Here is a 72,089-nt window from a genome sequence, read left to right as displayed (position 1 = left end):
ATCATGCCAAACCAAGCATAACATCACACTCATCTCAATTCTTCAAATATAGTAATCATAAACAATCTTTGGTTTTCTGCGGCCTCTCACCCCACAACAACATCTAGTTTCCTAGAACATGCGGTTCGATGTGTCCTACTTAATGCAACCAGACTATCTCCCTCATCCCTCAAGGAATTATGAGTAAAAACGTCGATGCATCGAACATCGAACACTATACTCGCAACGAGCCGAAATAAGAGGAAACATCTTTCCCCTCCCCACTGCTTCACACAGGCGAGAGGGTACAACACTCGAACTAATCCTCTACCACTGTTTCACACAAGCGAAGAGGACCTCTTTCCACTGCTTCACACAGGCGAAAGAGTCTTCACTGGGTTCCTAGGTACGGAAAACCTCACACAACATTTAATTCCACCAAGAGCTCTTCAAGCAAGGCAAACACTTCCAACATACACTAGTGCAGTAAGGGCTTTTGGCCCCGGTTGTTTTTGATATTCATATTGGGGTGAGGTAAAAAAGGGTGGTTTTTGGCCTCGGGTGTCAACCGAAGCCATAGGGGGTACTTTTCTGCCTCGGTTCCCTGGGACCCGAAGCCATAGGGGTACTTCGCTCGCACCATCATTAGCACTGTTGTGCTCGTCCTCGCCACCGAGATCGTCGGCAAACGCTGTCGCAGCCAGACCTTCACCAGCACTGAATGAGCAACTCACCACGACACTCACTGGTCTGAATGCGACAACGACAAACCACCATGAACCAGTAGAGCCAAGAGATCTAGAGATCCAGCACCTCCACCGCCGTTTGAAGCATAACTTCAATCCACTGTTGCGGGCAACCCTACCACTGTGCCGCCATCACCACCGCAGACAAAGGAAGACAATGACCACCAAATCACGCCTTTGCCGTGAGCCGCGAGCACGCCTCCTTCACCAATGACGAACCAAACACCACCGCACGAGAAAACGAAGACAAGAATGCATCCACCGCGCACAAAGTTTTCGCTCAGGGACGAAGGTGAACAATGCGAAGTCGCGAATTTGGGAACCTAAATAGGGCATATGGCCTCGGTTCAATTAATAACTGAGGCCAAAAGTCCCTTTATGGCCTCGGTCAATAAAGACCCGAAGCCAAATGTGGCGGCGTAGGTGACATTTTGAAATTAGGGTTACTGGCTGACTTATAGGCCTCGATTCTTTTTTAACCGAGGCCAAAAACCTCTTCATATTGCCTCGGTTCAATTAGTAACCGAGGCCAAAAGTCTCTTTATGGCCTCGGTCAATAAAGACCTGAAGCCAAATGTGGCGGCGCAGGTGACATTTTGAAATTAGGGTTACTGGCTGACTTATAGGCCTTGGTTCTTTTTTAACCGAGGCCAAAAACCTCTTCATATTGCCTCGGTTCAATTAATAACTGAGGCCAAAAGTGCTGACGCTGATGACATTTTTGAAATTTTGGTTACTAGGCTGTCTTATAGGGTTCGGTTCTTTTGCAACCGAGGCCTAAAACCTCTTACTGCACCGGTTTTGCATTCACCCGAGGCAATATAGTTGGACGAAATTGCAAAAATGCCACCGCCTCCTTATAGGCTTCGGTTTCGCTATAACCGAGGCCTATAAGGCGAAGTAAAATGTCAAATCTGCACTAGTGATACAACACATGAGAATTACCGATTGCCAACAACACACCACCACATCATGCATAGCAATAGTTCCATAACAAATACACACCACCACATCATGCTTGAAAATATAAAGTTCCATGACATAAACCTGTCCACTTATCAAATAATACATTCAAGCAATGAACTCTACAAGTTGTTTCCAAACCAAAAGAAGCAATAAACAACTAAAGCACCAAGCCACCATTTTAATTCTCTAACATGCAACTAGAATATTACATATAATCAAGAAAAAAAATAGCATTGACATTGCAACTATGGCTATATAACTCGCGTTCAACAAAATAACCATCACATTATATAAGCCAAAAAGTAAAGCCAACAACAACACACTCATTTCATCAATGGTCACCAACACACTAAAATATAAGACAATTAATACAACCCAATAGAAAGCACTAAACCATAAATATGAGAATTTAAAGAGAACCAAAAGTGTCATAATAATTTTGAACATACAATATAAATTTACAAAAGCCACAAGTGGATCCCACGTATCTAAGAAATTAATGAATATTATTAAGTCAATGTGGATCATGTGAAAATCAAAGTCGCAACAAATAGAACACTAATATATGCTTTTACTTAAAGTCTACAAACATCAAAAATGGAAACATATTTTTAGATGACCCCACACAAGGCCCCACATTCCATCAAACTAAAAGTATATACTACACGCTAAAAGAGAAAACCAAGTCTTTTAAGTGTGGTCTGCACCATGAATTTAAAAAATATAACTCCATCAAAAGTGGTATGAATGGTATAGAGAAAAAGAAACAAAACAAACCCGTGCCGTGGCCCTCTCTCAATTACCTCCCCATGATTTGACCATATTTGAAGCATGTAGTATGAAACAAAGTGAAATAATATATATAAGAATTAAAACATGCTGCACCCCTTTTTACTTTTACGTGAAAAGATATGAAAATGAAGAAAGAGAAAAACAAAGAAAAAGAGAAGTAATTGTACATGTGGACCCCGTGCATTAGGTGAGAGAATAGAAGCAAAGAAAGAGAATAGAAGAGAAGAAAATGAAAACTAAAGTATGAACCCATTCACCACCAATCATCATGTGCCCATGAACCATGCTACGTGAAAGAGCATGAAAAAGGAAGAAAGAGAAAAACCTTTACGTGTGGTTAAATTTAAGGAAAGAGAAATGTAATTGTACATGTGGACCCCATGCATCACTAAGATATGCACCACACTACCATCATGAATGGTGCGGAAACTTACTCTGACCAAGGAAACCAATGAACCCGAATGTGTTGCCACCCATGGCCCTCTCTCAATTAGCTCACCACAGTTTAACCAAATTTGAAGCATGTAGTGTAGTATGAAACAATAGAATCCTAAAGAAAGGGTCAGCACGAAGAAGAACCAAAACCACACCCCCAACATCCCATCACCGACTCCTCAACGAAAACTTTCACTACCCCATACACATGCACACCTTCATGGTTCCCTATATATAAAGAGGATTTATCTATGAAAACCAAAAGCTTTGAATTATCCAGACCAAATTTCTCTCAAAACCACAAAACTTACACGAACCTGCAACGCGACACATGAAACCTCACACTCTGCAAAGTAAATAAAATCCCCTAAAATGGCAACGACTCCATGAAAAGATACGGTATAATTAAAGTGACCAGAGTACAACCCCTAATGAAACCAACCCTCACCTTTACAAGTCTCTGCACCAAAATAACATAAAGAAAAGACTTGTGTAGATGAAAGGAAAACCTCGCTGCACCGTGAAAGTCACGAAAATATCACCGAAACATATCCTCTCACAGCAAAACAAACCCCACTGACCTAGTTCACAGTTAACAACAAAAATATACTACAACCCCAACATATAGGTACAACACATCAACACAGTTCAAAGAGAACCCACCACACTTATGATTCATAAAACAACAAAACATTAAAAACGAATCATCAATTACTTTCCAGCACCGTGGTATACACATACATAAGAGAAGAACACAGAAAACCATAGTTCAAACCACAAAAGAGAAGAGGAATGAAAAAGTTCAGCTTCAAACAACACAGAAAATAAAGTTAACTTCCCCTACAATACACATCCATGCTTTTCAAGTTTCATTCATCAAGCAAACAACAAGAACACAATAAAAGAAAACAAGGTTGGCTTCCCCTACCTAATGGTGTCTTTGCTACGCATTTCTTCATTCTCGCAGTCTCCTCTTTCACTCTCTATATTTATCCAACTCTCCTTTTCTCCCTCTCAAAACACAAAAGTATTTTGTTTCCTTCCCTAAAAGTCTTATCTTTTTATCTATAATTAACATCTCTAATGTTTTCTATTAATATTTTAAAAATAAAACCAAAATCGTTTTTATTTTTCTGTGGCAGCAACGTTAAAAACATATATCAGCAACCGTTTTTATTCTTGTCAAAATACATGGCAACAAAGTTAAAAAGTGTATATGGCAGCAAAAGAGATATATAGAAACTGCATGCAATTCACGAAAATGAGGAGAGAGAAAATGATTGCAAAGTTTCGTTGGCCCCACACTTGAAAAGAGAAAAAAAAGAAACGACTTTAAACCAACACCTTCGATTTCAACAAATCATAATTAGATTAAAATTTAAAATAAAAGAACAATCACTTACATCACTTAAATAATTATTATGAATACAATAATAACTTAAATCACTCAAATAATAATTATTTCATATTTCATAATTTAATAACCTAATTAAATTAAATAAATAAAAAATATTAATCAAGCCATTAATTTTTCTCATGTATCCCCTTTAGTCTAATTTTTCCGGGGTCTTACACTGGTGGGCCTGATGGTGCTGGTGGTCCAGTTTGTTGTGATGGGCCTGATGCTTATGGTGGCACAAATGATTGACTTGGTGGTGACACAAGTTTTTTAGGACAAGAAGTTTTGTTATGACCAATTTCCCTGCACACAACCCACCTTTTGCAAATTCCTCCTTTTCGTAATGCGGTCTCATCCTTTTTCAACTCCCAAGATTCCAATCTTCTTTTCTTTTTAGGTCTTCCAGGCATAATTCTTTTGATTGGGGGCAGGACATCAGGATATTCGGTAACTTCCCACAATTACTGACCATTATAGGGTAAACTACTGAGTTATACGTCTCCTCGTACATTGACTTCCTGAACCAATGGGCTATGAAATCTTCTCATTTCAGATTCAAAAATTTCATGGCAAAAAGTGCGTGGCAACAAGGAAGCCCACTTATGCTCCATTTCCTACATGTGCACTCCATCTTGTCAATATTAACCACAAATTGTTCCCCTAGATTTGAAGCATGCCTCACTTCAAACAACTTCTCTGTTGACCATCTGCGTGTAATACAATAAAAAGATAATTACCAAATCTGAAATTTGTTAAGCTTGCTGACATAAATATATTTAAAGTTCTTACCTTGGTATCCAGTGTCTTGTTAAGCTTGATTTCTGCTTAAGCCCGTCAACAATTATGGGACACACTGAACCTTTAAAAGATTTCACCTCAGATTTGTTTTTGGCCCATCTCTTCATGATATAAACACGAATGTCCTCCAGCATACTTATGATTGGCTTTGTTCGAGTATTCACTAGCACATTATTGAATACCTCACACATATTATTAACCAAGGTGTCACATTGGGCTCTTATGGTGAATCTAGATCTTGACCAAAACCTAGTATCACATAAACTAATGATTACGTATTAATCATGCAGTAAATATGATGAAAGAATTCATGATGTTATACCTTGGAGGAATACCAATCAAGTGTTTGAAGGCGTCTTCATTGACCTCTTTAATGTCCCTCATTATCTTCTCCCAAGCTTGTGGATGTGTGGCTCCTGCAGCCTTCCACATGAGACGTTTAAGATTTTTCTCGGTGAATTGCTTTCTAAAATTAGCATACAAGTGCCTAACACAAAATCTCTGGTCCACTCCAGGGAGAAATTCTTGAATAGCTGGGAGAAGACCTTCTGTGTATATATGAAAAATAGTGGTGTCAACATTTGTATACTGAATGATGTTAAAATACAAATTAATTCAAATAATAGAGCTCATATTTAAGGAATAACCTTTTCTTGGTCTGATATAAAAGTGCATGATGCACAAACTGAATCCCCACCAAGATCATTAATCAAAAGCTCCAAGAACCATCTCCATGAATCCTTATTTTCCACTTCTACAATAACATATGCTAGAGGTAGAATTTGCTCATTCCCATCTCTTCCAATTGTTATTAATAACTCACCACCATATCTGCCTTTGAGAAAGCATCCATCCAATTCAATGAAAGGTATGCAGACGTGAAACTATCTTTGCATGCCTTCAAGCATGCATAAAATCTCTTAAATATGACTTCACCTTCTATGTTCTCAACATTTAGCTTTATTGTAGATCCTGGATTTGTTCTCAGTAGTTCGTGTGCATAATCATATATTCTCCTGAACTGTTCTGAAAAAGACCCATCCACGTGGTCTCTAGCAATAACTCTAGCCCTAAAAGCCATATTTCTAAAGATACCTACGTTCCATTTCCTACTAACCTTGTCACGAATGTCCATCACCTTCATATTAGGGTTTTCTCTAACTGTCTTTTCCATCTTCTTGCTTAGCCACTTTGCATTCATTGATTTCACGTTAAAATCTCTAGAACACGTAATGCTGATCTATTATTTTCCTAAGGCGCCATGACTTCACTGCACCCATATAACCACAATAAGCATACCATTTGTATTCTCCATTTGCTCCCAAACATTTCACTGAAACCCTCTGATTGTCATTTTTTACAAATTTTAAAATTTTTCCGTTTGCAAGTGCATAGGTTCTAATTGCTTCAATGAATTCATGTTTCTCTTTCAAATAAGTTCCAATTTCCCATCTATATTCGTCCATGTCTTTGGCATTGAAAATGTAGGAAATGACCCATAACCCTTAATATCATCATTCACCTCATCAATGTCTGAACCACTAACCAATTCATCTGAATGCCACTCGAAATCTGACCCTCCACCCTCAGTCCTTACTTCATCATAATCTAAATTAGTTGACTCTTGTGCTATGTACCAACCTTCTCCATCAGATGCACTTTCAACAACACATGCCATATTACCATCCCAATTTGAATCACTATTTCCATCACGATTAATGTTTACATCAACAAGACCTTCCCCATTGAATGATTCAACCTCACCTTCATACCTTCTCTTTGCTGCATTTTCTTCTTCTCCGTGACCTTCAGGATCCTCCCCTACCACTGTATCAGTACCAATATGCACTACACCTTCAGCCCCTTCCTTTTCACTTTCACCTTCCTCAACATCCACATTACCTACCACTCCTTTAGCTGCAACATCTTCCTCACCCTCACCCCACTTCTTTTCCACTACTTCAGCTACAACATCTTCCTCACCCTTACCCCCTGCTTTTTCACTACTTCAGCTGCAACATCTTCCTCACCCCCTCTTTTTCCAGTACTTCACTTGCACCATGTTCATCAGCCTCATTCACACAGTTAACTACATCATTAACCTCAGAAGGACCAACCTCCCCCATACCAACACCCTCTATCATGTCGATTATCTCAGGTTTTATCATTTTGTGAAGCACATACAAATGAACTACACCATTTAACCTACTAAGTTCGCCATATGAGTGGCCCCTTTATCATCACATAAAAGCTCCAACCTATCTTCTAAGACAGTCCCACCTCCTAAACAATACCACAACTCCTTCAGAGATATGTGTCCTAACTCTTTTAATCCAGCAATAACCTCAAAATATCCCCACGTATCAAGGTCACAGAACCACATGGTTGTTTCCCCATCATGTTCCAATTTCCCATTACTAATAAGGTGGCCACTATGGTGGACCACCGCTTCAAAACGGTCAACAAACATTCTATATATGCACTTGTATACATTGCCCACAAAGGAATGCAAACATTACAATTCATACCAACATAGACAACACAGAACCATGCATTCAAATAGGGTACCGCAACTTACACAAATAAAAATGGGGGAACACATTTGAATAAGGGACCACATACATACGGTCACAAATAAAAGGATTTCAATGTCAAAAAACGGGAAAAGCAACATTAAATCACACAAGAAAAGCAATACAACATCATTCCCAACCAACAAAACATTAGATCCTAATACAAACCCAAAATGCATAAAAGCGAAAAAACCCTACACCTACTCAACTAAAATAACCAACGATGAACTCATACTCACCTTCAGGGTGTGGCGCTCAAGAACGACCAAGATCAATGACAGTAAAGCTTTGAAATCGACCTCTGAAATGTTCGAGCTCACCTTCGACGACACTCAATCTCGCCTTTGACCACGTTCACGGCATTCGCGCAGTCGCTCCCTTCACCAATTGCAATCCCTAATTACATGATTTAGGGATTCAATCAGAATCCTTTTTTAATTTTCAGTCCATGCACACATTTTCCCAATACTGAAAATAATACACAAAGCCATGTCACAAATTCAAAATGAAGTTAACGTTAATAATTTTAACAATGTTAACGATTGAGTTGATTTAATACACATTTACAAAAATGAGGACGAAATTGAGATCAATAAAAATATGAGGACCAATTTGAGATTTCTGAACCAAAACGAGGACCAACGAAGTATTTTAACAAAAAAAAAGGAGGTGACATGATTTTTATTTAGAAATATTATAGTTTACCTTTTATCTTAGTGAGAGGGATTCTCGTAAGTTCTTGAGTGATCCAAGAGCCCCTAATTTTTATCAAAGGTCATTCATCCCTTTGTGTATTTAAACTCTTAGGCTTATCTTTCATCCTTGAAAGTATGATGTTTATCAATTTCCACTTCATCTTCTTATCTATTTCCATTTTCTTGTTTTAAACAATTTTCCAAGTTTCTTGCTTATTAGTATTCCAACCTAGATAGATCCGTAAAACGAATACATCCTTTGGATTCACGTCATTTGGTATTAGAGCTTCGACTTCGGGTTTGGAATAGCAATGGAAATTTACTATACACGGTGTTTAGTCAAATGCCATCCATGTTAGTTGCATATGGGTACGGAAGCGACAACAATGTTGTGAGCAAAAGATTGGTGAAGAAACTTCATTTACCAACAAGCTCTTATATGAATCAAGGGTGGGTCATATTCACTACAATGCAATGTGTAACATCCTAGTCGGATATTACTAGTTTAAATAAAATAAAATAATAAGTAATAATAAAACTGCAATTAATAAAAATGCTTTACTAAAACACAGGAAAATTTAAAATTTATTTCATGCGCCAAAGTTCCAAAATTACATTAAATCCATGAAGGTTCCAAGTCTCCAATTCATAAAACATAGTATCAGAAATACAAAGAAAAATAGTGATATAATAGTCTCTATAAGATCCCCATACTAGTCCCACTCCGACATTAAGCATTACCAGTACCACCTGAAACACCAGCTGCTCCCGTAAAACAAGTTACACGATCATCGTCACACACAAGCAGATATGGTGAGCTCAAAAATAAAATATAATAAATAATAACAATAAATTGAATCTTAAACCCATGACCCTTCTGAGAACTATAATCCTCAAACCCAAGCAATCACAGCTTCCACTATACGTCTCCTAATTCTACACACTTTGATGATATCCTTAAGATGACTCTTGCCTCCACCATCTACTGGTCACCACTTGTAGACCATACGCGGGAATTATTCAATTACGAACTACAATCCGTAACATCGAGTGGAACTCCCTAATGCAAACCACAATCCATATTCATCACAAGACTACCAGCCTCACTGACTCCAACCGTGAAGAGCAATCAAGTGAAACATTCGTACTAGCTACAACTAGCATGCTCACACCGAAATTCCAATCACCATCAGGCTCCAACCTAGAATGGCAACATGTTTAGCCTTCCATTACAAGTTACAACTTGTAAATCCCTTCAAGTCATCTCCTCAAGGCCTCCATCCAGAGTTATGTAGAATCCTCCAATGCAACCCACTCTACACGTGAAACCGCCTAGCACAACTCTAGCATCGCAAGGCAAAATAACGCTCCAGACTACCTAGCCGACGCTTCACGCCGCCAGGCGCCACACGCTTTCTAGAGTCCCTATTTTCCCAAATATCGCTTGACGGATCCATCCTCCCCGTCAAGCGCCAGGTGTTTCAATGACCCCTATTTTGTAGCTCTAGCCTAGCAGTTCCAACCCTACCGCCAGGCGCTACACTAGTAACTCACATTGTACTGGTTTTAGGCACTCCAATAAGTTTTTAGGCACAACAATTATGACATTTCACACATCCAAAATATCAATCCTCCTTGGTATGAACCACTACAACTTGAATAACCCGTACAATCTTCAATGCCTCCTTTTCTATGCATATTTACACATCTATTCCTTTACTTAAAATTCAAGATTTGCATTGTCCTGCAACTTATAAAGGATACCAGTTCACATCAAGTATAATCAACATCACTCTATAACATACTAACCACACCTTAATATTCCCACCTAATCATGCCCTTATACATAGAATTCAAATTCTTACAAGTTTGAACTAGGTAATTAGTCACCACTCTTACAACTAAAACATGATCAACCACTAAAATGTTTTATGACTCAGCCCATACCATCCACTACACCAACCCCCATTTTCCTCATTCTTTCAATTCCTGTTCCATTCCACACCTAATTGATCCAAGTCCCTCAATCTTGTTTACTACTCAACCTTCCCAAAGTACCCACAATCTAGTCTTCTCCTATTTTCACCTAATTAAGTTCCACTTAAATCCTCCAACAGTTTTCCCTCAGTACGCGAACCACACAACAAACATGGACTACTGGTTTCTGCATGTCACCTAGCGGCAAGGACGTGCCTAGATATGCCAAATAAACCTGCCCCTGTGGGTATTGCCCAAACCCGTCGCGTTTTGACAGGGAATGCCCACATTGATTGGGTATAGGTATAGGTATGAAGAATCCCCGACTTTTTCTATTGGGTATGAGGATCAGTATGAGGATGTACATATCCCTATCATGGTACCTGTCCTCGTCATATCTCCATCCCCATTTAAATTATTAAAATATTCACAATTAATTAAGTAACCATATATATATATATACTTTCTATTTTTTATTTCTTCTAATTATTTGGTTTGTCATGAAAGTTATTCACATCTCCAATATATTTTTCATCTTATCGTAACCTTTATGTAATTATGTTAAAATTATGTATGTCAATTAAAAGTTTTTTATGTCTCAATTTGAATATTTGTATTAATTTTTTAATATTTGTATTTATTGTATATTTTATGTACCTAACCTAGCCGGTCTAACCAAATAATAATAATAAACAATCACCGTATATACGCTGAGCAAATAAAGTAACCGGCCTAAGTCAACAGAAGAATAATAGCGGCCTAAGCCGCTAAAAGAGTAGTCGATCTAGACTGGCTACTCTAGAAAACTTTACAAAATCAAAGCATTTCTGTAATACTCAAAAGGCCCACAAACAATCGAACTAAAGGACCTGGGCTAGGGCCCAGGCCCACCTACAACCCAAACAAAGGCCCAGCCCATGACGTGGCCAGACATAATTAATAATATATAAATATATATGGACCCCACGAATTAAAGTACGCATTCATTACTTTCCTAATCACCAGATTTGACTTTCTTAGAGATTTTGCTGACTTGAGCTTCGAAGTCCCTTCTGCAGGAAACCCCCTTCGGGTCCAAACCGATTGCACTGAGATATCTATAAGCGACATGTATCAACCAGAAGGAAGCCTACTGAGGAGATGGCGGACCAAAGTAAGGTAATGCTTATGTCTAACATATCTTATTTGTTCTCTGTAGGAACAATTGGCGCCCACCGTGGGACACGAGATAATACCTTACCACCCGCTTTTTCCGAAAATGGTTTCTACCTACAGTAGAGCAGGAGTTAACAAACAAGTTGAAGCAGGCCCCTCAGGACCTGCTAACATCACCCCCGATCTGGCCGCCATCCTAGACGGTCAAGCCAAGATGCAACAAGAGTTGGCTGACTTGAAGAAGCGCAATGCTGATGAGATAGAGGCACTACGATAGGAGAACTTTCGCCTAAGGAATGATGTTGCAGGGTCCGCAGCTTTCCAGCCTACTAAAGAAGAAAGCAAGTACAATCCTACCCCGCACACCTTCACTAGCACCCAACAAACTCCCATCCTCTCAACCCATCATACTCACTTACATTCCACCCTCCCAGGAAATATCGCAGCTCCGACCCCTATCGCCACCCTGCCCACCACACACATCCCGCCCTACAACATGCCCACCACACTACACACCACTCATATCCCACCCTACAACCCTCACAACCTCCCTACTACCCATATCCCTCCTCACAATGTCACCTCGACTTTTCCCACCCTCGTTCACCATCCCATCCCTCTTCACCCACTACCATCTCACCAAGCCAAGCGCCGTCACCTTTTCATTGATTTCATCGCCAACACCCCTTCCCTACTTAGTAGGAACCTTTCACAACGGAACGTTACACTGGTGAAACTGACCCAGATGAACACCTTAAGGTTTACATCACCCACGTCGCCCTCTACACTTCCCATGATGCCGTTTTTTGCAAAGCCTTTCCTACCACCCTGAAAGGCCTTGCCCTCGAATGGTTTACCACCCTCCCGCCATACTCCATTGACTGCTTTGACTCCTCGGCGTCAGACAGGAACAAGACGAGACGCTCTGTGATGAAGGCATGACCACCTCCTTAGAAGCTCCAACAAGAAGGATCACTAGAAGCATGTCTAGAGGGGAGTCTTCTATTCCATCACCTTTATCTTTGTTTTGCATTACTTTAGTTTGAATTCCCTAAGTTGGTTTCTAGTTGATTTATTTTGGTTGACTTGTTGACTTTGATCCAAAGTTGACCTTTGACCAAGATTAGATTAACTTAAACCAACATGTTAATCCTTGTTTGTCTTGTTTTGTAGGTAATTAAGAGAAAGTAGAGCATGACTAGGTGGCACTTGGTGATTGGAGCACTTGGATGAAGTGGAAGAGAGAGGAAAGCAAAAAGCATAAAGCAAAAGCAAAAGTAGACATGTACCTTGTCTCCTTTTGCCTTTGTGGTTTATGCCTTAGAAGGTCACTTGGTCTCCTTCCTCTTTTGGCCTAGAATCCTCATGGGAATGCCTCCACCAATCATCTCCCTTCACTTGGCCAAGACTCACTCTCACATTAGGTTTAGGGTTTGCTAGTTAATCCTTTTTCATGTTTTTGTATTTGCTAAAGGACCCCTATGATCTCCTATTTAAAGGGTGCTCCTTGTCTTGTAAAAGGGTTGATCATTTTGTTTCTAAACTATTGTGTTTCAACCTTTAAATTTTTGTGAGCTCTCCTTCCTAGAAGTGAACTCACCTTTGCCTTATCTTGCTTGCAAGTGGCGGCACCATCACTCATCTCTAGGGCTTGGTTGGCTTAGATCCCCCCTATGAGTGGCGTGCTTCTTCCATTCTTCATCTTCTATGCTTTCCATTTTTATTGTTTCTTCTTTCATTTTGCTCTTTAGTGTTGTTATTGCCATGTGTGTTTAAGCTTGAATCCAACTCTCTTCTTCCTTTCATGAGCTTGAGAAATGAACCTTCACATCTAGATAGCATGCTATCTTAATGTCCAGTGGGAATTTTCAAAAAGCTTTCTTAAACAACTTCACCATATTCATAACTCTAAAAGGGAACAAGATAATCCTTCATCATTTGGTATCTAGAGCTTTGGTTTTCCTTGAATATGGTGTTTTCATGTTCTAACCTTGTCTTGTGTAGCTATCTTTGAATGGTCCACATAAAAACAGTGCTGGCAGCAACGTGTGCGTTTTTGAAAAAAATACTGCAGCTAGCTTAGTGGTCCAAAAGTAACGTTCTTTATATCAAATTAGTGAACAAAGGTCAGAGCTGCCGAGAATACGAAAAACAACGTTTTTAGGTTATGTTGTGGCAATTTTGGCTTCGGTTTTGTGACTCTTTTACTCCTAAATGTGGTTGGATAACATGTCTTTGGATGCTTGAGTCTCTTGTCATATGCTTCTTTGAGTTTTCTTGTTCTTGTTTCTAAGTATTTGAGCTATTGCATGAGATCTATGCCTTTTGTTGTTGTATGCTCCTTGAAATTGATTTTGACCTAATTTTTTTGGGAACTAAGTGTTCAAGACACCCTAAAATATCCTTCTCATCATCTTAAGTGCCTAGTTTTGAAAAGAAAAATTATTTTCATGACCAAAAACAGTTTGGCCGAGAGCTAATGTGTTGCTTGGTGAATCCATTTGGCCATTTTTACTAGGTGTTATGCTACCAAATTTTATACTTGGATTTTGGGTGATATTGGCAAATTAGTTCCATGCTTTAACTTGGTTATGATCTTTCTTGGTGTATGCATAATTTGAGGTATAATCTTGGCTTGTTCAAATGCTTTCCATAGAGTCTTTGAAAGTGCTTTTCATTGCTTTAGTCTTGTTCAAGTTTTGTCTTTAAAAACAAGTTTCCTTAGAAGTTAAACTTTCTTGTTTTTTGAGCTTTGCTTGCTTGTCTTTAGGTAATCTTTGTTTTGTCTTAGTAGTTTTCTTTTCCTTGTCTTCCTAGAGTGTTGTGGCCGAGCCACTTGTTTGAGCTTTGAAAAGGTTTTCATCTCTTTAAAGGTGTTTTCACTTGTTTGGAAGGTTTTTGAGTGCTAGCCTTGCTTGTGTGCTTTGGGAGTGTGATAAAAAACACTTGGGTGCTTGAGAAGACCACACTTGGTCTCGGTTTTGGAATTGTTTGTTAGCTAACCTCTTCCTTGTCTCGGTTTTTGGTGAGTTTTTGGTGTAGGAACATAAATATGGATCCAATCTTGGAGGTAGAAGAAGAGGAGGAGTCGGCCTCACCTTATTCCCCTCCCATGGTGACTCCTATGGCCCAAGAAAGTGGACAAATAACCCTTGCCAACATCTTACGTGAGATGGAAGTGAGTAGGAGAGAAACTTTTGACCAATTAAGGGCGGATAGGAGGCAAAGTGAGATCTTCCTACAAGAGCACATCCAAAGACTTGAGCTTAGGGAAGATGAGAGGAGAAGGAGGAGGTCCTCTTCCGAGGACTCTAGCCATGGTGGAAGAAGAAGAAGACACGGCTATGATGGTGGTGGAAGGCACAATCAACTCCCACAAAGACAACCTCCACCAATCAAGATTCCAAAGTTCAAGGGGGAGAATGATCCAAACCTCTACATAGAGTGGGAGCAAAAAGTGGACCAAATCTTCAATATTCATTTAGTTAGTAATCAAGAACAAGTAGATTTAGTAGTTTTAGAATTTGAAGATTATGCCATGACATGGTGGCATCAATTGTGTATGGACAATATTAACCAAGAGCCACCCGCGGCCTCTTGGATGGACATTAAAACTTTGATGCGCGCTAGATTTGTTCCTTCCTACTATAGGAGGGAGACTCTTTTGAAGCTCCAAAGGCTTCAACAAGGGTCTATGTGTGTGAATGAATATTTTAAAATGATGGAGTCAATGCTTCTCAAAGTAGGACTCCAATTTGAAAGTGAAGAAGAAAAGGTAGCTAGATTTGTGAGTGGTCTTAGAAGAGAAGTTCAAGATGTAGTTGAGTTGTATGAGTATTCCACTCTTGACAAAATTTTACACTTGGCCTTAAAAGTTGAAAGTCAATTGAAAAAGAAACAAGAGGCCAAGAGGAATACTTCATACAATAAATACTACTCTAGAACTTGGAAAGGAAAAGAAAGAAAGGATGAGAAACCTCCTTCCAAAGACCACCCACCTAGGACCAATTCGTCTAGAACCTCCCATGAAAATGCAAACTCTTCTCAAAGTTCAACAACTAGTTCCATCAAATGTTTTAAGTGTTTAGGCTATGGTCACATTGCTTCAAATTGCCCAACAAAAAGGAACATGATCTTGAACCCTAAAGGAGAGGTTGAAAGTGAACATTCTTCTCCCCCCTCCCCTAAAAGTTCTTCCTCCCACACTTCTTCCCAATCTTCAAGTGAGGATGAAATCTAACCTAATGAAGGAGGTTTGTTGGTGGTTAGGCGCATGCTAGGCCAAGTGCCTAAAGAATTTGAAAACCAAAGAGAAAATATTTTTCACTCAAGGTGCCAAATCAACAACAAAACTTGCTCCCTCATAATTGATAGTGGAAGTTGTGTTAATGTGGCTAGCACAAGGGTTGTGGACAAGCTTGGCTTGAAAACCATCCCTCATGCCAAGCCCTATAAGCTTTCTTGGCTTAGTGAGGAAGGTGAAATTAAAGTGGACAAACAAGTCCTTATTAACTTCTCCATTGGAAACTACAAGGATGAGGTATTATGTGACTTAGTGCCCATGGAAGCAACTCACATTTTATTAGGAAGGCTATGGCAATTTGATAGAAAAGCTTTTCATGATGGCCATGCTAACAAGTTTACCTTTAGCTTCCAAGGCAAAAAGATCACATTACTACCTCTTTCACTAAGAGAAGTCAATGAGGACCAATTGCAAATGATTAAGAAAAGAAAAGAAGAGAAGGCGCAAGGGCATGAGTCCAAGAAGAGCATGATCACTCTCAAGGGGGTGAAGAAGGTAATGCTTGCCCAAAAACCCATCTTCCTAGCTTATCCTAGTGAATCTTCCCCCTCCTTCCAAAACCCTCACTCTAGATGTCCCTTAGACTTGTCATTAGTCTTAGATGAGTTCAAAGATGTTTTTCAAGAACCTCCAAAGGGTCTCCCACCCCTAAGAGGTATAGAACACCAAATTGATTTCATACAAGGCTCATCTTTGCCTAATAGGCCAGCCTATAGGACTAGTCCCGAGGAGGCTAAAGAAATTCAAAAACAAGTGAATGAGTTGTTAGAAAAGGGGTGGGTGCAACATAACATGAGTCCTTGTGCAATGCCCGTGATCCTAGTCCCCAAAAAGGATGGAACATGGAGAATGTGCATAGATTGTAGGGCTATCAACAACATAACCATCAAGTATAGGCATCCCATTCCTAGGTTAGATGATTTGATTGATGAGTTACATGGTGCAACCATATTTTCCAAAATAGACTTGAAAAGTGGGTACAATCAAATTAGAATCAAAGAAGGTGATGAATGGAAAACTTCTTTCAAGACTAAGTTTGGATTATATGAGTGGTTAGTCATGCCTTTTGGCTTGACCAATGCACCTAGTACATTCATGAGACTCATGCACCATGTTCTTAGAGAGTTCTTAGGGAAGTTTGTTGTGGTATACTTTGATGACATTCTCATTTATAGTATGTCTCAAGATGACCACTTGCATCATTTAAGGAGTGTGTTAGAAACCTTAAGGAAGGCATCCTTGTATGCTAATATGGAGAAATGTGTGTTTGGGATGGATCATGTGATCTTCCTAGGTTTCAAAATAAATCAACATGGGGTCCATGTGGAACAAGAAAAAGTGATGGCAATCAAGGATTGGCCTCCCCCAAAGAATGTAAGTGAGCTTAGGTCTTTCCATGGGTTAGCTAGTTTCTATAGGAGGTTTGTGCTAAACTTTAGCACCATAGCTGCCCCTCTCAATGAATTGGTCAAGAAAGGTGTGGCCTATAAGTGGGGCAAAGATCAAGAAAAGGCTTTTGAAACTTTAAAACAAAAATTGATCAACGCACCACTCTTAGCCCTCCCTAACTTCTCCAAAACTTTTGAAATTGAGTGTGATGCATCCAATGTAGGCATTGGGGCCGTGCTTCTCCAAGAAGGGTACCCCATAGCTTATTTTAGTGAGAAACTCAAGGGGAGTCACATCAACTACTCCACCTATGACAAATAGCTTTATGCTCTTGTGAGAACTTTGCAAACTTGGCAACACTATCTTCTTTCAAAGGAGTTTGTGATACATAGTGACCATGAGTCACTCAAATTTTTGAAAAGCCAAGGCAAGTTAAACAAGAGACATGCTAGGTGGGTAGAGTTCTTAGAACAATTCCCATATGTGATCAAACATAAGCAAGGAAAGGCTAACATTGTGGCGGATGCACTTTCAAGAAGGCATTCCTTCCTTTCCATTCTTGAAACTAAATTTCTTAGTTTTGATCATATTAAGGAATTGTATCCAAAGGATGTTGATTTCTCCCCCATTCTTAGTGAGTGCCACCAAGGGGCTTACAAAGACTTTTACCTTCTCAATCAATATCTTTTCAAAGGTAAGAGACTTTGCATTCCCCAAGGTTCCTTAAGAGCCTCACTCATTAGAGAGGCACATGAGGGAGGATTAATGGGGCATTTTGGGCCAAACAAGACTTTGGAAGTCTTGAAAGAACACTTCTATTGGCCTCACATGAGGAAGCATGTAGATAGGCATTGCAAAGGTTGCATAGCATGCATGAAAGCCACATCTAGAGTCCAACCCCATGGTCTTCACACCCCCTTGCCTATCCCTTCCAAGCCTTGGGTTGACATTTCTATGGTAGGGATTCCATTTTTGTAGTGGTGGATAGGTTCTCTAAGATGGCCCATTTCATGCCTTGCCATAAGATTGATGATGCAACTTATATTGTAAATCTTTTCTTCAAGGAAGTAGTAAGACTACATGGCCTACCTAGGTCCATTGTAAGTGATAAGGACTCCAAGTTCCTAAGCCATTTTTGGAGAACCTTGTGGGGTAAACTTGGCACCAAGCTTCTTTTCTCCACCACTTGTCATCCCCAAAGTGATGGCCAAATCGAGGTGGTTAATAGAACCCTAGGGCAAATGCTAAGATGTATGATAGTGCAAAACATTAGAGAGTGGGAGGAACTTCTTCCCCACATAGAGTTTGCCTACAATAGGGTTGTGCATTCCACTACTTCTCATTCCTCTTTTGAGGTTGTGTATGGGTTCAATCCCCTAACTCCCTTAGACCTCCTTTCCCTACCCACTCATGAGGCATGGACTTGCCAAGATGGTGAGACCAAAGCCAAGTACATCCAAGACTTGCATTCACAAGTTAAGGAAACCATTGAGAGGAGAGTTAAGAAACAACAAGAGGATGGTAATAAGGGAAGAAAGGAAGTCATCTTCCAAGAGGGAGATTGGGTTTGGCTTCACTTGAGAAAGGAGAGATTCCCTACTCAAAGTAAGTCTAAGCTCCTCCCTAGAGGGGATGGCCCTTTTCAAGTCATTAGGAGAATTAACAACAATGCTTATGAGTTAGACTTACCCCCAAGCTACAACATAAGTAACTCATTTAATGTTTGTGACCTTTCTCCTTTTGATGTAGGGTTTAAGAATTCGTGGTCGAATTCTCTCCAAGAAGGGGTGGATGATGAAGGCATGACCACCTCCTTAGAAGCTCCATCAAGAAGGATCACTAGAAGCATGTCTAGAGGGGAGTCTTCTATTCCATCACCTTTATCTTTGTTTTGCATTACTTTAGTTTGAATTCCTTAAGTTGGTTTCTAGTTGATTTATTTTGGTTGACTTGTTGACTTTGATCCAAAGTTGACCTTTGACCAAGATTAGATTAACTTAAACTAACATGTTAATCCTTGTTTGTCTTGTTTTGTAGGTAATTAAGAGAAAGTAGAGCATGGCTAGGTGGCACTTGGTGATTGGAGCACTTGGATGAAGTGGAAGAGAGAGGAAAGCAAAAAGCATAAAGCAAAAGCAAAAGTAGACATGTACCTTGTCTCCTTTTGCCTTTGTGGTTTATGCCTTAGAAGGTCACTTGGTCTCCTTCCTCTTTTGGCCTAGAATCCTCATGGGAATGCCTCCACCAATCATCTCCCTTCACTTGGCCAAGACTCACTCTCACATTAGGTTTAGGGTTTGCTAGTTAATCCTTTTTCATGTTTTTGTATTTGCTAAAGGACCCCTATGAACTCCTATTTAAAGGGTGCTCCTTGTCTTGTAAAAGGGTTGATCATTTTGTTTCTAAACTATTGTGTTTCAACCTTTAAATTTTCGTGAGCTCTCCTTCCTAGAAGTGAACTCACCTTTGCCTTATCTTGCTTGCAAGTGGCGGCACCATCACTTATCTCTAGGGCTTGGTTGGCTTAGATCCCCCCCTATGAGTGGCGTGCTTCTTCCATTCTTCATCTTCTATGCTTTCCATTTTTATTGTTTCTTCTTTCATTTTGCTCTTTAATGTTGTTATTGCCGTGTGTGTTTAAGCTTGAATCCAACTCTCTTCTTCCTTTCATGAGCTTGAGAAATGAACCTTCACATCTAGATAGCATGCTATCTTAATGTCCAGTTGGAATTTTCAAAAAGCTTTCTTAAACAACTTCACCATATTCATAACTCTAAAAGGGAATAAGATAATCATTCATCACTCTGGCCTTCATTGATCGATTCAGTAAGGCTGCCCTTCGCACACCACACCTAAACCAAGAAATGATACTTCAGTGCATGGCACTCACTCTTAAACCCGACCCCTTCGCCAACAACATCTACCTTCACCCACCCGCCTCCATGCATGAATTGAAACTCCGTACTACCGATTACGTCCGCATGGAGGAAATGCAAACTCTCCAAACAAAATTTTGCAATGACTACGCACCCTCTACTACAACCCCCTCTCCACAACCTCCCTGTCCTGATCCGAGACCTCGAGAATCCCAACAACCCCGCTTCACCAGATGCGCCCCCCTAAATGTCCCCAGATCCCGCCTCCTTCATGAGGCCTTACAGGCCGACCTCATCCGACCGCCACGCAAGACGACCACTCCCCCCAACGCGGACATGACTAAATATTGCCGCTATCACCGAAACCACGACCACACCACAGAAGAATGTAAAGCACTCCAGGATAAAATTGAAGAACTTGTTCATGTTGGCCATTTCTGCTGCTTTGTCCGCAGAGATGACCACCTATCCCGATCACATCACCCTCCTCGTTCCTACCACCGACGTCGTCCCCAGGACTCTCGCGACGATAAACGCCCAAACCAACCCGCAAACCATGACCCCCAACCGGCTTACACCGACGTCACCCCTGCCAACCCTCCCCTACGCGACACTATCAACACCATCTCTAGTGGTTTTGCTAGTGGAGGATCCACCTCATCCGCCAGGAAGCGAGACCTCCGCCATATCCAATCCATCAACCACATCACCCATTCTCATCATAGATGTCGCATGCCCCACCACAACCTTTACGGACGACGATTTTCAAGGCCTTGATCACCAGCAAGATGATCCTATGGTCATCACCGTCGAAATAGAAAACTATGCAGTCAAGAAAGTCCTCGTCGACCATGGCAAGTAAATTCAACCAAAGTACAGTCTCAATTTAATTTACTATGCCTAATCATGTCTAGTCTTTTATCTTCTCACCAAATAAAAAGCTTAATTAATCAAAGTAAAGTCTCAATTAATTTTAGTTAGAGTAAATACCTTTAATCAAAGTAAAGTCTCAATTATTGGTAAAAACTCATTCAATCACATGAAAGTTTCTAAATAAAATCAAAGTAAAGTCTCAATTAAATTTAAAAACCCTTGAACTCATATGATCAACATGCATATAGATTTAAAATCATTACTTTTTATGTGATTCAAAGATAAAAGACACAGATGAATGAAAACCTCAACAATAATAAAAAGAATAAAGAAATTATTTCATTCTAACCTCAGAATCCATAATGAAATTACAATGGAATCAACCCAAGAAGTTTAGCAATCCATGGAATACAAAAGATGAATAGAAAGAAAAAGAGAGAGAAAGGAAACGAAATTAGGCCACCCTAAGGGTTCCAAAACTCCGAAGTCCCGAGCTTGTTTTCTACTTCTCCCTTGGTCTCTTTATATAGGAATTTGACTGGGCTTTTCTGTTGCTAAAATCTCTCAAATATCTTTTAAAATAAAGATAAATATAAATATTTAAAAATATTTGGAGAGATATAGAGTATTTGACAAATATAGTTGGTTGATAATATCAATATCTAATATAATTAAATAAATTAATTACTTAAAGATATATGATAAATTATCACCAATTAATATTTGTATTAATTTTCCAAATCAACCCTTTGCAATCTCCTCAAATTATCTTCTAAATAATCCAATATCTTCAAGATATATTTGCTTGTTGTGGATCTAAAAAGATTCCAGAAAATCTTGTCATATTTAAAAAGATTTGGTAGTTAATATCTTTTAATATTTTATGATATAATTAAATAAGATAATTATTTAAAAATATCAAATAAAATATCTAAAGATATATTTTTCCCAAATTATCTTCTATCATAAAGATAAAGAAAATCGCAAGGTCCAATTTTTCTTTCTTCTTTTCTTGGTTTAGCCAAACTTCTTCACTTTTTCAAGCTTTTCTTGCCGTCTTCATTCAATGCTTGGATTGGATTTTTGTGCTTTTGATAATTTCTTATTCTTGGATTTATCTTCAAGGTGTCATGAAGCTTTAATTAATTTATTTCCACACCTACATGAGCTCAACTTAGCTGCAGCTGCACTAACACACCTCAAAATATCCAAAGAACATTTATGCAACTAAAAAGATATTTTTAACATGTTTTTGTATCTCATGCTCAATAAACCCAATTATGGGAAATCCAAATTAAATCAATCTTTAAACACACAAATTCAATTAAATACCCAGAATTAAACACTTAATGATGGCAAAAATACGCACTCATCAACCACCCCTAGAGCTCCCTAATGGTCGCACCATCAAACTCGATACTAGGTTAGAACCTAAAAAATGTGACATCCTAACACCCACCCTTGTCAGTAACACGGACCTCTTTGCTTGGTCAGCTGCTGACTTACCTGGAGTTGACCCTCACGTGGCATCCCACAAGTTGTCCATTTACAAGGAGGCCCAGTATGTCTCCTAGAAAAAACGCAAACTTGGTGAAGAACGATGCCTAGTGGCCAAGGCCAAGGCCGAAAAATTGCTAAACGCGGGGTTTATCGAAGAAACTCACTACAACACTTGGCTCTCTAACGTGGTTTTGGTCAAGAAAGCCAATGGCAAGTGGCGGATGTGTGTTGATTACACGGATCTTAACAAAGCCTGTCCTAGGGATGCCTACCCCTTACCCAATATTGACCGACTTGTCGACGGCACAGTCGATAACAAGGTCCTCAATTTTCTTGATGCATACTCCGGTTATAACCAAATTCCCATGGCTGCATCGACATAAACAAAACTGCCTTCATCACAGACGACGCCAACTACTTCTACAAGGTCGTGCCATTTGGTTTCAAAAACATAGGAGCAACCTACCAACGACTGATGGACAAAGTGTTCAGCCATTTAATGGGCAAATGTGTCGAAGTATATGTTGACGACATGGTTGTCAAATCCCCAAGCCATCACCAACACGCTGAGGACCTTTCAGCAGTCTTCTCCGCGTTGAGATAGTACAACCTCCGCTTAAACCCTGACAAATGCGTTTTCAGCGTCGACCACGGTAAATTCCTTGGATTCATGCTGACCTAGCGCGACATAGAGGCTAACCCTAAAAAGTGCAACACGATCATTGAAATGCGAAGCCCCACTAGTGTCAAAGAAGTACAACGCCTCACAAGCCGCCTCACTGCCATCTCCCGCTTCCTTCCCAAACTAGCCGAACAAACCCAACCCATCATTCAGTTGCTCCAAAAATCCGCCAAGTTCACGTGGAATGATGATTGTGAACAAGTATTTCAAAAGCTAAAAACCACCCTCGCCTCACCACCCATCCTCCATAAACCGGATACTCATCAACCCTTATTGGTCTACATCATCGCCACAAATCACACCGTAAGCGCCGCGTTGGTTCAAGATGTTGGCGACACCCAACATCCTGTTTACTTCGTCAACAACCCTATCCCTAGTACACGCAGCCCGACGCCTACGCCCATATTTCCCAAATCATAACGTTATCGTCAAAATCGACTATCCGATCCAGAAGATATTGTAGAAACCAGACCTTACGGGGCGGATGTCGTCCTGGGCCGTTGAGTTATCCGAATTCAACATCCGCTACGAACCTCACGGCCCCATCAAAGCTCAATGCCTTCTAGACTTTGTCAACGATCTCCAACGAACTCCGGAAGAGGACCAATGGACACTTTATGTTGATGGTTCGTCAAACCCAAAGGGGGCAAGTGCTGGCATCGTACTAGAAGGTCGCAGCAATATCCTCATCAAAAAATCCCTCCATTTCGCTTTCAAGACGTCTCTCAACCAAGCCGAGTACGAAGCCATCCTTGTCGGCTTATCCCTGGCCCATAAGGTTGGGGTTAAGTCACTGACGTGCAAAACCGATTCCAAGCTTACCGTAGGCCATTTAAATGACGAGTTCCAGATCAAAGACCCTACCCTCCTACAATACTATCACCTGGTCCGAAAATTCATCCATTCCGCCTTCGAACAAGTCCGCATCCAACACATGCCCAGATCCAATAATGTCAGAGCTGATATATTGTCCAAACTAGCCAGCACCAAGTTAAAAAGCCGCCACCGATCACTATTGCAGAAAACGCTATCCGCCCCCTCCATCACAAATACTTGCCATACCCTAACCCAACACCAAGTCAACAATTGGACAACTCCCTACATGCAATACCTCCAAACCGGTTACCCCCCACCTGACGCTGATAGGAGTTGGATAACTAAAGCCGCCAAGTACACGATGATAGGCGATGAACTGTACAAACGCAGATATGACCAACCATTTCTCTAATGCGTCACTGCAGAACAAGCTCAGTACATCATTAAAGAGTTACATGAAGGCATATGCGGCTATCATTCCAGTGCACGCACCATGACTACCAGAATCCTTCGCACCGGTTACTTTTGACCGACCATGGAGGCAGACTGCCACGACTTCGTCTAAAAATGCACACCATGCCAGAAACATGGCAACCTCATCCACCAAAAATAGGAGCAGTTTCACTCTATACTATCCCCGTGGCCCTTCGCAAAGTGGGGAATGGACATCCTTGGCCCTTTCTCCCCCAACAAAGGTCAAGTAAAGTTCTTGATAGTAGCCGTCGACTACATCACCAAGTGGATAGAGGCCAAACCATTAGCCACCATTACAGCCTAACAGGTCCAACAATTCGTTTGGAAGGATATTACATGCCGGTATGGCGTCCCACATACAATCATCACCGACAATGACCGACAGTTTATAGATAAAGAACTTGCTAAATTCTATATCGGCCTAGGCATCAAACATGTAACCAGCTATGTTAAACACCCACAGGCCAAGGGACAGGCGAGGCAGCAAACAAGTTTATACTAGTAGAACTGCGTAAACAGTTGGACAACGCCAAGGTTCAATGGCCAGAAGAATTAGTGGAAGTGCTATGGGCCTATAGGTGTACCCTTCAATCAGCAACAAGTAAGCGACCTAGGTCGAACACCATTAACTTAGATGTTTGATTCGTTTTAAGTTCCCCACCCTTACCATAAGTAAGCGGCTTGGGTCGAACACCTTAACTTCATGTTAATTCGTTTAAGTTCCCCACCCTTACCACAAGTAAGCGGCATGGGTCAAACACCCTTAACTTAATGTTAATTCGTTTAAGTTCCCCACCCTTACCACAAGTAAGCGGCCTGGGTCGGACACCCTTAACTTAGATTTTTTATTCTTTTTAAGTTCCCCACCCTTACCACAAGTAAGCGACCTAGGTCGAACACCCTTAGCTTAGATACTTCCCAATTCAACACAAAAATTCACGACAGCGTCATTCACACGCCGCTATAACACATCATAGCGACATCACCACAAATGCACCACCAAACAACGTCACAATAACAGCAAAGTAAATAATATACGAGTTAGCGGTGATTTAAACGATGAACAAATCGTTACGAACTTAACAACAAATAGTGTACGAATTAATAGAAAATTAAGTAATGTAGGACTTATTACAAATTTAGAATGAGCATTAAATTGGAAATATTAAAACATCGATCCTAAGTCGCTTCTCGGTCCACGTCATTTGCAGCCTCACCATCGATGTTCACGTCCACTTCCCCAGCCCTCTTCCCTGCATCCTCGGGACTGGATTCCACCTCGTCCACCAGCATACCATCCACAACATCCTTCTTTACATCAAAACACACATCATTAACATCAACATCCTTATAAAAAAAGGCTGCTTGCCGCAAACCCTTCTAGAAGTCGTTTATATGCTCCTGGATAATACAGCTCTTTAAATCTTCCATCTCCACCTCTAACCCGTCATGTTTCTCTTTCATCTCATCATAGTCGGCCTCTAGGTCTACAATCCGGCCCTTCAACTTTTCCTCTGAATCTAGGCAGTGCACTCTCCAAGTAGCCAGCCTCTTCCTTTCTTCTTCCCATTCCTCTTTCTCCTTCTTCTAGGCTTCTTTTTCCCCTGCATGCTTGTCCACCTTTTCCTGTAATTCTTCAACCTTCGTTTGACTCCCCTCTTTCAGCTCTCTCTGATATAAAGATCCAACATGCCGACTCAGTATCAGCGTTTTGCTGCTAAATTCGACGATAGCCTTCACCAAAGCGTTCGGCTCCATATTATAAATCGAATCGATCAACGATTCCGGCATATTGATCTCGATATCTTTTCACACAGTTGTCTCTGGAAGCTCAATCAATCTAGCCTCTGGTCTCTTCTTCACGTCCTTTCCTTTGTCGGGCCTAGCCGGCAACTCCGCCTTCCTCTTAGTCCCACCGTGCACATGCACGTCTACTAATGATTCTTACAGGTTGGGAACCTCAGTGCTCCCAGCAACTCTAGCCTTCGCCGCCTTCTCCTTCCGCAATGCTTGGAAAAGTGTCAAGTTCTTCTTTCCCATCTGTGCCATATGTCCTGTAACCCACAACATACAACCATCATAATGCTCAAACATAAAATAACACTCAAAATTACAGAAAGATACCTTCAATATCTATAATCGGGTGAAGCGAATTATAAACCCTAACTAAGCCCTTAGTGGGCATCTTATCGCTAAATAGCATCACTGTATCCACCACCTCCTTATCGGCCACCGACAAATCCTCCCTCAAAATCACCTTATACTCCCAAGGGTTGCTGGTCCAAAAAAATGGGAACTTAGTATTGCCATCAGCAGTATAAAAATGTGAACGACCAACTTGCTTTATCACCACTTTGAAGAACCGATCTTTAAAGTGTTTAAAAGATTGGGTAAAGGCATCCAGTCTGTTAAAACCAGGCTAGCTTATGAGCGACAACCACGTCGTCAGACTTTTTGGCCTCATAACAAAAAAAGTAAAGGAACACCCGCGAAGACGGTTGCAAATACAACGCCATACACAACAACCTGAATGCCTGCAAGTACGCCCAACTATTCGGATGCAGCTGGGTGGGAGCAACATTCAACAACCGTAACACTCCCATGGTGAATTCATCAAACGACAGCCAAATGTGTAGTTGTGAGAAGTGACACATGTACATACAAAAGAACTCCTTGGCAGCTCCTTCTCGGCCATGGCAGACACATTCCACACCAGTTACCCTCTCTGGCACCACTATGTCCCTTCGAGCACCTTTCTCAAAGATTGGCGTACAGTTCAACCACGATTTCAGTAATCACGACCACTGAAATAACGACTGTTGTGTTCGCACGTCTGCTGCTACCCACTCATACCCCGTCTTCACCGGCCAGCTGCTTTCCGCCAACTCCTCAAGTGGATCTTCCCTAACTTCAATTATCCTCTCCATGGGGATCCTCCATACGTTTCCTGATTCCTCCCTATCACTATTATCCGCTTCACTACTCCCGCTCCCCCTAGACCTCTCACTACTCGAACTCGACAAGAAAACCCTATCACCACTACTAGAGATACCTGATTCTTTTTAGGATGACGGAGGAGATAAGGGAGATATCGGATAGCTCTAACGCACATGAAGTAACTGATCTTAGATTTTTTGCAAATGAAGCAATATGGGCACACTTTCAACAAAATCTTCATTTATAGACATGAATTCCAAACGTCACAACTCCTTCCCGCCAAAAGTCACAACCCATTCCAATCGTCAAAAGGCACACCAAAAGTCATGAAGCATAAAAAATGACGGCGCGAAACCCCTTTGGATTAGACTTCTGACACCCCTTCACTTGCCACAAACCCCTTCACCTGCCACAAACCTCTTTACACTTTTAGCCTTAACACTGTTCATCACACTTAAAGGTTGGGGGACTGGTGTACCACACCTAGCCCACCTCGCTAACATGCCAACACTTATCATCCTTCACCACCATATATATATATATATATCGACAAAGGCTAGAGGATTGGTGTATCACACCTAGTCGGTCTAACCAAATAATAATAATAAACAATCACTGTATATACATTGAGCAAATAAAGTAACCAGCCTAAGCTGACAAAAGAATAATAGTGGCCTAAGCCGCTAAAAGAGTAGCCGGTCTAGTCTGGCTACTCTGGAAAACTTAACAAAATCAAAGCATTTCTGTAAGACTCACAAGGCCCACAAATAATCGAACTAAAAGACCTAGGCCCTAGCCCAGGCCCACCTACAGCCCAAACAGAGGCCTAACCAAGGACGTGGCCAGACATAATTAATAATCTATAAATATTTATGGACCCCACGAATTAAAGGTATGCATTCATTACTTTCCTAATCACCAGATTTGACTTTCTTAGAGATTTTGCTAACTTCAACTTCGAAGTCCCTTCTACAGGTAATCCCCCTCGGGTCTAAACCGATTGTACCGGGAGGAAGCCTACTGAAGAGATAGCGGACCAGAGTAAGGTAATGCTTGTGTCTAACAAATCTTATTTGTTCTCTGCAGAAACATTTTCCTTTCACACGAGAATGTTTAATACTCTCAATTTAAGTGTTCAATAGTATAAACCTTTCATTTACTAGGTAATATAAAAACAAAATCCTTTACTTTATTAATAATTTTTGTTTCATTTGAAGGACTCATTTATTTTACTAAAACAATTTTCGTTATTTCTGAACCATTGAGTATATATGTTGATATTTGAAAAGTTTTCTTAGATCTCTAAGGTATTTTTCATCTTATCATACCCTTAATAATACATTTGTTTTCCTTTGTGTGATTTCTTTCAATAGTCTCTCAAATTGTTTCTAAGACACACATTTGATAATTTTTTAATAATTTTATTTGTTATTTATTTTCATCATGTAGAATATTATTTCGATATATTTTATCTAATTATTTTTTATTTTCTAACTCATTATTTCCATCAAACATATATTGGAGTTCAAAAGATACAAGATCGATGTCAAAATTTTATTATTATGTTTATTATTTATTTTTTGCGTCATTTTGATAAAATGATGTATTATAACTTTTATTAATGTATAAAAAAGAGATTCATTAGAATTTAAAAAATTGAAGTAAACAAACATTTAAAATATATTTTAATTTGAAGATTTGTTTTCCTTTTATATATATTTTTGAAATTTTTTTACATTTATTCAACTAGGTTGCATTAATCTTTGCAAATTTAATAAATGTTTTGGTTCTCATGAAATTTTATTTGGTATTCTAATCTAAAATGTAAACAATTATAATTTATTTTAAAGTATTTGATATCGAAGAAACAACCATCCTCCTAATATTGAATATTTGATAATATTATGTTTCCCTTACCGTAATTTTTTATTATTTTATAAAAATGAATTAAAATTAATATTGAAGTAGTAAGAAAACGGATACGGGTATGAGTACGAAATTATACCCGTTACCCGATGGGGATGAGGATGGGATAAAAGTTTGATACCCATTGGGTTTGGGTTTGTAGATGGGGACAAATTTTTTCTACGGGTCTTGCCTTGTTGCCATCCCTAGACGTGCCACCAAGCGGTGCATTAGATTATGAAACTTTCCAAAAGTTCCTACACTTGCAAGCCAACCTTAAACCCCAAAATTTTGACTCCCACATCCAGTTAACACGAGAACCCATTCAATGCTATTGTACAATATGTTTACGTAACCCATAACAGTCTCAATTTACCAAATTACTATCATTAGAATCCAAAATCAAATTTATCAATCGTTCCCCTCCTTTGTCCAAATTCCCCAACTCCTAAGAGCATTCAATCACCAACTACCCTCCATAGTAGCACTTTTTCAATAATTTACATTCACAATCATTCACATATAATCATAGGCATTTACAGTGCATATTAAAACATCACAAAATTCTGATAACATTAGAACCTAAACCACTCGTGTTCGTGTCACTGGGTGGTTCATCCTCGTCGCTAGGCAATTCTACGTAGAACCTAAAATTCTGGGTTGAATCACATGAATCCCTTGGCAGGCCTTCATCACTTCTTGGCGATTTCTGGAGATTTTCCAGAACTCAAAGAACCAAAGTTATTTATGGAGAAAAGCAACACCCAAGGCATCCATACATCATGTAATTACATCGAAATTGGAAGACCCGTGAAATTTAATTAATTAATTAATAAATGCGGGTCATAGAAGCCTTTGTGGCATTAAATTTTAACTCTTATGACGTGGTAAAGTGCTAGCTCAAGTGGTTGAGAGTACTTTGATTGTGTGAGAGGACTTGGGTTCGAGTCCTATGTATGCCAATTATGTGTTATTTATGTGATTTTATATTTATATATATATATATATATATATATATATATAATCATGTTGGGGAATGATATAGTAATTAAATTATATTAATTAGCATGAAACATGAATTGACATGATGGTTTGGTATAGACTTGGCATTTCAGGGTTGTGGGTTCAAGCCTTCGGGAACCCAAATTGAACTTCATTTTTGGCTATTTTGGCTTTGGATTAGAATTTGAAGGGTTAAAGGAAAACTCTAATGGACATGGCAGTTTAAAAGGGTATTTTGAGGTAGGAGAGAAGGTTTTTTGGTGGGGCTGTAATTGGGGTTGCAGAAGAGAGCATGAAATTGTGAGTTTTTAGTGAGTGTTGCGTAAGGTTGGGGGCTGAGTTGGAAGAAGGGCAAGATGGCTAGTGGTGATCAAGGAGGAAATAGAGAACTTATCAAATTAAACAAGGAATACAGGTTAGGGGAGTTCCTAATGCATGTTTTATTTTAAATCGTATGAAAATTGTGTTTTGAGTTATGCTTGAACTGTGAAATATCTCAATTCTGGTCTGGATCGCGTTTTCTAGATTTTCCCAGAAACCGCTTGGCGGCGTATGAACAGCCGCCAGGTGGCATATGCGACTTCGATTTTTTCTGGGTTTTCTCCGTGAACGGCTTGGCGGCAGAGCATGAACCGCCAGGCGGCACAAGCATTATGACGTTATTTTTTGGTTGTGGTGTTCTTGATGTTTTCTATGATGCGCCATGATAATTCATATGCACAAACATGAATCCTATGTTGCGAATGTCTGCCGATGATCATGATATATTGAAGTTATGTATGTTGTGGGCATTTGGGGTTTTGGAATTCATGCTGGAATTGGGGATAGTAATTGTTAAAAGTTACAAAGAAAGGTGTATTGAATTTCCAGAAATTGATGATTTGATGAGTGTTGTATGAACTCTGTGGAGTATGTGCATAGAGAAATATGTTAGGATGAAAGTATGTATCGTAAAATCAGAATATTTGGGTGTGGTGCAGTGTTGGAAATTCTGGGCAGAACACAAATTTATATGCACCACTTGGCGGCGCATGAACTGTCGCCAGGTGGCCTGACAATGCTGTGTGTTTTGGTTGATTTGTATGGATTCTATGGGGTTGGTTATACAGGTAGAAATTCATTATAATATATACATGTTGAAGATGGAATATTAGATGAAGGTGGCCTGTTAGGGATCAAGGAAGGGTAGAGGTAGTGAAGGTGGGAAAAGTGTTATAATATAAGGGATGATGTAAATGTTTCTACTATATGTGCTAAGGTAGATTCCATAAAATATACTAAAATAGTAAAACGGGAAGTGTGAATTAGCATGTGGCATTTTTGTTAACGAGGTGGTATGATAATAAAGGACAAGAAGGGCAAGTGAAAAAGGGGTGAAAGGAAATTCATGTTAGTAATATGTAGGGATACATGACAATCTGCTTGTGGAGTGTTGTAAATATTCTGCTACATTGTTGGTGTATTTTGAGGAGTGTGTGCAATCTTGGTGATTTAAACTTTACATAATTAGAAAGGTGTGTACGCGTTGCTAGTGATAGAACTGTGGTTGGTGTGTGATGAGTTCAAATTTTTGCCCTCATTTAATATTTAAATTTGGGGATTTAATTGAATTTTCTGTGCTTAAAGATTGATTTAATTAGGATTTGTGATTATTGGATTTATTGAGTAAGTTTGGTAAAAGTGGCGTAAAAATTGATTTTAGTTGCATAAAATATTATTGGATATTCTAACGTTTGTTAATGCAGCTGGAATTTATTTTTGGTCATTAAAGTGTGGATTTTAAATATTCAAAGTTACAAAATAAGTCCAAAATCAAGAAATTCTGGAAAAGAATAAATCAGGAGCTAAATGCACCCCCAAATTTTATTTGCACACTCCTTCTAAAGTGGACCACCAAAAACCTGTTATGCACCCCCATTTTTCACTAAGTTGCACCCCTCCTACCACTTAAACTCCACTCAACCAGATCATGCCATGTGGCAATCCTCAACTTTTAAAATTAGCCAACCAGAGCAAGCCACGTGGCAACAATCCTTGCACTAACAAGCTCGGGACTCCGTAGTTTTGGAACCCTTAGGGATGCCTAATTTCGTTTCCTTTCTCTCTCTTTTCTTCTCTCTATTCTTCTTTTGTATTCCATGGATTGCTAAACTTCTTGGGTTGATTCCATTGTAATTTCATTATGGATTTTGAGGTTAGAATGAATTAATTTCTTTGTTCTTTTTATTATTGTTGAGGTTTTAATTCATCTATGTCTTTTATCTTTGAATCTCGTAAAAAGTAATGATTTTAAATCTATATGCATGTTGATCATATGAGTTCAAGGGTTTTTAAATTTAATTGAGACTTTACTTTGATTTTCTTTAGAAACTTTCATGTGATTAAATGAGTTTTTACCAATAATTGAGACTTTACTTTGGTTAAAGGTATTTACTCTAATGAAAATTAATCGAGACTTTACTTTGATTAATTAAGCTTTTTATTTGGTGAGGAGATAAAAGAATAGACATGATTAGGCATAGTAAAATTTGATTGAGACTGTACTTTGATTGAATTTACTATGGATAATCTAAAAGTTCTCACTTTTAATTGAGACTGTACTTTGGTTAAAAGTGAGAACGCCAACAAATTAATTGAGACTTTACATTGATTAATTTGCAAATCTATAACAATAATTAATTGAGCAATAATCTTTAGATAACCGATGATGAATCTATTTTGAAAACGCAATGGAATCAATCTATTTTCTTTACTATTGTTTTTATTTCTTTTTATCTTTTAAATTTTATTTCTATCTTTGTTTATCTTAATCCCCTATATTTTTTATTTTATTTGACTAACCACTTTGTATAGTTTTATAAGAACTAATTTGTTAAAAATCAATTCCGTGTTCGTTGGGAGACGACTTTGGGTTACTTTACCCTTTCTATTTTGTTGACTACTTTCTTAACAATATTAAAGTTGTTATAGATAAGTAGTATTAATTTGAACGCGTCAACGACAACGTTATCAAATTTGTTGGTATGTCATAATTGTTTTATAGCTTTGTGTGCTATATGATGTGAGGTCCATTGGGATCTGTATCAGTGCCAAGATACTAGTAGTAGTGTGCCACTGGTATAATGCCTGGTGGCATGAGCGAGCCGCCAGGCAGACGGGAATTAAATCAGTGATAGTGGTCACAGCGGGAACGGGGTGCCTGGCGGCGGGTGATGGCTCCGCCAGGCGGTGACGGTAGAGCAGGGCACTTGGCGGCATGGTGGTTCCCGCCAAGCGGTGGCGGTACTGTGAGGGTACTGCAGGCGCGTGGCGCCTGGCGGTGTGTGATGCCCACCAAGCAGTCTGGAGCTCAGTTCCGCCTAGCGGTGTGTGATGCGCGCTAGGCGGTTTTGGTTCAGTGATAGTGCGCGAGGAAAGGTTTCTACACAGCTTTAGGTGAGGTACATGATACGAGGCTTGGCTGGGGGTCCAGTTACGAGTGTAACCTATATTGGAATAACACGTGACCATGGTAGGTTGTAGCCTAGTGGTTTAGGAAGTCCAGTGGAGTGTGCGAGTTGTGGCTCGTACGGCGAGGTTCGGGTGATTGCCCTCTTCAGAGTGATTCTGATAGAGTTTTGGTAGTCTGGAACAGCTACAAACTTTATATTTGTTTCGGGGAGCTCCACTTTGTGTCATAGTGAGATATTGTGGCAATGTTATTCCCATGTGTGGACTATCAGGTGGTGGCCTGTAGTCGGAGGGGCGAGTGGACACTCGTGCAGCGAAGATCGATCATTGTTCTCACTTAAAGGGTATAGAATGGATAGACGTCTAAAGGCATGTGCTGGAAGTGAAGTTGTGAAAATAAAAAAGGGAAAGAGTACTAACCCGGGTTTACATTGTTAATAAAGTATTTAATCATTATATTGTTGATTTTATTTAAATGAGCTCACCTATCTGTGTGTGTGTGGCAATGATCATGTAACTTGTTACATGGGAGCAAATGTTGATGCAGGTGAGTAGGCAGATGCTTGAGACGGAGTGGGGATATTCTCTAGGATTTTATCACTAGATACTATGATGCACTATGGAATAAATAGTAAAAGTGAAAACCCTTAATCCTTTCTTGATCTCCAGCACGTCCACGCTTTGGCTTCCAGTACCTCCCGCTCCAATCAGCCTTCCAAATCTAGTTTCACATTTTGTTCTCTCTCATTCCTCTCCTTAATTCACTTTTATTCCCACCTTGCATTCCATTAATTTTATTTACTAAGATTAATATAAAACTAAGGCTCATCATTATGGTGATTCCCGCACTGTAAGTATTCAGCCCCTATCTCTCTAGTTTCCTTTATGATTGTTATAATCTCTAGGGTTTATTCACTTTAGCAAAAAATAACGTAAAAGGAAAAAAAAGACTACAACGCACTAGCTAGGATTCAAACTCCCATCCTCCCAATTACCAAGCAATTGCACAACTAATCAACCCATTCATGTTTCATGATACTTCATACTCATATATGTTTATATTATCATGCCTCATGGTTAAGCATCCATGCAAAATAATAAAACAAATTAAATTAACACAATAATGGCATACATATGACTTAAACCCAACTCCTCTCCACACCATCAAGTACTCTCAACCCCTTGAGTTAGTACTATTCCTTTTCTTAACTTGCTGCATTAATTAACTTAGGAATTTCTACCCCCACATTAATTAAATAAACATTTATTTATTTATGTATTTTTCCTAGGTCTTACACATTTATTTCTACCCCGTTAAAGGAGTTACCCGTGGATTCTTGTCATGTTCTTTTAGGATGGTCATGACTTTGTTTTAAAACACTTAATCTTGATGAACACTTGCTTTATTTGAGTCACAAGGGACAAAAGATTAAGTTGAAATTTATGTTCCCAAGACCAGTCACTAAGGATCAACATAGGTTGAAGGAGAAAATAGAAAAATAAATATTAGAAAAAGAAGAAATAGAAAGTGAAGAAAGAATGTGAGAAAAATAAAGAGAAAATTAGGAAAAAGAAAAAGAACTAGAGAAATAAAGCACAAAAACTTTATTTGTCAATGATTTTTCTACTACTGTTTGTGATGTCATTTCATAGAAACAAAAGGACAAGCATGTGAATGAAATATAACAAATTCCATGTTTGAAAAGGAAGCTTGTTCCTAGTGCTTTAGTATTCATTCAATACACTGATGAAAAACAAAGTCTTGAGGATAATGAAACACAAAGCATGGTGTTATTTGTTGTTACATATGAATGTGAGAGAGTGGTGATAAGAGAAGTGCTCCATGGATTGCAACAATTGGAAAGGAACAAATATAAATTTACTCAAATCCTGGAGGACGAGAATTAGTTTCCAGTTTTTGAAAAATAAAGTATTTTACATGGACATAATAAATTTTTATTAAAACTAGTAGGAAAATAAAGCCTTAAGATTCGTCCCGAATCTTCTCGTACAAGGAGAGCATAATATGAATCCAATTGGGTAAAAGAAAAATGGGGTGACATGGTTTTTATTGAAGCCCAATTGTCATAATTTCATTAAAGAAAAGGAGTAACAGTTATGTTTCTTAATAAGTACAATTTTCGAGGATGAAAATTTTTGGATGAGGAGAATATAGGGAAAATATTTTTATTTCTTAAATTAAATTAAATAAATTGATTACATTATTTATTTAAATTATTTTTGGACAAAGTAAGATAAGGATATGTGGTAGTTTAGTTGGTTAAAGCTTTTAGTAGAGTAGTTCTTGCATTCAATTCTTAGGTAGAATGTTTTTGACACTATTTAAGTTTTAATGTATAAAACAAATGAATAGGTGCTATTAATATTATAAACTTGGTAAAATGTCTAACGTGATGTCATAACTTGGGTTAAAAGCTCGTAATTTTGACAATTTAGAAATGAAATGGAATGTACTAATCATACGATTGGACGATGTAGCTTCAGAATTGTGACAATGAAGTCATAATTATTGTATTTTTGGTACAGTTTGGTGGGTTCTTTAGTTTTATTTGTGATGAAGTTTTAAACCCAAATTCATTGTTTTTTTAGAAGCAAAATGTTTATTTCTTTTTAACCGGTGAAGTGTTTTGTAGAACATGAATAATTTTCTAGATTAAAGGCAGAGTGGGTGATTTTATTTTCTTCTTGTACCACACCTAGCCGGCCTAGCCAAATAATAACCATAGAACCCGTCTATGTAACCACCAAGGACGCAAATAATAACAATCATTGTATATACGCTGAGAAAATAAAAGTAACCGACCTAAGCCGCTAAAAGAGCAACAATGACCTAAGCCGCTGAAAAAGTAAACGGTCTAGGCCGGTAAAGAGTAACTGGTCTAGGCCGGTAAAGATTAATCGATCTAGGCCAGCAGCTTTGGGAAACTAAGCAAAAACTTGACAAATTTAGAACATTTCTAGTAAGACTCATAGGGCCCATAATGATTGAACTAAGGGACCTGGGCTAAGGCCCAAGCCCACCTACGACCCAAACAAGGGCCTAGCCCATGATGTGACCAGACATAATTAATAATCGATAAATATGCATGGACCCCACGAATTAAAGGTACGCATTCATTACTCTCCTAATCACGAGATTTGACTTTCTTAGAGATTTTGCTGACTTGAGCTTTGGAGTCTCTTCTACAGGTAACCCCCCTCGGGTTGAAGCCAATTCACACCGAGATATCCATAAGCGACACGTATCAGCCAGGACGAAACCTACTAAGGAGATTGTGGATCGGAGTAAGGTAACACTTGTGTCTGACATATCTTAATTGTTCTCTGCAGGAACAATTGGCGCCCATCGTGGGGAACGAGATAATACCTTATGAACCAACCCGCATTTTTTCGAAGATGGTTTCTATCCGCAACAGAGCAGGAGTTAACAAATAGGCTGAAGCAGGTCCCTCAGGACCTGCTAACATCACCCTGGACTTGGGCGCCATTCTAGACGGTCAAGCCAAGATACAACAGGAACTGGCTGATTTGAAGAAGCGCAGTGCTGATGAGATGGAGGCACTATGACAAGAGAACTCTCGCCTAAGGCAAAAGATTGAGGCTGATCCCACTCAAAAGGGAAAGGCCAAGGAAACATCCGAAGAAGAAAGCGAGTACAATCCTACCCCGCACACCTTCACCACCACTCAACAAACTCCCATCCTCTCAACCCATCAAACACACTTCCATTCCACCCTTCCAGGAAATACTGCGGCTCATACCCCCGCCGCCACCCTGCCCACCACCCAGATCCTGCCGTACAACATGCCCACCACTCTACACACTACTCATATCCCACCCTATAACAACCCTCACACCCTCCCTACCACCTATATTTTATGCGATTTATTACATATGTATAACATTTTACAAACCAAAGTTTTAAGCAGTTAGCTTAAAAAAAGAGGATATTATCACAATTTGGTATTACTAGGTGCATTTTTTTTTCTTTGTTTTATTTGAACCGTGATAGACAAATTAGTAAAGTGATGTAGATTTTTGATAAAAATGGAGTGATGTGATTCCTTTTTGGAGAATACTAATAATTGATTTATATGTGAAATTTTTGAATGTAGTTTGTTGGTATAAATATTATTATTATCATAATAACATACATGGTTGAAATGTATATATGCGTGTAAAGTATGAATCTAAATTTTGGAAATAATCTTAATGGTAAGTGGATTTGGAGATTAGCTAGGTGGACTTGTTTATTTTTATTAAAGTTTTGTTATTATATATATATATATATATATATATATATATTGTATATAAATATTATTAATTGGAGATATTCAAACTAATGAATCATGCATGCACTACAAGAAAAATTATTTTTATCAAGGGTTATTTTTTGCATTTCCGGGGGGTTTTAACCCCCGTTAAAGGAGTTACCCGCGGTTTATTTTTCACCTAGAAAAACCAGTGCCGTTAACAAATTACCGGCGATTTTGACTAACCTCTGGTAAAACAACACTTACCGGCAGTTTTGAAACCTTTGGTATTAACCGACGGTTTAGAACCCCTGGTATTTATCGACAGTTTGGAACCTCTGGTATTTACCGACAGTTCTGGAACCCCTAGTATCTACCGGCGGTTCTGGAACCCCTGGTATTTATCGGCAGTTCTGGAACCCCTGGTATTTACCGACGGTTCTGGAACCCTTGATATTTACTAGCAATTTTGGAACCCCTATATAACCGTATTGAAATTTCCTTTTCAGTGTTTTCTACCCTTACAATGCAATTCATTATTTGTTTATGTTTTAACTTATTTTTTAAATTCCCTTAATTTTTATTTGTTACATTTTTTGAATGCATATAATTCGTAAAACATATGATTTTAAATGCAAAAATCTTAACATTTGGACATTTTTTTATAACTACATATAACATTCAATGAAACAAGGAACGTTGTTTATAAGTTTAAGATAAATAATAAAGTTTAAACATTCAAACTAGTGAACCACACAATATCTTTGTTTTTATAGTTATAAAGTCAAATATAATGAAAGTCTAATAAGATTCTTCAACTATCAATCTTCATCTGAATCATTTGTTTCTTCAATAAGAACACATCTTTGATCAAATACCTAACATAAAAAAATCATAATTAGTAACATTCCTTATATAACAAGAAATTTTAACAATGAACTATATTAGATGAGCCAACTCAACTCAACTCAACTCTTAGGCTATTCCCCCTTTTCCAACCCCAAAATATGCATGAGTTAGATGAAATTAGGAATATTATATATATATATATATATATATATATATATATATATATATATATATATATATATGTTCCTATTAACCATATATGTTTTTGTTTAGAAAAGAAAATTCGAGAAAATAAAGTGATTTTTTTATTTATAAAAGTTAGCATCACGTTTGGTTTGTGTTATTTAAAAACAAGAGAATTACGAAGGAGTAAAATCAGATGTGGAGTACTAACACTAAAGCCAAAACTGAGGTTTAGAATAAAAAATAATTACATTTTTCATAGCAGTGCTAAAAGCTTCTAGATGTGGGATCTCAGGGTTAGTACTTTAATATGTTATATCTCCTCTCTATACTAGCAAGAAGAAAGAGACAAAGTAAGAGCTTACCTTGATTTAAAAACAAAACCGTGTCACTGTCAATGATTGAAGTTATCCTATGAGCAATGGTGAGGACTGTGCATTCATGATGCTTAACTATTTGTTGAATAATATTATTTGTGGCTGTATCAACTGTTTCAGTAGCTTCATCAAGCACTAAGATCTTGTTTTTCTTTAGTAAAACACGACCTAGGCAGACCAATTGCCTTTGACCTATGCTCCAATTTTCTCCATTGTTAGTATCTGTAAAACCTCATAATGATAAGTAATGCATATGATTATGACTTGTAACACCTGTTATGTGTATGTTCAAAGTTTTGAGAAATCAAACCTATGGAGTCAAGCTTCCCTTCTTTTTTCTTACTTCATCTCCAAGTTGGCACATCTCTAATGCTTGGAAAATGTATTAAAACAAATTAGGATGTATACCATGCATGAAATAAAGAGATGAGTTCTTGCTAGTATCAAACAAACTCAACTTACCTGTCAAATCTGTTCAACTGTGTACTCTTCCAGTGGATCCAGATTGGTTCTTACAATACCTTCAACATTGTTGGCTCTTGAGGAATAATGCTTAGTCTGGACCGCAAATCATGAATTTCAATCATAGTGATGTTAATGTTATCTATCAGTATTTGCCTAGCAATAGGTTCAACAAGTCGGAAAAGTGTTTGCAAGTTGTTTTTCAACTTCTTGTTCTTCTCACAATACCAGTTTTTGATCCAGCAGTAAAAGTTCAAGTAAGACCTCGTAAAACAATAGGCAAGTGAGGAGCATATCGAACCTGCATAACATAGCTCCTCATTACAGTTATATACCGTAAGAAAACTAAGAAAATATAATTGCAGCCTTCAATTCACAAACAAATGAAAAACCACTAAAATGTACCATTAAATCCTGTATATGAACCTCTCCAAATGATGGCCAAGAATATTCTGGCTGGTTGTCTTTAATCACAAGAGGAGCTTCACTTGGGATAGATGTGTATTGGAGTATTCTTTCATCATATATAATTTTGTTATCCAAAGTGCAAATAAACTAGCATATATTAGTTTGTAGAGCGTTTAGATTAAGCCCATATGTCACAGCCAGTCCAGCAATGCCTTGAAAAAGACAAGAATTGAAGTGAAAAGAGAGAATGAAAGTTTTTAGTGGCATAAGGAGTAAAGTTTGACTAGTAAATGTATGCAGTTTCAAGTAATCACCTAGAGTAGTAAATGAGTTTGGAAAAGATATCAAGAAAACTAAACAAAAGGCAAACGTGAGAGTGGATAGAATATCCAATCTGAAATTCCACCATTCAATTGCAGCAGCATTGTATAATTTCAGTTGGGAATATCTGTCTATCAATTTTATATTTATGTCCTTAAATCTTGATCCTTGCTCAAAACATTTTATGGTTGTTGATCTTGAAATAGTTTCTGAAAAATGTTGTATAACTAGAGCTTGACATGTACCAACTAACCGTGCTAGTTCCCTTGCCGATGCAGAATAGTATCATTGCATTTATAGAAGCATTATTTTAGCATAAATGCAATTCTTGTTGCTAAATAACGTAGTCTATCTAAACATTATCTATAAAACTACCTAGTACCATATGCATGTTGCCATTACAAGAATCAATACTATAAAGACCTACCACACCGCTTGAGAAATTACAACAATATTTCCCAATATTTGAATCAAATTAAGGGTAATTGCCCATATTAATCCTGGAACGCTCATATCTAGTTCAGTTTGGTCTATTGAAGCCTACAACCAAAGGTAAAATTATATTCAATATGGACATTTAGGTAAAAAGAAAGAACTGAACGTTCTAATACAATGCAATAAGAAACATGATCAGCTAAATAAGTTGTATCTTCATATTAAACCAATGAAGAATTATGAACATACTATAATTTGTTCAGGATTCGACCACTTGGGGTGGCATCAAAAAAAGATATTGGTGCTCGAAAAACACAGAAATGCATTTTACTAAAGAGCACAATTGTTGTTTTATATCCAGCTATCACAACAATAAATGCTCTGGCAAGAGTGCAAATTGAATTTCCAATTGCCAATGCGACATAGACAAGCATAAGGGTAAGGCTTCCAATATCAGGTTCAGCAGTTCCTAAAACTGGAGTTGCCACAGTCATCCAGTAATTGCTTGCAACTCCATAAGTCCTACATGGAGGAAAAATCCATTTAAATTGCTAGCATAGTCTTAACAGGAATTCCTAGAACTATTGATAAACTTGAAACCAAAAAATCAATACCTTTGTTCATGAGAGATGGAACTATTAAATCCTACATAATTAAATGACAATGAAATTTTTTTCGTACTCAAAATTTTATTTTTCTAAGGCATGGAACAGGCTTTATATGATTTACAGAGTATTATGAAGTACAAGATATGTTGAAATTGCGGTCCCCTGTGTGTTATTCATTGTGTTCAAAATGTGCAACATCATTTCACAAAAGAAAGATTCAGATCAATGTTATCTTGCTAACCATAAAAACAAAACAAATTGGTATAAGAGCTATGTTGCTAGGGATTTGCAAGATTGAGTGAGTCTATCTATAATTCCTAAACCTAAACACAAGCCTAATATTCTTAGAAGAAATCATAAAGGTTAATCAATTCCATTTGCACTTTCATTATTTGATGCTAAATACTAACAATGGAAGCCCATCTTAATGCTTGCTATCTATGGGAAGTTGTGGAAGGTGTGTATGAAGCTCCATGAGATATTCCAGCAATTGCTCAAATCAAAATTCAGAAAGAGAGGAAGAAAAAAAAGGTCAAAAGCAAGAGCAACCTTGTTTGCTGTAGTATCATCCACTATGTTGATCTGAAAAATGTCGCTCAAAATATCCAATTAGAATTGAGAGTTTTTGAAGCACGAGTACCATAGAAATGAAAAGAAGAAAGGATTACAAGTGTTGAACTAGATCCAAGAATTTGAGATGCAAATAATGAAGGAATCATAAACAAATAAGAAATACTTCGACAATAGAAATGTTGGAAAAATTCAACAGGGGATTTATCAAACATTACTCTAGAATAGTTGTTGAATGCACCACATGCACAAGAACAAAAGAGGTGATGAAGGATTATCTTGTTCCTTTTTAAAATTATTGAATATGGTGTGAGTTGATTAAGAAAGCTAAGCGAAATCCCCACTGGACATTAAGATAGCAAGCTATCTAGATGTGAAGGTTCCTTTCACAAAGCTCAAAAGAAGAAGATGATGGATTGATTCAAAATGAAAAGGAAATGAAAAGCACATAAATCATAGAAAACCAAGAACAATTAAAGGAAGAAGAAAACATAAAATGGAAAGGAAAGAAATGGTAAAAATGTGAGAAGCACGCCACTACAAGGCTAGGCTAGAAGCCATGGCAACCTTGAAGATGAGTGGATGTGTGCCGCCACTTGCTATGCAAGATAAGGCTTACAAGTATTCACTCCCAAGGGAGGAAACTCTCACAAATGGTTGAGACACAAGAGTGTTTTTACTTCAAAATGTTCAACCCTTTTACATGTCTAGGAGCAGCCCTTATATAGAAGAGTTTAGGGGTCTCTAAGCAAATAAAAGATACCTAAGGATGTCTCTACAAAAACCTAACCCTAGCTTCTAGAAACTAGGTCAAATAAGGTTACAAAAATGAGAGACAAAAGAGCTAACTATGGTGTGTGCAAGGCTAATTTCGTTCTAGCACAAAAGGAGACAAAGAATGTCTCTCATATGTCTCCAAAAAGTGGTCAAAGTGTGCTAAAAACAAAGGAGACCAAAGGTACATAGGTACACTTGCTTCATGCCTTTTACTTTATGCTTTATGCCTTTGCTTTACTCTCTCCTCCACATCATTTATGCTCCCCAATCACCATGCGCCACCTAGCATTGCTTTCTTACTCCTAATTAACCTACAAAGCAAATAAACATAGATTAGCATGTTGGCTTAAGTCAAGTCAACTATAGTCAACAAGTCAAACCTAGTCAAAGGTCAACAAGTCAACTAAAGTTGATTCAACTAAGTCAACTTAGGGAATCAAAAATAACAAACATAAATGAAAGGGATGAAGGATTAGTGAACTTCCTTTCTAAACATGCTTAGTCTTCTTAAGCATGTGCCTTCATCCTTGGTTGGGCTCAATCCTTCATCAATCATATGTCTCCAAAATGTGGTCAAAGTGTGCTAAAAACAAAGGAGACCAAAGGTACATAGGTACACTTATTTTATGCCTTTTACTTTATGCTTTATGCCTTTGCTTTACTCTCTCCTCCACATCATTTATGCTCCCCAATCACCATGCACCACCTAGCATTGCTTTCTTACTCCTAATTAACCTACAAAGCAAATAAACATAGATTAGCATGTTGGCTTAAGTCAAGTTAATTGTAGTCAACAAGTCAAACCTAGTCAAAGGTCAACAAGTCAACTAAAGTTGAATCAACTAAGTCAACTTTGGGAATCAAAAATAACAAACACAAATGAAAGGGATGAAGGATTAGTGAACTTCCTTTCTAAACATGCTTAGTCTTCTTAAGCATGTGCCTCCATCCTTGGTTGGGGTCAATCCTTCATCATCCTCCCCTTCTTGGAGAGAATTTGACCACAAATTCTTTAAGCCTTTGTAGATGGAGCTTGACTTGATTTAAGGAAGGATTTGTGCCTCCCTTTTATGAGCTCTTGTTCCATCCTTTCTAAGGGTATTACCCCTAGCTTTGGTTAGGCCATCTTTATTTTCTAGACTACTCTTCCTCTCTTTCTTGTGCTTTGGGCCTTCCTTTTTGGCTTGAGAAGGGAAGGAAGGGTGATGCACATCTTGCTTTGGAAGATTTTTTTTGTAAGCAAGTAACACCTTGGTGAAAGCTTGCCCCTTTTGTTTTTCTTCTTTATCTTTTCTTATTATATTTCTATCCTTATTAACTTCTTGAGGTGATAGAGGTAGTAAATTTGTCTTTTTCCCATTTTTGAAGAAAATATATTGGTTGGTATGGCCATCATGTAATGTTTGTTTATCAAATTGCCATGGCCTACCTAGTAAGATATGTGTGACTTCCATGGGAACAACATCACATAGCACCTCATCTTTGTAGTTTCCTATAGAGAAGTTAATTAGGACTTGTTTATTGACATCTATTTCTCCCTCTTTACTTATCCAAGCAAGCTTGTAGGGCTTAGCATGAGGAATGGTCTCTAAGCTAAGCTTTTCCACCAACCTTGTGCTAGCTACATTGGTATTACTTCCTCCATCAATAATTAGAGAGCAAACCCATTTGTTAATTTTGCATCTAGATTGAAAAATGTTTTCTCTTTGAGTTGGCTCAAGCTCACTTTGATCTTGACCTATCATGCGCCTTAATAACATAGGGTCTTTCTCATAAATTTTAGTTTTACTAGAGGAAGAAGATTCTTTTGAAAGAGAATGGGGAGATGAGTGTTCACTTTCAACATCATTACTCTTCTTTAAGATCATGGTCCTTTTGGTTGGGCAATTTAAAGCAATGTGATTATAACCCAAACATTTAAAACATTTAATGGAACTTGATCTTTGAGAAGTGGAATGGTGAATGTGATCACTTGGTGACTTACTTTTACTTGGTGGTTCTTGATGAGAGTTAGAAGGGAACTTATCATGTTTCTTTTTATCCTTTCCCTTCCATGAATGACTAAAGTAGTGGTTGGGTGAGTAAATCTTCCTTGCCCTTCTTTTTCTTTTCAATTGAATTTCAATCCCAAGGGCAAGTGTGAAAACATTTTCAAGAGTGGAGTACTCATACAACTCTACTTGGTCTTGTATGTCTCTCCTAAGACCACTCACAAATCTTTTTATTTTCTCTTTGTTAGTTTCTTTTATTTCAACCCTACGCATTTGAGACTCTAATTCTTTAAAGTACTCACTCACACTCATAGAACCTTGGTGAAGCCTTTGGAGCTTCAAAAGAAGTTCCTTCCTATAGGAGGGAGGAACAAATCTAGCGCGCATAAGAGATTTAATGTCCATCCAAGAAGCCGCGGGTGGCCCTTGGTCATAATTCTTACAAACTTTATGCCACCAAGTATTGGCATACTCCAAAAATCCTAAAACTACTAGATCAACTTGTGCTTGATCCTTTACTTGATTTTCATTGAAAATTTGATCAACTTTAGCTTCCCAATCAAGGAAGATTTTGGGATCACTTCCACCATAGAACTTAGGAATCTTTAGAGTTTGCTTCTCTTGTGATGGGTTGCGCCTAGAATGCCCTCTTTTCCTAGCCTCTCTTTCTTGCTCTTTAGCTTCAAGCCTTTGAATGTGCTCTTGGATTCTTAGGTCACTTTGCTCCTTTTCTTTTCTCAATTGTTCAAAGGACTCCTTCCTAGAGAACTCCAAATCCCGAAGTAATCTCATCAATGTATTGTTTTTGTTTGGAGTAGGTGCATTTGATGAACTTGCCATGATTCCTACAACAAAACACTCAAAGCCAAAACAAAATAAATGAATTAGGGGTTAGACAACATGAAAACCGAGACCAATTCCAACCCAAAATGTAACCCAAGTGTTTAGATCACTCTCCCAAAGTAATAAGGCAAGGCTACACTCAAAGCTCCTCCAAAGGAGTGAAGCAAATACTTTTAAAAACTTGTTCAAAACCTTTCAAATGCAAGACAAGTGATTCGGCCACAACATCCCAAGAGTTTCAAGAAAAGAAAACTACTAAGACAAAACAAAGAACACCTAGTGACAAGCAAGAAAAACACAAAAACAAGGAAAGCTAAACTCTAAAGAAGAAAAGTTTGAGACAAAACTTTTAACAAGACTAAAACAAGAAAAAGCACATTTTAAAGACTTTATGGAAAGCACTTAACAAACATCTTCAAGTCTTAAATCATGCATACACCAAGAAAGATCATAACCAAGTTAAAGCATGGAACTAATTAGCCAATATCACCCAATTCTCAAGTATGAAAAACTAGTAGCATAACACCTAGTGAAAAACACACTTTTAGTTCACCAAGGAGCAAGATTGCTCTCGATTTTTAGGCAAATATTGGTGCAAAATTTTCTTCTTTCCACATTTGCTCTGACCTTTGCTCACTATTTCAATCATAACTCTCTCCAAAAAACTCCAAATGCATTGGTTCTTTTTTTGTTAGAAACTAGACTAACAGAGCTTTCTTTTGACATCAAGAACGTAATTTTTGGATCACTGAGAAGGTGCAGTTTAATCTTTTAAAATCGTGAACAGTTTCTGCCAACATTGTTTTTGTGTGCAATGGAAGTGGATTTGAACCATACAAAGATAGCTACAACAAGACAAGGTTAGCACATGAAAAACACCATATTCAAGATAACCTAGGCTCTAGATACCAAATGATGAAGGATTATCTTGTTCCTTTTCAAGATTCTTGAATATGGGGTGAGTTGATTAAGAAAACCAAGGAAATCCCCACTGGACATTAAGATAGCAAGCTATCTAGATGTGAAGGTTCCTTTCCAAGGTTCTAGAGAGGAGGAGAATGGATTGATGGGGAGTAAGAAATCAAAAGAAAAAACATATAATAGAAACAATATAAACCAAGAAGAGTAAAGAAACATAAAATGAAAAGCAAGGGTAATGGGAGGGATGGAGGATTCACGCCACTACAAGGCTAGGCTAGAAGAAGCCATGGCAACCTTGAAGATGAGTGGTATATGCCGCCACTTGCCAAGGCAAGATAAGGCTTGAAAGAACTCCACTCCCTAAGGAGGAATGCTCTCACAAAAGTTTGAAACACAAAGTGTATAATTTCTCCAAAATGTTCAACCCTTTTACATGTCTAGGAGCACCCCTTATATAGAAGAGTTTAGGGGCCTCTAAGCAAATAAAAGATACCTAAGGATGTCTCTACAAAAACCTAACCCTAGCTTCTAGAAACTAGGTCAAATAAGGTTACAAAAAATGAGAGACAAAAGAGCTAACTATGGTGTGTGCAAGGCTAATTTCGTTCTAGCACAAAAGGAGACAAAGAATGTGTCTCATATGTCTCCAAAATGTGGTCAAAGTGTGCTAAAAACAAAGGACACCAAAGGTACATAGGTACACTTGTTTTATGCCTTTTACTTTATGCTTTATGCCTTTGCTTTACTCTCTCTCCTCCACATCATTTATACTCCCCAATCACCATACGCCACCTAGCATTGCTTTCTTACTCCTAATTAACCTACAAAGCAAATAAACATAGATTAGCATGTTGGCTTAAGTCAAGTCAATTGTAGTCAACAAGTCAAACCTAGTCAAAGGTCAACAAGTCAACTAAAGTTGAATCAACTAAGTCAACTTTGGGAATCAAAAATAAAAGGGATGAAGGATTAGTTAACTTCCTTTCTAAACATGCTTAGTCTTCTTAAGCATTTGCCTCCATCCTTGGTTGGGGTCAATCCTTAATTAGAAGTTGTGTAAATGTGGCTAGCACAAGGGTTGTGGACAAGCTTGGCTTGAAAACTGTCCCTCATGCCAAGCCCTACAAGCTATCATGACTTAAAAAAGAAGACATTAAAGTAACTCAACAAGTCCTCATTAACTTTTCAATTGGAAATTTTAAAGATGAGGTGTTATGTGATGTTGTGCCTATGGAAGCAACACATATTTTTTGCTAGGTAGGCCATGGAAATTTGATAGAAAAGTCTTTTATGATGGCCATGCTAACACCTATGTTTTCTCCTTCCAAGGCAAGAAGTTCACACTCCTACCTCTCTCACCCAACCAAGCAAATGAGGACCAAAATAAAGTGAAAGATAAGAGAAAAGATGAAAAAGAAAAAGAGCAAGTTACCTCCAAAGTGTTACTTACCTCCATTTCATTTGTGTTTGTTATTTTTTATTCCCAAAGTTGACTTAGTTGAATCAACTTTAGTTGACTTGTTGACCTTTGACTAGGTTTGACTTGTTGACTATAGTTGACTTGACTTAAGCCAACATGTTGATCTATGTTTATTTGCTTTGTAGGTTAATTAGGAGTAAGAAAGGAATGCTAGGTGGTGCATGGTGATTGGGGAGGATAAATGATGTGGAGGAGAGAGTAAAGCAAAGGCATAAAGCATAAAGTAAAAGGCATGAAGCAAGTGTACCTATGTACCTTTGGTCTCCTTTGTTTTTAGCACACTTTGGCCACTTTTTAGAGACATGTCAGACACATTCTTTGTCTCCTTTTGTGCTAGAACGAAATTAGCCTTGCACACACCATAGTTAGCTCTTTTGTCTCTCATTTTTTGTAACCTTATTTCACCTAGTTTCTAGAAGCTAGGGTAAGGTTTTTGTAGAGACATCCTAAGGTATCTTTTATTTGCTTAGAGGCCCCTAAACTTTTCTATATAAGGGGTGCTCCTAGACATGTAAAAGGGTTGAACATTTTGAAGTAAAAACACTCTTGTGTCTCAACCATTTGTGAGAGTTTCCTCCCTTGGGAGTGAATACTTTTAAGCCTTATCTTGCATAGCAAGTGGCGGCACATATCCACTCATCTTCAAGGTTGCCATTGCTTCTAGCCTAGCCTTGTAGTGGCGTGCTTCTCACATTTCTTACCATTTCTTTCCTTTCCATTTTATGTTTTCTTCTTCCTTTAATTATTCTTGGTTTTCTATGGTTTATGTGCTTTCCATTTCCTTTTTGTTTTGAATCAATCTGTCATCTTCTTCTCTTGAGCTTTGTGAAAGGAACCTTCACATCTAGATAGCTTGCTATCTTAATGTCCAGTGGGGATTTCACTTAGCTTTCTTAATCAACTCACACCATATCCAATAATCTGAAAAAGAAAATAAGATAATCCTTCATCAATAGCAATGAATGCGGTGGTCAGAAGAAGAATGAGTTGGAGGTGTGAAGACTTAAATTTTGGTTATTATTCACTAACATGTACAATGACATTTCATAAGTTTTGTTGATGCATGTGTAGACTTTTAGGCATTGCTGCCAGACCATGTACATTGCGTCCTTAAATAATAATTTAACATGAGAACAAAGGTCCGTAATTGAAGACACACCATTTGGATGGTTGATGATGTCAAAAATAAGTGTAAAAATGAGTAGGAAACTTCTTAGTTCCTTAATTAGTGTGTGGGTTAAAAGTGGGGGGTTTATAATAAGTAATAAAGTTGTTCGTTTATCTTTATTAGATGTTTGTTTGGGACTCGAATTATGGGTTGTTGGTGATAGTACTAACTTAGATGACGTTTTTGTGGAGAGAAAATGTAAAAAATTATTGAATAACAAAATTGTTGATGTTGAGTACGTATGCACTCCTCTTTAACCATGTACTTTGAATAAATTTCATCACACTCGCAACTTTTGATAGTGCAATTGATCTTACTCCTTAACTCTTGCTGAACTTCAACTAGCTTTGCCTGAGTGTATTCTTCTTGGAACTGCCTTTCAATAAATGATTGAGTGGCACAAGGTAGGGTGGTATTGGAGGAAGCAAAATTGGCTTCAATTTCCTTCTCGACCTTCGACCATAGCGCATTGCCATATTGGACGACAAATTGTTTCAATGTTGTGGTTGAATTTATGAAACCATCAAAGAAGGCATTCATACCCTCACTTCTTTGAGTGATGGACATACCAGCCTAAAATTGAGACTTCAAATAACAAGGAACCCATCTACTTCTTTCCTCATAAAGCGTAGAAAGTCATTCGTTATGATGTAAGTCGAAGCTGGATATGAATTGTTCCCAACCTAGCTCAAAATTAATAGTTGAGGTAGACTCTTACACCAATTGTTTCAAAGCATGTTTTATGGTCTTGTACATTGTCAATGCACCAAACTTTTCGGGGACTTTCTTCATGATGTGCCACAAACACCAGTGATGCCTGGTGTTGGGGAATACAACATCAATAACATTTTTCATTGCTTTGCATTGATAAGTTATGATGCCATTTGGTGCCCTGTTCCCCATGCACCTCAACCAGCATTGAAAGAGCCATGTGAAAGTTGATGTATCCTCTGTAGAGAGCAACCCACATCCAAGTAGAATTGAGTGGCCATGATGGTTAACACCAACGAAGGGTGCAAACGGCATGTTGTATTTGTTGGTGAGGTATGTAGTGTCGAATGATATGACATCACCAAAGTCCACTGACGCAACTCTACTCCTTGCATCTGCCCAAAAACACATTAATGATACTATTTTCAGCATCAATGTCAATTTCATAATATAAGGAATTATTCAACTCTCTCATTCTTGAGAAATGTTACATCAAAGCCTGCCCAGCTCCCTCCTTGCCAAAAACTCATCTTTACTGTCCGATGTAGTTCCTTGTGTCTCACTCAAAAAACTATAAGTTGTCAAAACCTCCCGCATGACCAACCAACGACCTATTTGTCTTATTCAAATGTACACCAGCCTCGTTGTTAATATCAAGTGTTCGCTTTGCCTGTAAATTCAATCTTCTTTTCCCACATATTAACCTTGATTTGGTTGGACTAATATCATGATTGTGATCATGTACCACAGTGCTTAGTATCCATGCTTATGGTTTTTTTTACTCCTGTTAAGCATGTTGGACATTGTAAAAACTCTTAACCTCTTATGCACTTTGAAATTGCATTCCAACAGTGGGCACAACACCCTCCTGACTGTTGTTAATGACTTGAGCACTATCATATGTTTCATCCCCATAAGATGTGCCTAGACCACAGTCTTCATTAAGTAAAGTTATGTCGTCCAAGCATATTGGGTCATCCTGTTCCTCATTTTGCATATATTCATTAACGTAAATTCACATTCAGTTTAGTTCATCCATAACTCCAACATCGCAATGGCCATTGAATCAGTTCAGGTATTTTATTTTTTGGTCATAATTTTAGAACTCTAATTGTGATTCATGTGAAGGTAGCATTTTATTTCAGAAATAATATTTAAGTGAGCTTAGGATTGGAGTGCAGAATGTTTAAGCAAATAAAAAACCTACTGAATAAGTATAACGTAAATGGAAGACAATAAGAAGATAATAACGCACCATTGTAAGTGGTCGAATTGGTTATTGGTGGAACTTAAAGCTCATATTAACTCCTTCTCTAACGTCTTTCATGTTGGCAAAAATGTCAGCCCCTGTTACTCGCTCAACATTAATTTCAGCTTCAATATGCTTTTAGTGGCTTTAATGGTGTTTTTGTTTTTTTAATTTATTGTAAGTTGAAAATTCAGACCATGCCCTTCATTGCAATGAATGCAATTAAATGTTGTTGGCTGACGGGACGAGTGTGTGTGGCATGTTTAAAAAATCACAGAAGAAGTGCAATGGGACAGTCTTTAGAGTGGGAAAATGTCACGTCACTTAAATAACCACTTTGCAAGGGTATTTTCGTCAAGAACTCTACATTAGACAGACTTAAGGGATTTTCTTTAGCTCCAATTTGAACGTTGGGTCATTGGGTGATATTGCATTAGAGAAAATGGAATAATGGGAGTCTCTGAACTTAGACAAAGTGAAGTTCCAGAGCTTCATGTGATGGTGCAATGGAAGCACGTCTTTGATCCCTGGTCCAATAGGAAATTATCAAGTTGTGATCATGAACCGTGAGGAGGGAAGACAACAGTCCACGCAGCAGTTTATGGAGCACATTGCTGCCGTAACTTTTGCTCGTGACTTTGAATCAAATGCTTGGAAATAGGCGACCATGTTCATCAAACACCATAGTAATTTATAATTCAAACACTATGTTATACATATATACTACAAACCTGGTTATAAGCTTCATGAGTGATAAAATATGAGTGGACTAAATAATGCCAAATGCAGGTTTGGTGGAAGGAGATGACATAAAAAAATGTTACTCCCATGTACACGAAAAAGTTGTTTGACAAACTGCCCTTTGTGGCATATGTTGTTAAGAAGTATAAAGAAAATGGGTTAGGGGATCTACTTGTCACTATTAAGGTTTTTAAAGTTATATTGTGTTATTAATTTCCTAAATTTTGTCCCACACAAACTGCTAAACAAACATTATAATGGTGGTGAACTATTTTATCAGGACCCAAAGCATACTGCCCAGGCCAGCGTTCACAATAAAGCAGTTTCACATCCTGAATGTGGTCCACTGATTGGTATTGGGGCCTTGATTTTACTGAAACAAGTGTTTGTATTCAATTCTAAGGCAGATAAGTTGTACTTAAACATCAATCTAAACTGCATGTTTTTAATATCCAATAACATTAAAACAATCTCCAAAACATTTAAACAGTACTCCTTATCAATTGCTGTTAGGTAACCTTTTTAATGAAGGTTATAATTTAGTCACGCCACCTAGCGGGATACTTATCATGTAAGCCAAAAAATGTTAAACACTGTTTTTAAATGGGTGCATAACAGGACACACGGGTTCGCACAAATATCCGGAAGTTATTACTTATGAATTGGTATCAGTTTTAAAGGAGTCAATAATTTAGTCACCCCACCAAACGGGATAGTTATCATCCAACCCAACAAATGTTAAACAATTTGTTCAAATCAAATAACGCAGGTTAAGAAAAGGTGACACCATAGTTCGCACTTAAATCCAGAATCATTTCTGACACCACCACCTACTAAAATAGGTTCACGTCAAACCAACCCACCTCACCTACCAATACAACATCATAAATTCACTAAACTTAAGGCGAACATCTTCTACGTGGGTGAGGGAAATCAATATTGTGCACTTCAGTTTGAACTTATGACAACTCTGTTTTTGCCCTTAATATGAGAGTTCGTCATTTGCAAAAAATTAACAACAATGTGGAAAACTTATCATTACAATTATTCCTTATGAATTGGTGCCAGTCTTAAGGGAGTCAATAATTTAGTCACCCCACCAAAAATGATAGTTATCATCCAACCCAACAAGTGTTAAACAATTTTTTCAAATACAATAACGTTGGTTAGTAGAAGGTGACACCTTAGTTCGCACCTAAATCCTGAATCACTTCTGACACCACCACCTACTGAAATGGGTTCACATCAAACCAAACCACCTCATCCACCAATACAACATCATAAATTCACTAAATTTAAGGCCAACAACTTCTACGTGGGTGATGGAAATCAATATTGTGCACTGAATTGCAGGTTTACACTTAAGATAACTATGCTTTGCACTTAATCTGGGAGTTCGTCATTTGCAAAAAATTAACAACAATGTGGAAAACTTATCATTACAGTTGTTCCTTATAAATTGGTGTCAGTCTTAAGGGAGTCAATGATTTAGTCACACCACCAAATGGGATAGTTATCATCCAACCTAACAAGTTTTAATTTTGTTCTCAAATCATATAACGCAGGTTAGTAGAAGGCGACACCTTAGTTCGCACTTAAATCCAGAATCATTTATGACACCACCACCTACTGAAATGAGTTCACGTCACCTCATCCACCAATACAACATCATAAATTCACTAAACTTAGGGCAAACAACTTCTACGTGGGTGAGGGAAATCAATATTGTGCACTGAAGTGCAAGTTTGAACTTATGATAACTCTATTTTGCACTTAATCTGGGAGTTCGTCATTTGCAAAAAATTAACAACAATGTAGAAAACTTATCATTACAGTTATTCCTTATGAATTGGTATCAGTTCTAAAGGAGTCAATAATTTAGTCACCCCACCAAACGGGTAGTTAACATCTAACACAACAAGTGTTAAACAATTTGTTCAAATCATATAACGTAGGTTAGAAGAAGGGGACACCTTAGTTCGCACTTTAAATCTAGAATCACTTCGGACACCACCACCTACTGAAATGGGTTCACGTCAAACCAACCCACCTCATCCACCAATACAACATCATAAATTCATTAAACTTAAGGCCAACAACTTCTACATGGGTGAGGGAAATCAATATTGTGCACTGAAGTGTAGGTTTGCACTTACGATAACTATGCTTTGCACTTAATCTAGCAGTTGGTCATTATCAAAAGTTAACAACAATGTGGAAAACTTATCATCATAGTTATTCCTTATGAATTGGTGTTAGTTTTAAGGGAGTCAATGATTTAGTCACCCCGCCAAACGAGATAGTTATCATCTAACCCACCAAGTCTTATACAATTTGTTCATATCATAAAGCGCAAGGTAGTAGAAGGGGACACCTTAGTTCACACTTAAATCCAGAATCACTTCTGACACCACCACCTGAAATGGGTTCACGTCAGACCAACCCACCTCATCCACCAATACAACATCATAAATTCACTAAACTTAAGGCCAACAAATTCTACGTGGGTGAAGGAAATCAATATTGTGCACTGAGGTGCAGGTTTACACTTATGATAACTATGCTTTGTACTTAATCTGGCAGTTGCTGATTTGCAACCCTATAAGTGTTATACAATTTTTTCAAATCATATAATGCAGGTTAGCAGAAGAGGACACCTTAGTTCACACTTAAATCCAGAATCATTTCTGACACCACCACCTATTGGAATGGGTTCACGTCAAACTAACCCACCTCATCCACTAAGACAACATCATAAATTCACTAAACTTCAGGCCAACAACTGCTACGGGGATGAGGGGAATCAATATTGTGCACTGAAGTGCAGGTTTGCACTTATGATAACTATGCTTTGCACTTAATATGGGAGTTGCTCATTTGCAAAAAATTAAGAACAAAGTGGAAAACTTATCATTATAGTTATTCCTTAGGAACTTGTGTCAGTGTTAAGGGAGTCAATAATTTAGTCACCCCACCAAACGAGATAGTTATCATCCAACCCAACAAGTGTTAAACAATTTGTTCAAATCATATAACGTAGGTTAGCAGAAGGGGACACCTTAGTTCGCATTTAAATCCAGAATCACTTCTGACACAACCACCTACTGAAATGGGTTCGCGTCAAACCAACCCACCTCATCCACCAATACAACTTCATAAATTCACTAAACTTAAGCCCAATAACTTCTACGTGGGTGAGGGAAATCAATATTGTGCAATGAAGTGCAGGTTTGCACTTATGATAACTATGCTTTGCACTTAATCTGGGAGTTCGTCATTTGCAAAAAATTAATGACCATGTGGAAAACTTATCATTACAATTATTCCTTATGAATTCGTGTCAGTCTTAAGGGAGTCAATAATTTGGTCACCCCACCAAACAGGATAGTTATCATTTAACGCAAGAAGTCTTAAACAATTTGTTCAAATCATATAACGCAGTTTAGTAGAAGGCTGCATGTTAGTTCGCACTTATATCAATAATCATTTAAATCCAGAGTAATTGAGGTTCGCACTTACGAACCACCTGGTACGCACATAAACTGGAACCTCTCAATACTCCAAACTAAATTTTTGACCATAATGTGAAAAAGCAAACTATAGTTTACCATTTATTCCATCGTGGGTTTCAACAATATTGCAAACATTTGTACAGCAAAATAAATCTGTTAATATCTATATTGCATGCCCTATACACAAACTAATTAACTTAAAGCTTATAAAACACCCTGTCATTTACAAAATCTGATGTCCTAAACCTATCAATCTACTGTTGGGAAAGCGAATGTGGTGTACTGAATGGCGAAAAGAAAAGCGTCGCGGTGAATATTTTGTGGATCCATAACCCAATTACATATGTAGTCTTGCGTAAATTGTTGTAGCTCCGCCTACAATCATAAATGAACAACTCATTACATTGAACTTAACTTTTCACATCAAGGCATGAATGAACAATTTTCCTCTTTGCACATTAAACTTACCCTTGTATAAGTAGGCATACTTTGGCCATTGTACTTTTTTTTAGGTTCCCAATGCTCAAGATATTTGAGTACCATAATACCATAGTCAAATATGAAAATGAAAACCAAATTCAGTAACATCAGGTATCACATAACTCATCATCTCTGACATGGCACAATACTTTCAAGTCAAAAACACAACAACTTACAAATTTGGTTGTTATGGCCGCTCTTCAGTGATTACTTTGAAAGTTGGTTTCTCTTTCGGTTTGGGAGACATCAACATAGAAAACAACAACTCCAAAATATGTGCCTTTAAACATACGAATTCAAGCAACATGTCATATTACTTAATAAGCAAAACAAATTATAAATCAATTCCGCAAACTCAACATCATAACAGTACTTACAATATGGTTGTCAATTTGTTTTCTCCTACCAAACTTGTGTCCTAGGGAGTCAAGCACGAACAATTTTTTTGATTCCTAATGAAGGGCATAACACGACCAATGGTTTTCATGAAGCACATGTGCCATTAGCTGAAACAATTAAATGAACTTAGAAGCACATAATTTGTACACACAAGCTGAACATAGCCACAACAAAGAAAAAAAAAAGAACACTAACAAATTTTGTTGTCAAAAGATCGTGTATAGAAAGAAGGAGATTTGGAAAAAATTCATTGTAGTCAGGTAAAGACCAGACACTTATCGTGCATAAAATATTAATAGAATTAAGTTTTGCAAACAAATTAAAATTGTATATAAAAAAAGCACTACACATACCGTGTACATTGGACTAAAAATTACTTTACTAATACTCCCAGTTTGACATTTTTCCTTCTACATAAATGTTCCTGCTGCAAAGAGAATGGACTACACACAACAACAAAAAAGTCATCACCAACTAATGAAGGCGTGACCCCCACCACCACCTTAGAAGCTCCCTCAAGAAGGATCACTAGAAGCATGTCTAGAGGGGAGTCTTCTATTCCATCATCTTTATCTTTGCTTTGCATTTCTTTAGTTTGAATTCCCTAAGTTGGTTTAGAGTTGACTTAATTTGGTTGACTTGTTGACCTTTTGACCAAGATTAGATTAACTTAAATGATGAAGGATTGACCCCAACCAAGGATGGAGGTACATGCTTAAGAAGACTAAGCATGTTTAGAAAGGAAGTTCACTAATCCTTCATCCCTCTCATTTTTGTAACCTTATTTGACCTAGTTTCTAGAAGCTAGGGTTAGGTTTTTGTAGAGACATCCTTAGGTATCTTTTATTTGCTTAGAAGCCCCTAAACTCTTCTATATAAGGGGTGCTCCTAGACATGTAAAAGGGTTGAAGATTTTGATGTAAAAATACTTTTGTGACTCAACCATTTGTGAGAGTTTCCACCCTAGGAAGTGAATACTTTTAAGCCTTATCTTGCATAGCAAGTGGCGGCACACATCCACTCATCTTCAAGGTTTCCATGGTTTCTAGCCTAGCCTTGTAGTGGCGTGCTTCTCACATTTTTACCATTTCTTTCCTTTCCATTTTATGTTTTCTTCTTCCTTTAATTGTTCTTGGTTTTCTATAGTTTATGTGCTTTCCATTTCCTTTTTATTTTGAATCAATCCATCATCTTCTTCTCTTGAGCTTTGTGAAAGGAACCTTCACATCTAGATAGCTTGCTATCTTAATGTCCAGTGGGGATTTCACTTAGCTTTCTTAATCAACTCACACCATATTCAATAATCTTAAAAAGAAACAAGATAATCCTTCGTCATTTGGTATCTAGAGCGTAGGTTATCTCGAATATGATGTTTTTTATGTGCTAACCTTGTCTTGTTGTAGCTATCTTTGTATGGTTCAAATCCACTTCCATTACACACAAAAACAGTGCTGGCAGAAAACCGTAACGATTTTAAAACATTAAACTGCACCAGCTCAACGGTTCAAAAATTACATTTTTGGTGTCAAAAGAAAGCTCTTTGAGTCTAGTTTCTAGAAAAAAAAGAACCAACGCATTTGGAGAGCTTTATGATCAAATTAGTGAGCAAAGGTCAGATCTGTCAAGAATACGTGATCAACGTTTTCAGGTTTTGTTGTGACAGTTTGGCTATGGTTTTTGCACCTCTTTAAGCTCCTAAATGTTGTTGGATAACGTGCCTTTGGATGCTTAGTCTTTGAGCCTCAAATCCATGAGTTTAAATGCATTATAGCTACATGTTTGTGTCTTTGTGTATGTCATGTTGAGTCTTTAAATGTTCCTAACTTTTGCTTGAGTCATATGTCATATGTTAACTTGAAGTTCTCTTATTCTTATTTTTCCAAGTATTTGAATCTTGCTTTCACTTTATGTCTTGCTTGATGTATGCTCCAGAAATTGATTTTGGCCTAAAACTTGAGGAACTAAGTGTCCAAGCCACCTAAAACTCTTTCTCACCATTTTATGAAACTAGTTGTGGAAAGAAGAAAATTTTACACCAATTTTTGCCTAAAAACCGAGAGAAACCTTGCTCCTTGGTGAACTAAAAGTGTGTTTTTCACTAGGTGTTATGCTACTAGTTTTCATACTTGAGAATTGGGTGATATTGGCTAATTAGTTCCATGATTTAACTTGATTATGATCTTTCTTGGTGTATGCATGATTTAAGACTTGAAGATGCTTGTTCAAGTGCTTTCCATAGAGTCTTAAAAATTTGCTTTTCTTGTGTTAGTCTTGTTCAAAGTTTTATCACCAATATTTTTCTTTCCTTAGAGTTTAGCTTTCCTTGTTTTTGTGCTTTTCTTGCTTGTCACTAGGTGTTCTTTGTTTTGTCTTAGTAGTTTTCTTTCTTATAAAACTCTTGGGGTGTTGTGGCCAAATCACATGTCTTGCCTTTGAAAGGTTTTGCACAAGTTTTTAAAAGTATTTTCTTCACTCCTTTCGTGGATTTTGAGTGCTAGCCTTGCCTTGTTACTTTGGGAGTGTGATCTAAACACTTGGGTTGCATTTTGGGTTGGAATTGGTCTTGGTTTTCATGTTGTCTAACCCCTATTTTTTTTTTGTCTTGGCTTTGAGTGTTTTGTTGTAGGAATCATGGCAAGTTCATCAAATGCACCTACTCCAAACAAAAACAATACATTGATGAGATTGCTTCGGGATTTGAAGTTGTCTAGGAAGGAGTCCTTTGAACAATTGAGAAAAGAAAAGGAGCAAAGTGACCTAAGAATCCAAGAGCACATTCAAAGACTTGAAGCTAAAGAGCAAGAAAGAGAGGCTAGGAAAAGATGGCATTTTAGGCGCAAGTCATCACAAGAGAAGCAAACTCCAAAGATTCCTAAGTTCTATCGTGGAAGTGATCCCAAAGTATTCTTTGATTGGGAAGCTAAAGTTGATCAAATTTTCAATGAAAAACATGTAAAGGATCAAGCACAAAGTTATCTAGTAGTTTTAGGATTTTTGAAGTATGTCAATACTTGGTGGCATAAGGTTTGTAAGAATTATGACCAAGGACCACCCGCGGCTTCTTGGATGGACATTAAAACTTTTATGCGTGCTAGATTTGTTCCTCCCTCCTATAGGAAGGGACTTCTTTTGAAGCTCCAAAGGCTTCACCAAGGTTCTATGAGTGTGAGTGAGTACTTTAAAGAATTAGAGTCTCAAATGCATAGGGTTGAAATAATAGAAATTAACAAAGAGAAAATAAAAAGATTTGTGAGTGGTCTTAGGAGAGACATACAAGACCAAGTAGAGTTGTATAAGTTACTCACCTAACCACTACTTTAGTCACTCATGGAAGGGAAAGGATAAAAAGAAACATGATAAGTTCCCTTCTAACTCTCATCAAGAACCACCAAGTAAAAGTAAGTCACTAAGTGATCACATTCACCATTCCACTTCTCCAAGATCAAGTTCCATTAAATGTTTTAAATGTTTGGGTTATAATCACATTGCTTTAAATTGCCCAACCAAGAGGACCATGATCTTAAAGAAGAGTAATGATGTTGAAAGTGAACATTCATCTCCCCATTCTCTTTCAAAAGAATCTTCTTCCTCTAGTAAAACTAAAATTTATGAGAAAGACCCTATGTTATTAAGGCGCATGATAGGTCAAGATCAAAGTGAGCTTGAGCCAACTCAAAGAGAAAACATTTTTCAATCTAGATGCAAAATTAACAAATGGGTTTGCTCTCTAATTATTGATGGAGGAAGTAGTACCAATGTAGATAGCACAAGGTTGGTGCAAAAGCTTAGCTTAGACACCATTCCTCATGCTAAGCCCTACAAGCTTGCTTGGATAAGTAAAGAGGGAGAAATAGATGTCAACAAACAAGTCCTAATTAACTTCTCTATAGGAAGCTACAAAGATGAGGTGCTATGTGATTTTGTTCCCATGGAAGTCACACATATCTTACTAGGTAGGCAATGGCAATTTGATAAACAAACTTTACATGATGGTCATACCAACCAATACATTTTCTTCATAAATGGGAAAAAGACCGCTTTACAATCTCTATCATCACCTCAAGAAGTTAATAAGGATAGAAATATAATAAGAAAAGATAAAGAAGAAAAACAAAAGGGGCAAGCTTTCACTAAGGTGTTACTTTCCTACAAAAAAGTTCTCCCAAAGCAAGATGTGCATCACCCTTCCTTCCCTTCCTAAGCCAAAAAGGAAGGCCCAAAGCAAAAGCAAGAGAGGAAGAGTACTCTAGAAAATAAAGATGGCCTAACCAAAGCTAGGGGTCATATCCTTATAAAGGATGGAACAAGAGATCATAAAAGGGAGGCGCAAATCCTCCCCCAAATCAAGTCAAGCTCCATCTACAAAGGCTTAAAAATTTGTGGTCAAATTCTCTCCAAGGAGGGGAGGATGATGAAGGATTGACCCCAACCAAGGATGGAGGCACATGCTTAAGAAGACTAAGCATGTTTAGAAAGGAAGTTCACTAATCCTTCATCCCTTTCATTTGTGTTTGTTATTTTTTATTCCCTAAGTTGACTTAGTTGAATCAACTTTAGTTGACTTGTTGACCTTTGACTAGGTTTGACTTGTTAACTATAGTTGACTTGACTTAAGCCAACATGCAAATCTATGTTTATTTGCTTTGTAGGTTAATTAGGAGTAATAAAGCAACGCTAGGTGGCGCATGGTGATTGAGGAGCATAAATGATGTGGAGGAGAGAGTAAGACAAAGACATAAAGCATAAAGTGAAAGGCATAAAGCAAGTGTACCAATGTACCTTTGGTCTCCTTTGTTTTTAGCACAGTTTGGCCACTTTTTGGAGAGATATGAGGCACCTTCTTTGTCTCCTTTTGTGCTAGAACGAAATTTGCCTTGCACACACCATAGTTAGCTCTTTTGTCTCTCATTTTTGTAACCTTATTTGACCTAGTTTCTAGAAGCTAGGGTTAGGTTTTTGTAGAGACATCCTTATGTCTCTTTTATTTGCTTAGAAGCCCCTAAACTCTTCTATATAAGGGGTGCTCCTAGACATGTAAAAGGGTTGAAGATTTTGATGTAAAAACACTCTTGTGTCTCAACCATTTGTGAGAGTTTCCTCCCTAGGAAGTGAATACTTTTGAGCCTTATCTTGCATAGCAAGTGGCGGCACACATCCACTCATCTTCAAGGTTTTCATGGCTTCTAGCCTAGCCTTGTAGTGGCGTGCTTCTCACATTTTTACCATTTCTTTCCTTTCCATTTTATGTTTTCTTCTTCTTTTAATTGTTCTTGGTTTTCTATAGTTTATGTGCTTTCCATTTCCTTTTTGTTTTGAATCAATCCATCATCTTCTTCTCTTGAGCTTTGTGAAAGGAACTTTCACATCTAGATAGCTTGCTATCTTAATGTCCAGTGGGGATTTCACTTAGCTTTCTTAATCAACTCACACCATATTCAATAATCTTAAAAAGAAAGAAGATAATCCTTCATTATTAAACCAACATGCTAATTGTATTTTTGTGTTGTTTTTAGGTAATTAAGAAGAAGTAGAGCATGGCTAGATGGTACATGATAATTGAAGCACTTGGATGATATGGAAGAGAGAGGAAAGCAAAAAGCATAAAGCAAAAGAAAAAGTATACATGTACCTTGTCTCCTTTTGCCTTTTTGGTTTTTTTTCCTTTGAAGGCTATTTGGTCTCCTTCCTCTTTTGGCCTAAAATCCTCATGGCAATGCATCCACCAATCATATTCACTCACTTAGCCGAGACTTCATTAGATTTAGGTTTCTAGGGTTTACTTGTTAGTCCATTCCATGTTTGTGTATTTGCTAAAGGACCCCTATGAACTCTTATTTAAAGGGTGCTCCTTGTCTTGTAATATGTACCTGAACAACGACCACTGAGCCAGACACAAATATGGTGTGCTCATTAGACTTCTCTCTATACACTATCAATGATCTATTCAAAGAAGAAATCATAAAAATGTGCACATGACTAGTCCACCAGTACTGCCTCAGTGTGTCTAGGTTATCTAATAACCTAAAAGGTAGGTTTGTCAAGGTCCTAGACGTCTGAGGGAAAAACAGAACAGCAAAAGATACAAGCCCATAAAGGCGACAAACATTTTGCACATTATCTACCTCACCAACCAAATCACGCATCCTTTCAATAATGTCACTCACCTTTATTTCCCTTGAAGGAAATAGCAAACCAACTTCCTCACACAACTCAATATAAAAAACAACATCATTACCCCCCAACACTTAAGCCTAAACATATGCTCACATCTAAACAACTTAACTTAACCAACTACTGCCTAACTTGGATGAATTCCCACCGACTCAAAACCTTTCTAAGCAACGCACAATTGATGTTAAGCTCTTTCTTTATCCTTAGGCATGATGAAAAAAGGGTCAATTCAAGTATGCTATGGTGACTATTGCTAAGTAAGGCGTTTGCTTCAACAATGTATTTGGTTTGGTAGCGGTGCTCAATGCAATCCTAAAAAAAATATATTTCAACTTACAATTAACACAAATGTCAGCAATGTAACAAATATACCAAATTTAATGCATATATACATTTATCATTTAAGTTACCTCTTTGTTATCACTCATAAATGCTTTTTTTGTGCTGCCGGATGCCTTTCCTCTATTGACATCCTTTTTCTTTGTGCTAACATATGCCTTTCCTCTATTGACATCCTCCTTCAATTTCTCTGATGACGAATTTCTTTTGCGTTTCCCAGCCATTTCGCTTTCAATAAAAACCAACTCAATAACACATAAGAAACAGCCAAAACCAAAACGCACTAACCAACGAAAATTAAAACCCAACAAGTAACCTCATTTCTTTCTTCTGAAACAGTAACCAAAGAACTCCAACATTGATATAAATCAACCCTAAACGAAATCAGAAATCCCTTTTCACAACAAAATTTCAAACTACATCACAACCCACCATGGCAACCAAACATAGAAATGTGGAATGAATCATTTACTTACCGCGCAAAAACTTCTTCAAAACACAAACCAAATGCATCTCCTCCAATAGTCACACCAGTAACAACACTAGTGACCCCAAAAAGGCTTATAGCATTGGGCCAACGCCTAGGCCCATTCCTTTTAATTTCTTTTAATTTCTTTTATTTTTAATTAAATAAAACTTGTTCTAATTGGGTTTGTTTTCTAAATGCAGCCTTTTATTTCCAAGCTGCCCATTGATATTGGGCCTACGACCCAATTCACCACACCAATGTGAACAATATTTTTTTCCTGAAAGTGGCATATTGAAGCCACGCGTGTGTATTTTTTCAGCCTGTATCCGAAGTTATTTGCTTTCACATGAAGCTTTACGCAGATCAACCAACATCCTTTCCGGATCAGTCTAATTGGGCCCAAGCCCAATTCTTCAACACATACGCGTAACCACACAAGAAAAACGCAACCCATTTTTTCACTCCCGCATGGCCTGCTATTCCATCCGCACCTTCACGCTTTTGCAGAATGAACCCAACACATGCTCATGGAGCGCCGTTAGGGTTCCTCGCGCGACCTCACTTCTCATTTCAACCTACCAGCCCAAATAATGTGCCCCATAGAAGCTCAAACCTGCATCATGCGTCTGCTAGGGTTCACAACATTGTTAGGGTTTTCTTTGCTTCAACCCGTGTTCCACTTTCCTTTGCCAGCTTTCCAAAACACGTGTCTCACACCTTCGGCCAGAGTCTGTAATGTCGTCAATACCCGAACCTTAGCCTAGGGTTCTTCTTTCTTCTCTCTCATCGTTAGGAACATGTTAGACGACGTTCCTCTCTTCCTTTTGTTTTTCGGTTGCCTCTCGTCTATAAAGGGCAAGCCATTTCGTTGTAAAGTTAACTTTGATGAATGTTAGTTCAGTTGAGATCACTCCCACCGTTCGTCTTAGCTCCCCTTTCCCTTTAGATGAGGATTTCTCCTCTTAGGGTTCCAAATACAGTGTGTGTGTGTGTGTGAGTTCAGTGTGAGAACGAGAGCGAATCAAACCATTTGAGAGTCTTCCGCTGCAATTCCTGTCGTTTCCACCAAACAAACGACTACCGGAGGTCGTTCCGACGATTTGCCATTGATTGGAGCCACATTCTCGCTGATTAACGGCGCTGATGGCCTCATCACAACACCAGTGCAAAAATGGCAGCTTTCAAACAGAAATCACAAGGTGAACATGATTCAGAACGGGATTTACCCACCCCCAGCTTCAACAACTCCGTCAACCCACACCTCCTCGACCAACGTAACTGTGGCAAAAAATGGAATGAAAGGAATCAAAACAGAATATGGGGTGTCAGCACAGGAGAAAGGAACGACCTTCAGCGGAAGAGGTTGGTGTTCAGAGAAAGAGGAAGAAGAATTGCCTATAACTACAATGCCAAGTGAGTTTTTCTGCAACACAACGTAACCACTGTATACTTTGCACAACAAAAATTAAACCTCCATTCTCTTGCGCTTCGTTCAAACACGTGCTTATGTGATTTTTTTTTAAAAATAATTAATCTCTCACTACCTGACGTGGTAGTGAGAGAAGTTGTCAAATGTGGGATGTTAAAATATCATTTCTCTTATATAAATATTCGCTATTGGTTAAAGATATTGTAAAATACTTATATTTTATATGTTACGTATGATATAGATTAATTTGCATGAGTAACACTATAAACAGGGTGGAGATTATTATTATATTTGAAAAAAAATACAAAGGAAGAAAAATTGAATACATTGAATTTTAATTAAATATGGTTAAAGAAAAGTTGCCATTTTATTCATCGTTTTTGCATTTATGTTTGGATGGTTTTTATTCGTACTGGAAATCGTAACATGTTTTGTACATATGTATTTATAAAGTACAATTCATGATTTTTTTTATTACTTATTGTTAAATGTGTGATGGTTTATAATGTCGTAGTGAGATTAAAATTAATTACATGTGCATGATTTGGGATTGGAATGAGTAGATAGTTGTCTCTATTTCAAAAATAGATTGTGGTGTTTTGAAACTAAAGAGTTGTTGCTTCTTTAAAAGTAAAACATTGTTGCTGGTTTACAAATAGATTGTTGTTGTTGTATTAAAACTAAAATATTGTTGCTCCTGGTTTAGAAATAGATTGTTGTCGCTATTTTAAAACTAGAATTTTATTGTTGTTTTGAAAACTAGAATTTTGTTGTTGTTTTTTTAAACGGTGTTGCTGGTTTAAAACTGCTATTGTTTCTGTATTATTTAGTGTAAAATTAAGTTATATGTTAAAATAGTGTAAGGAACAAGAATGCTTGTGTTATGACATGACGATAATGAGGTCTAATATACATGTGTATACATATGTGATGGGACAATATGAATTCTTTGACAACCGTAAAGTCAAGATGGTTCTTTTACCTAGTGCAACAAGGTCGTATCCACAAGGATTTGTTAACCAGATCAATACTCTATAATTTGACTCAAAGTTTGGTAATGGAATAGTGGCACTATATTTGGTTTTTGTTCCTACGAAAAAAATAACAAGATATCAGGGAGCACAAATCAAATCTTACCCGATCCTTGACTCCTTGGGATGGCTACTCCTCTACTCTTTGGTTTGGGTGTGTCCTCTACTCCTCTACACCACCAATGATTCCGCATGACCAATAACACCAACACACACAGCCCATTCTTTCTACATCACCAGCCTCCTGAGAGGGCTGCGCCCCGTTAGGGTTTTGTCTTCACGCCCACCAAAATCCGTATGAATCCAACCCACACCTGCATTTCCATTCGTGCAGCTGAGATCGCCTTTCTCTTCAGTATCTTCAGCATCGTGAACCAACGTATCACGTGTAGCAACCCAACCTACGGTTTTTGTTCACGTTTTCCATCCTTAGTCGTTAGGGTTCTGTTTAGGCAACAACTATTCTTGCCGTTAGGATGTTGTTAGACGGCCTTCATCTTCTTTTGTTCGCTCTCTCCTAGTTGCCTTTAATTCTATAAAAGGGCATACCATTTCTGCGTAAATCTAGCTTTGATGAATGAGATATTCGGTAGAGATCACTCCCACCGTTCATCAGCTCACCCAAACCCTAGATTAGGTTTTGGCCTCTTAGGGTTTACCAATCCAGAGAGAAACCAGAGCGAACCGAGTGAAAACCTTCACAATCGACCATTTAGCTGCGTTTCCCTCACTTTATGCGAGATTCAATCGGTGGAACGCCCATTGGAGAACTTTTTCCAGCGAGTACCGCGACGGAGGAGCCTCATCATATGTGATGTTGATTAGGACATTGAGATTAAACTTGGCTTCTTAAATTCAATTGTACTACCCTTTAATTATCTATATATTATGTTTTTTATCTTAGTGTTTATGGAAATACACTTACTTGAAGAACTAACTACATGTTTGTGCATTATAAGTTAGGGTTGTCAGACGTAGGATTTGTAACACCCCTAAGGAGTATTACTTTTAAATAATTATAGATGAATAAATAAAAGGAAATAAAACACAATAATATTAATAAAACCTCATTTATAATCTCATGTTCCCAAAACACGGGAAAATTAAAACCATAACATCGTATACTTAAAAAAAAATCCAAGGATAACAATTATTACAACCCATAAAATGATGAAATACAAACTGTTTGAAAACAAGAAAACATCCAATTAATAAAGTCTTCAAATCCCTATATAGTCCTGCTCTCTGTACTCATACATCTCTTGGCTCGCCTGTCAAGTTATTCGATCATCGCCACACACAAACAGATAGGGTGAGCTATGCAAACACACACACACACACACATACATATATATATATATATATATATATATATATATATATATATATATATAAATATAACACCCATCCCATTAGAACTCTATTGCCTGACGGCTCGCCCCGCGCCGCTAAGCGCCATACCAGTAGCGCAATGCTACTGGTTTTTGGCACTTTTCACAGATTTTAAGAGGACTCAAACTTGCAATGCAGCTTTCACACATCAATCATAGCATTTAGAACATAACACGACAACCATACTACATATATACAATTATTTCACGCCCAAACAAGTAATTTCAATTCCTTAGCATACTTTAGTATATTCACCAATTTAGACAATTCACAATTGCCCCAATACAATTTCTTTTACAATTTACAGTACCCTTCTCAAATTTCATTTACCCCTAAGTCATACTGCAAAATGATCTTTAGTGCACCTACACATAAAAAAGTTAACCCCCACCCAATTCTAAATTGGAAAACCTCGACCGCTAATCCAATTCGCACAGAAAATCACTCGCGACTCCCCAAGAACACAACTCGTAAAAACATCGCAAAGAACACTCGGCTTTGATGTGTCGTCGGGCGGCAACCTAAGTGTCGCTAGGCGGTTCGTGCCAATTTTGGGTTCTACCACATATTTCCGTATCCAGCAATATTCACAAACACCAAAATCTTAGTCCACATTCGAACTGGCAAGCTTTCAAGTGCACCCAACATCCAGTTTTCATAACCAAATCATATTAATGTCAATTTCACACCAACAATGCAACAATCACACGAATCATCCATGTTTTTAATCCCCATCCCACACGAACCCTGAATTACTAATTCAAGCAAAGGTTCATGCCGCGTTCCACAATTAAGCCTATACAGATAACAATTCATTATATCAATTATTCTCATATAATAAGAATCACTCCCCAAACATCTCCACATCACGGAAATACCAAAATCCGAGAGAACTGGACAAACCAGTTCATGTCGCCCGGCAGGCAACACATAGCCGCCAGGCAGTGTATAGCAGGAAACCCAGAAAATTGCTCTGGAGGTATGAGTCGCCTGGCGGGACTTCAACGCCGCCAGGCGGTTCCTGGAAATTTCAAGAAACGCGATAGAATTCAACGAAATTCCAATTTACACGGTCCATGTCATCCAGAATAACACGAAAACATATAAATGACATACAACACACAAAATTAACTCCCCTAACCTGGTTTCCTCGCTTAAAATTGGACTCCTTGAAAGCTTCCAATGATCACCAATGGCTTCCTCTTGACTTATTCTCCTAATTCAGCTCCCCTATCACATCAGAACACACGTTTCTCTCTGAATTCTTGCTCCTCACATTACCCTCTCCAATGCCAGCCAACAAAACCCTCCTTTTTACCATTAATAGGCCTTATAATGGAGGCTTAATGATGATTAATTGTCAAAAACGCAAATGAGGATTAATGGTAATGTTAATTACCATTCAATTGCTTAATGCCTTCTATTTTTCAACCATCCTTGGCTGCTAGGTCTGCCAGGGTTTCCTTTAACCCTTCAAATTCAAGCCAAAACTAAAAATAGCAAAAATAGAGTTTAATTTGGGTTCTCCAAGATTTGAACTCATACCATGCCAAATGTCAAATCAACGCATAACCATTCAAGCAATTCATGTTTCGTGCTAATTAATATGATTCAATTATTATAACATTTCCCGACATCAAACATATGTTAAAATAATACTAAATTTAGTAACACACAAATGACAAACATAAGACTCGGACCCAAGTCCTCTCACACAAACAAAGTACTCTCAACCACTTGAGCTAGTACTATTTCACGTCATAACATTTCGCATTTAATGCCCTAAGCACTTCTACTACTCACATTTATTAAATAATCATTTAATTAATTATTTAAATCTCTCGGGTCTTACAGGATTTCCAATCCAGGTGAAGGAACTCTTGCTATGAGAGCAAGACTGTTTAAACCAACTGATCCACATATCCATGTTTGGTATATGCCAAGGGTTAGGAGACTTGATTGGATCTAAACACTATACCAAATGTCTTTGCATCTAGTGTTGATGAGGTGTGATGATTGGCCAAATCACCACGGGGTGAAATACAAATCAAGTAACCAACACGTAAAACAAGGACACAATGTATGTATGTATATATATATATATATATATATATATATATATATATATATATATATACGCACACACACACACATTTTGACGGATTACTGACATATGCATATGTTGAATTTATCGATGGACAACATCCATCGATAACGTACATGATGAAATTGTTGGATGTGTTTATTGATGGATTTACCGATGGATGTTCACTTGTTTATTTACCGACAGATCTGGGCCGTCAGTAATGTCTTTCTTTTAGTACTCCGACGGATTTATCGACGGATCTACATCGTCGGTAATGTCATCAATGAAATCAGAATTAAGAATTGGGATTCCCTCTTTCCAGTTTTATTTTCTAATTCTCTTCTCAGTTCTCTCTTCTTTGTTCTCTTCACGCCCACGAAAATGAAACCCACTGCCCATTGTGCCCATCAACTACCGTGTCATCTCTAGTCCCTAGCGAGATCGATCGGAGCCATGGCTGCCTTCCACCGTCATCTGTCGTGAGGTTCGTCGCCTGAGTCTCACTACGGAAGCTTGCCATCGTGGGAAGCAGAAGTTTGAGTTCTATCATGGAGGGATGCATCGTCGAGGAGGAGCTCTTCCACTATCACTGCCACACCGTCGAGGAGGAGAGGTACAAATTGCTTCAATTTATACCTAAACAGTGAAATCGGTTCAATTTCTCTCTATACTGCTATCTTGGTTTGAATTAATTAGTGTGTTGGTATGAATTGATTGTTGTGTTGGTATGAATTGACTGTTGTATGAAGAAATTATGTTGAACCTTACTCGTATCAAGAAAAACTTGTCTCATGTGCATTGTGTGTTTTGTTTTTTTAAAAGTTTTGTACGTATTGAAGATAAAAAATTGATCTAGCACAACACTGATGTAGTCGATATCTTGTGCTTGTTGGACTTTAAACGGACTTGTTGGACTCCTAAAATAGCTACAAGACTATCAAGTATCCTTTCTTTAGTTCTTTCAAAGGAAAAGTCTAAAAAGATAGCAAATCCCACACTAACTAGTGGATTCAATGAACTAATACCAAATTATAAGATGAAACCAGAGTTCATCTCAATGATGGTTGTTATTGTGCTTATCAAGACACTCATTATTGGACTGTCATCAGTGTCCAATCTTGCAAACCACAATTTTAGATGTGTATTATGGGCGCAAGGAAGTGTTTTAGAAATCAATATTAATTAGCAATATAGCCGCAATACTCCCAAATAAGTGCATCAGCTATGGTGCTGCCAAATGTTATGTTTTAGGTCCCTCTCAAGTGCTAGCCAACTGTCTTAGATGCTAAGTCATCTTGTGACTATTGGAGATCCTCACTTTCCAACTTTCAATGTCCATTCAGCATCCAATTCACCTCTTATCATTCCAACGTGGCTGGTCCTTCATATGGCAGCAACAAGCAAGGTTCCAACAACAACATTAGGTCCTTCATATGGTTGGTCCTCTTAATTCAACCTCTCATTCTCCAACACAACACTTTAAACTGGTAGCAAATTTTTAAAAACTAAGAATTAGTAGTCTAAAAACCACTAAAAACATGCAAATTGCTTGGAAAAATTGTAAGATTTTGAGTGTTATCATATAGTTGTGCTATTTGTAGTAGCTTTTTTATTTCTATTTTTATGCAATAATGAAAATTTATTGGTTATTCTAACCAATGTATTATTGTTATTCTTTCTATATATACACTTGCATTTGTGCTCACTTTTCCTTGCACTAGATGAACTAGATGCTCACTTTTTAAGTGTTGTAAATACCTTGAACACATTTCAATATGATGAAATGTGTAGAATAAATAGTGAGCACCCTCCAACAATCATAGGTTCATGAAATCACTATCCAAACCCCACTTTCAAGTAGGAAAACTAAGCCAATCATGCACATGCTTGTGTGATCAGGGGTCAAAACGTGTAGCAATGTGCAAATGCATAATTTTACCATCTAGACATGGTTAGTATGATGCTAATGAGTTACTAAAACAGTGAATTTTCCTAAAGAACTAGTGGAGAATAAAAATCGTAATTCTAGGTAGTCTAGAAAACCTAAAATGAGCATATCACACTCAAAACTTGTACAATGCTTGGAATGAGATAATTGATGGCTCAAACATGTTTCAATTCACTAACCCAAGATGTTAGGATGATCAAACCTTGAGTTGGAGCTTTGATTTGAAAAGTCAACCTTTGGGTCAACTCTCCATCAAAAGTGACTTATAGAGTGGTTGAAATCTGAACCTTTGCTGAATTTTTAAGTTTAGCAACCTCTAATCACTTTTAATTTGTTCAATTTGAGTTGCTAAGGTGCACCAAAATTACACAATACAAGTTAGTGTGTTAGTTCCCTATGTACAAGAAAAATATGCTAAACTAAGCTAACTAGTTAGTCCCAAACTAATAAAAAGCATATTAAGGGTTTGTTTTTAGTAAATGGAAAGCAAAATGTAATCTAAAATGATTCAATAATAGTAATGAAACAATGCAAAACAGAAAACACATATCACACTCTCATCTCATTTACATTTATTTGAACTATCATTCAACAATGTAGATAGAACATTATCACATACATTTTTTTTTCAATATACATAACATCCAAATTGTGATGTAGTAAGTTATACCCAATAAGGAAGTTCATAAAATATACTCTTTTTTCACCATTGTTGAGTGTCTAACTTGACATGATTAACTTCT

The 72,089-nt window shown here is 37.8% G+C and overlaps 1 pseudogene; it reads right to left on the bottom strand.

Annotated features, from left to right (window-relative positions):
• Positions 1 to 37,419: 37,419 nt before the first annotated feature.
• LOC114170215 lies at positions 37,420 to 49,956 on the bottom strand (annotated as a pseudogene).
• Positions 49,957 to 72,089: the final 22,133 nt, after the last annotated feature.

This window comes from Vigna unguiculata, chromosome 11 (assembly GCF_004118075.2).
Source record: "Vigna unguiculata cultivar IT97K-499-35 chromosome 11, ASM411807v1, whole genome shotgun sequence".
NCBI lineage: Eukaryota > Viridiplantae > Streptophyta > Magnoliopsida > Fabales > Fabaceae > Vigna > Vigna unguiculata.
This window is presented reverse-complemented; position numbering and strand designations above follow the sequence as displayed.